This window comes from Onychostruthus taczanowskii, unplaced genomic scaffold (genome assembly GCF_017590055.1).
Source record: "Onychostruthus taczanowskii isolate IOZ18803 unplaced genomic scaffold, ASM1759005v1 scaffold45, whole genome shotgun sequence".
Lineage (NCBI taxonomy): Eukaryota > Metazoa > Chordata > Aves > Passeriformes > Passeridae > Onychostruthus > Onychostruthus taczanowskii.
Window position 1 is genome coordinate 4,171,815 of NW_024502014.1, and position 72,089 is coordinate 4,243,903.

Genomic DNA, 72,089 nt, shown 5'->3' on the forward strand with positions numbered 1-72,089 from the left:
AGTGACCAAGACATTCCAATGTTAGGGGGCAGGTGGGCAGTTCTGGGTGGCTGCTGCCCTTGGAGGTGCCCACACACCCGAAGGGTTTGCACAGGACCAGTGGGAAGCATCCCCAGTCCATGCAGGACCTCCCTCCTTCTGCTGGTTTGCACCTTCAATTGAATCTATAAAATATTTGCAGGAGCCAGGATCAGGCATTTTAAAGAATATTCTTGCTCATGACTTACTAATTAAATGTCACCTTATTTAAGCAATAATAGTAATGATGTTCCAGGTAAGTAGCAGTTATTAACTTCCATTAGGCTGAAAACAATTTCTTCAGCAATGTCCCTAAAAATGACTGTTCTAATTTGGCATGTATTGTTTGAGCAGTAATTACTGTGGTAACATTTTAAATGCATAGGGTGCCTTTCATTTTAAATAGCAAACCTGCAGTAAGTAGAGGTAGAAGTTGAGAGAAATTAATGGATTTTGACTAGACTATTCAGAACAGGCTAGAAAAGGAAAAATTTGAATAGTGTTAAAAAAAGAAATATAATTTGGGTTGCTTTTTCATGCAGACAGAACTCAAAACAATTGATAGGATTTTGTCTAAGATTTGCTAAGTTTGCTTTTTGTCTGACATCAGTCAAGAAAATGTTGAATCCTGAAAGTATGAAGAAAATTGAAAAATATGAAAATGGGTTTTAAATTATTTTAGTGTTTTCCTTTGCATGTCCAAAGACATGAACTTGCAGGCATACTTACTCACCAGTAAGCATATATGAAAGTAAATATTTTTAGTGTTTTATACACACCGCCCTGACATCCACCCGGTAAATCCTCTCCAAATGCAGAGAAAACCTTCTGGCAACTGAGGAGGACTAAAACATGAAGCACATTAATTCCATGCATACGTATGCTTATGCCCTATTTTTATATTTAAAATTTAAGGGAGGCTGGCTGAAAACCTCCATCTGATGACCTGCACTTCAATCAGCTGCAGGTGCATCTAGAAATCAAGGGAAAACAGGCTTTGGATAAAACCTGCCCCTGAGTACTTTCCCATATACCTTCATCCCTGATGTAAGGCCTTCTCGTGGGGGTAGTGGTTAAAAATGTTCAGCAGAAATCTGCAATATGGAAGTGATGACAGAGGAAGACTGGAAACAGCTACTTACAGTTCAGGTGATTTGAAGATGAGTCCAGTTTGGACCATCTTCTTGCTGTGGAAGATGTCCCAATTCCCTTTTCTGGGAGATTTATTCCAATATGCAAAGGCATTTTGTGTGAAAGGTGTAATGAAAACCAGTGCATAAATAGTGAAATTACTACCCAGTGCTGCTTACATCACACAAGCATATGGATATTCTCTGGGTCTTGTCCCAGAAACTGTTGAGATATTATGGTTTAGGAGAGGTGTGGGATTCTAAGCGAGTCATTGAATCATTCTCTGTCCAACAGCCTTTTTTTTTTAAATTGTTGAAATTCTTACTGCAGTAACTGAATAGGATATTTGGCAGGTGCCTAAATGTTCCTGCTTAAATAATGCAGAATCAACATCACTATTTAAGAAACCCTGAGTGTTTCTTAAATAGAATAGCCAGGCTATGGATTCAAACATAGAAAGTGTGAACAGTTATCAAAGAACCCTTACAGGACCAAGTGAAATTAAAAGCATAAGTATGTGTGCTGCACCATGCCAAGGTCCATCTAAGTGCTCCTTGGTGACAAAGACATGTACAGGAGTGAGATCCATAAACAGTGGCACTTCCCTAAGCATTCTCCCAGCTTCTGTATCTCCTGCAGTCCTGGAGCTGGCTGTCGTGTCTTTCTATTGCATGGACAGACTTTCCCAAGTACCTGTCCACTGTTTTTTCAAGTCACAGCATTCTGTAGCAATGATTTCACAGTTTCAATCACATTAAAGTAGTAACTTTGTTTTGAACCTTCTAGTTTTAGTCCATGTTCTTTATCTTTTGTATTGGAATAATCAATCCTTTTCACCTTCTCCATGCCAGGAATGATATTTCTAGGTATCTGTCACATCTCTTCTCAGACACTCTTTATCCAGTCTGAAAAATCTCAGTCTGCTAGCTCAGTTTGTGCTATCTTTAATCATGTACTGTTATCTTTTTCCAATTCTTTATTATTGTTTTCAAGTCCAGAAAGTAGAATTTTTCCACAGTAGGTAGGGGCAAGATGCACAATATGCATGTTAAATGCATGTTAATAAAAGTCCTCTGTTTTGTTTTCTCTCCTTTACATGATAATTTCTAATCTTCTGTTTGCTTTTTGACTGCAAAAGTGTTGAGCTGATGTATTTAAAGAGCTAACTCTTACAATTCCAAGGCCATCTTCAAAAGTAGCTGTAACTAATGGAACATGTCACTAAATACGTAAAGTCAGAATGGCTTTTTCCTGCATGTGTTTAAGCTCACTATTTTATTGCCCAGCATCACATAGTGCAAGGAGGCTTTTCTGCAATTCTTTGAACTTTCAGTAATTCTTTGAAAGAGCAGAGACCAAGGAAGTATGTTCCATTTACAATCAGCAGATCATGATTAAGCTTGATCATATCACACAAGGGAAAGCTTAAGGAATTCTGAATCACGGCTGGAGCCTGTGAAACGAGTTCATGTCTTCTCAGGTTGATAAAAATCAATAAATTTTGCCCACTATCACTGGACATAAGTCAGGTCTTTAGATAAGCTCAACTGCTAAACTCCTTGAAGAAAAACAGAGTAAATCTCCTTTTTCTCTAGAAACCATTGCTTAGTCTTTTGCTCTGTTATCCCATTTTTCATCTCCCCGTTCCTGACAAACACAACTGAGGAATCATTCATGTTCAAACACCCGCAGCACATCCTTCTTAGAAGTACCCAGCCCTGAGCCCAGCTAACCCACCTCACTGGCCTGGGCTGGAGCAGGGGCTCAGCACAGCCCTGCTCCCTTCACTCCCCTCCAACACAGCAAGGTTCTTGATTCTTGCCTCAGAAGGATCTCCCCCGTGGGATCCTGCAGGGATGAACAGGTTTTCTCCTTTTCCTCTGTAGCTGTTAAATGGCACTGTGGGCAGCAGCAGGCACATTACCTGCTGCTTTATCTAGCATTCAGGATTAAACACTGACACCTCAAAGATGAAATAAAGCTGACTGAGCAAGACTGAGACTGCTGCTGTCACCAAGTAACCATGGAAAAACCCTTCTATTTGGCTTTCATTTCCATACCTCTGTGGACTTTGCCACAGTGGTAAAAAACCCAAACCAATCCCCTGTGGACCTGTGAAACTCCCTTGCTCAGTCAAAAACTGCTCGAGACCATTGCTTTAAGCTATGCACAGACAAAACTTATTATAAATTAGATAAAAGATTCTGTAACTTGCGCTTTGAAATTCATGCTCCAGGCAATTTTGTCTGTGGTGAAGGAGACAGAATTAAAGCACAAAAAAAAAAAAAAAAAAAAAAAAAACAAAACTGTGAAGCATCACTACAGTTTTTGAACTTATTATAGCATGGAAATATAATAGATGCAGAGCTGAAGGTTGATCAGTGTGGCCTGGGAATTATCCAAAAGTCTTACTGAGCTTGCTGTTAGTTTAGTGATACTTCAGTTGGGATATCCATATTCCCAATGGAAAGCCTAGGAAAGGAATGATGTTTTATCTTTTCTGGCTTCTTTAAAAAAGACACATGAAGCTATATAGGGAGGTATTAATGTACAAAAAAATATGATCTGTATAAATTAATTTTGATCACTAGAACATAAATATTTCATATCAGTAATGTGCTCTAAATGCTGTTATGAGTAACAGTGTTTTACACATGAACTGGAGAATACATGATAGAAAAATTCCTAATAAATGAAGTATAGAAAAGATGCCTTGAACTTTTCTAGTCCTCGTTATTGTTATACAGTGGGATACACTGTAACAATTTAATATAATGTACTTGAAGATTCTAATTAGTCATTCCATGTGTGTTCTTGGTTTGCTTCAAAGAGATGACGGTAGAAGTCAGTGATACAAAATATATAATCATGGTATTACTGCCATTCCTTTAACAGAGAAATTAAACATCTTGTTTGCTTAAGTAATGGTTTAACTAGTTTAGAGATAGCCACACTATTTTTGAAGGAGGAGTTAGGCAAATTTCATCCTTACTTTTGATTGGAGAAAAGTAAATACTAGAAATAAGCTTAAAAAAAATAAAATATGCAATCAACTCAACCCTGGGATGAGGCCCAAAGCATTCCTGTGTTGGTGTGATGGACACAGAGCTGGGCTTTTCTCTGTAGTGCCCAGCGTCAGGGTGAAAGGGAATGGCCACACACTGAAATATAGGAAATTCTATTTATACATAGGAGAAGCTTTACATCAAAAAAGCACCAGGTTTCCCTGCTCACTTTATTTGGGTACAATAGGAATTCAGCTGGGGAGGTCACTGCCCCTTAGCACCTGGCTCCCCTTCCCTGGCTGAGCAGCTTCCTGCTCCTGGACAACTTGATTCCAGCTCAGCAGGAAATGAAAGAAAATCATGTTCAGAAAGTTTTGATTTCCTGGCCTGGGTTTTTGGGTTTTTTTGGAGGGGTTGGTTTTTTTCATGATATTCTGTCTAGAAATAGTTTTAACTGAGGAGTTGGGTGTGGAAAGTGAGATCAAGCATTTTAGGAGCAACTGTGAGTTGGGGTTAGAGGGAGCAACCTGTAGGTCAGTTGTGTCTGCAAGGTCAGTGGAGGAAGGTGGTGAACAAGGGTCATTCTGATTTTCTTGGAGACTTACAGTGATGTAACTTCACCTTTGGGGAATTTTTTATTTTGGTTTGCAATCTTGTGAGAAAGATTTTTTTTAGTGGACCCTAAAATTCTAGAAGACTGTAATAAGAAGTCTAACACCACTTTAACGGAACAGTCAGATACACAGGAAAGCGAACAAAGTGCTTTGAGATTTGTCTGAGGAGAGAAAGGTTGGAGAAAAAGAGCCATTGTAATATGAATTCTTAACACCGTTTTAACGGAACAGTCAGACACATAGGAAAGTGAACAAAGTGCTTTGAGATTTGTCTGAGGAGAGAAAGGTTGGAGAAAAAGAGCCATCATAAAAGCAGTTGGTGGCAGAGGCAAAAAAACCCAAAAAACACCAAGAGCCTATGACAATCACCTGAAAAGATAAATGAGCAGTGGTTTTATTCCTTACTGCATTAAGGGTGCATGTTGAGTCTTAACTTCTACTTTTACTCATTTTTGCAGGGAGCTGAGAATCTGTATGTGAACAGGTAAAGGTGGCTTCAAGAGAAACCAGTCTTTACTGTAATTTAGAGTAGCACAATCTCTTCAGTTACTTTTGGATCCTTGCAGTTGCTTTCCTGGGATGCCATTTCACCAAGAGAGCATTACCAAAGCACAAGTTTTGATTATCTCCCAGTCCTTATTGATCTGCTCTGCTAGATTCAGGAGAGACACTGTGAGAACTAATTGTCTCAAACACTTTATGCCTCATGAGATTACCTTGTGCTAAATTAATCTTTCAACCACTTATTAAGGCAGATAAAAGTTAGGATTTTTGATCCTTATCTGTTCTATTATACTCCCTTCCCTTCTCTATATCAAATAATCATGTTGTCTCCAAGGGAATGGATATGGATATGTATGTATATAGGGGGATGGTCAAAGGGTACTGCAGAAATGAAATTTAGGACTTGGATATGGGTGTTAGAAAAGCAAACTAAATTTTGTTTAATTAAGCTGAATTTCTTGTACAGAGAGACAGTGGTGTAGTGTGATAGTTATAGGTATTTATACAGGGAATTAAATGTCTTGGTTTGAACCCCTTTGCAATTAGTTACAAAGTCTGACTTCTCAGTCACTCATGATCAAGGCAGGGGGAGTGTTTACCTAGAACCAGTAAGGGTATGGTCTTCTTTTTGGTGTGCTGGTGTGCACACTTATGTACCTCACAGAGAAGCACAGTACTTCAGAGTTTGGGAACTCAAAGAGCAAGAAAACAATTCCAAGATGTGGTCTGGCATGATGCAAACTAACTTTAAAAAACAGTTTTCAGAATATGCTGGAAGTATGTTATTGCCTGTTATTTCTGCTGGGCAAGGACATGAATCTATATATAAAGTTTGAAAACACTTCTGGGACATTTACTGAATCCCCTTGATAACCAGAAAATAACTACCAGATTTTATTTTATCTGCAAAACCAGCTATTATTGAAGAGAATGTTCCCAGGACGAATGGAGCACATTTAAATATACTGTCTGCCCACAAACTGTGGCTAGGACATGGTATGAACTGAATGAGTTAAGGGAAGTTGATTGGACATTAGGAAAAGGTTCTTCACTGAGAAGTCACTTGAACTGGAACATGCTGCCCAGGGCAGTGGTCAGAACACCAAGTCTGTCAGAGTTCAAGGAGAGTTTGGACAATGCCCTTTGTCATATGGTTTAGTTTTGGGTAGTCCTGTGAGGAGCAAGGCCTTGGCCTTGATCATCTGTATAAGTATCTTCCAACTCAAGAAATTCTATGATTATAGGACAGTCTCCTGCTTTTACTCTCAAATCCATCTTCCCTGGCACAACACAAGTCAGGTAGTTGTTTTTCTCCATCAAGAGCTCATTCATTCCACTTACATGTGCACATCAGTAGAACACCAGCCAAGAGAAAGAATGGGGCAGAGCAAATAAAAGTTATTATTTAATATTAATAACCTTACCTACTATGTGCAAATTGTTTAATTAAAAGTGTAGCACATATATTCTATGCACAAACATGCATTCCCATGCTTGGGAAGGGACAGGGAGAGGAGGTTGAGGAGCTATCCTCCTGCTACAGGACCTTTTAGCAGTGGATGTATGGGGATGGTGCCCTCTTCTCACAAAACATACCTTGTCATTAATGACAGCCACGATAGCTGATCTTAATATGCCTTGGGGCTGCAATTCTATCCCACAGCTCCATGGTGTGGGCTGGGGGAGCAATTTCCTGTCCTACTTGTTGGAGGATAGAAATACACTTGGTTTGTACTAATCTTTATCTCTGGGTACGTATAACAGATTTATTTTCAATACAAATATCTGGGTTTGTCATGATGAGCTGTGGTGTGGAGGAAGGAATGAGGTGATGGTATAGGTTATTGTCTTTTTTTCTCACTCCTTACCAGATAGACTCTGCTCTTGCATTACAAATTGTCACCTTGTGTTTGGTAAACACCCTTAATTCTGTGCTTTATGGTATTTTCTACAGGGTGATATGCAAGGGCGGTTTGTGCTGCTGCCTGTTGTCCTTTCGGGGTTTTCCATGTGTTTCAGCTGTTTCAGGGGGATTTTTTACCTTTTGACCAAGCAACTGGTCCTCTCAAATAATTGTACTGCCACGATCGCTGCAGCAGCGAACGATGTAGTGCAGATGCATTAGAAAAGCCTCCAACTTATTTATCCCGTGTTTGGACCTACACAAATCCAAACGAGAGTATACTTTTCTATTTAATTTTACCTGAAGAGTAGATGAGAGCACTGCTGTGGCGCTTTCACCTCTGCCCAGCTGCAGTCAGTCTGCACGGGTAGGGCAGTGCCAGCCAAGGGCGATTAGAGCCCCGCTACCCTCCCAGGCTGTCCAGGGTCACCCATCCTAAGAGGCAGCAGGGAACCCCAAAAGCACCCCCAGAGCCCAGCCCGGCCCCGAAGGCGCAGCCCGCAGCACGCCCGGGCGCTGTCCCGCAGAGGGCAGCATTGAGCAGCGGATGCGGCCGCAGCGCTCCCGCACTTGTTCCCGGGGCCCGGGGCAGAGTTGCGGGCGCGGCACGTCCAGCCCCGGCACGGCCGCGGCCCCTGCCGCTGCACGCTCGGTTTAATTTAGCACGGAGCGGCGCGGGGAGACAAGCGACCCGCTGCACAGCCGATGGCGGGAGCGCTGCTGGGGCCCGGCCTCGCCCGCCATGGAGGCAGTGCCGTGCCGAGTCCTCCCTCCCGCCAGGCCCCCGCTGGGGACCGGCCGCGCTGGCAGCGCCGGGGCCCCGTCTGAGCCCGAGGAGCGGAACGAGCCCCGGGCAGGGCGGGCGCGGCCCCACGGCCGCAGCCACAGCGCCCCACGCTCCGCTCCGCTCCCCTCCCCACGAGGCCGGCGGCAAAGGCTGCGGGTAGGCGGGAGCATCTCCCCGCCCGGCCGGGCCCAGGAGCCGCCACACTGCAGAGGCCGCCGGCGGCGGGTATAAAAAACACGGCGCTGAATGGCGTCTACGCCTCTTTACTACGCGCCGCGCCCCAGCCCGGCCGGGCGCCGCCGCAGCCGTGACGGACGGGCGGCGGCACCAATGGGGGCGCGGCGGCGGCGGCCCCGCGGCCGCGCTGAATGAGGGCAGGGCGGAGGGCGGAGCGGCGGCGCTGGCCGGGAGCCCGGCGGCGGCTCCGGGGATGGTCCACGCACTGGCGCCGTCACGTGTTGTTCTCCTTGGAGTGAGCCTGAGCCGCGGCGGCGGGCGGAGGGGGCTGGACTGGCGAGCGCGGCCCCGGCCGCCTGTTTTGGTGCGGGGCGCCGGGAAACTCCGAGGAGAAGCCGGCGGAGAAGGAGTCGCCGCGGCGGTGCCCGCTCCCCCGGCGGGCTGGGGCACGGGAGGGGGCCGCGCCGCCGGCCGCTGAGGCGCTGCCGCCTGGAATGAAGAGGAGGAGGAAGAGAGGATGTTCCTTCGGCACTCGGGCTTGCCTCCCCTCCCGCCGCTGCCGGGCTGCGCCGCGTGTGGAAATGGCACTTTCTCTGCCTAACGAGATGGGACTGAATGGGGTCGCCAGCCTCCTCCGCACGCACGAGCGGGAGCAGCAGCCTCGGCGCTGATATTTGGGGAAGGGGGGTTGTATTGTGGGCGGCATTTTTTTTCTTAATTTTCTCTTTTTTTGGGAGGAGAGCGAGAGAGGGGAGAGCAGCGTGTATTTTTGGGTGCAAACCCCGGACTTTGCAAAACAATCTCCGCCCCCGAGAGGATATTTAATCTGCAACAGAGATCGCTGCTCGCGGAGGCAAACTTGAGCCGGGGAAAGGGTGCAGGGAGCGGAGGAAAGCGACCCGCGCCCCGCAGCCGGCCCCGCCGGAGCCCGACCCCTGCAAGGGAAGATGCGTTTTTCATTCCCGGCTGCTCATTTTGGGACGAGACTTTGGTCTGGACTGATCGGGACTGGACTTTTTAAGGACGAGCTTACGCGTCTAAGCGCGATTTGGGCATAAACAGCAACACAAACTCTGATTTGGTGCTGGAAGCTGCCTCTGCCACTGAACAGCTGCTCTCACCCTGCTTCTGTCCCTCCCCCGTCCCGTTCTCAAAAGAGGATCCTGAGCTATTTTGCCTTTTTTATTTCTTTCTTTTTTTTATTTCTTTCTTTTTTTTTTTTTTTTTTTTTTTTTTTTTTTTTTTTTTTTTTTTTTTTTTTTTTTTGTTAATTGTTGTTGCATGAATTTTATTTTAGGTGGTTGCCTTTCCTGGCTGGCTTGGCTGTTTTTGGGTCTTGCAGACTGCGAGCTGCAGTAACAACTCCACCACCTCTCATCATGGCCAGCCCCACGGATAATAACGAGGGCTTCTTCTCAGATGTCAGAAAGGTGGGTTACTTGCGCAAACCCAAGAGCATGCATAAACGATTTTTCGTGCTGAGGGCAGCCAGTGAGTCTGGACCCGCCCGGCTGGAGTATTACGAGAATGAGAAGAAATGGAGACACAAGTCAGGGGCCCCCAAGCGCTCCATCCCACTAGAAAGCTGCTTCAACATCAACAAACGGGCTGACTCCAAGAACAAGCACCTGGTGGCCCTCTACACCAAGGACGAGCACTTTGCCATTGCAGCTGACAGTGAACCTGAGCAGGAGAGCTGGTACCAAGCGCTGCTGCAGTTGCACAACAGGGCCAAGGGCCACCATCACCTCCATCACCATCACCACCACCACCACAGTGATGTCACTTTTGGAGGCAGCAGCACGGGACTGGGGGAAGCAGGTGAGGACAGCTATGGTGAGGTAGCCCCTGGTCCAGCTTTTAAGGAAGTTTGGCAAGTAATTCTGAAGCCTAAGGGCCTAGGCCAGACAAAGAACCTGATTGGCATCTACCGCCTGTGCCTGACTAACAAGACCATCAGCTTTGTAAAGCTGAATTCAGATGCTGCTGCTGTGGTGCTGCAGCTGCTCAATATCCGCCGCTGTGGTCACTCTGAGAACTTCTTCTTCATTGAGGTGGGACGCTCAGCTGTCACTGGACCTGGTGAGTTCTGGATGCAAGTGGATGACTCAGTGGTGGCACAGAACATGCATGAAACCATCCTGGAGGCCATGCGAGCCATGAGCGAGGAATTCCGGCCCCGTAGCAAGAGCCAATCCTCCTCAAACTGTTCCAACCCTATCTCTGTGCCCCTTCGCAGGCACCATGTCAACAACCCTCCACCGAGCCAAGTGGGGCTCAGTCGGCGGTCCAGGACTGAGAGTGTGACGGCCACTTCTCCTGCTGGTGGTGGAGGTACAGGTGGCAAACCCAGCTCTTTCCGGGTTCGAGCATCGAGTGATGGGGAAGGCACAATGTCAAGACCTGCCTCTGTGGATGGTAGCCCAGTTAGTCCCAGTGCTAACCGGACTCACTCACACAGACACCGTGGCAACTCCAGGCTCCATCCTCCACTCAACCACAGCCGGTCCATCCCAATGCCTTCCTCGCGCTGCTCTCCTTCAGCCACCAGTCCAGTCAGCCTGTCATCCAGCAGCACTAGTGGCCACGGCTCCACCTCAGACTGCCTGTTCCCACGAAGATCTAGTGCTTCAGTTTCTGGCTCTCCTAGTGATGGTGGATTTATTTCTTCTGATGAGTATGGTTCAAGCCCGTGTGACTTTCGCAGCTCTTTTCGCAGCGTAACCCCTGATTCATTGGGACACACCCCCCCTGCCCGGGGTGATGAAGACCTCAACTACATCTGCATGGGCGGGAAGGCCACCTCTTCTTGCTGCAGCCTGGCAGCGCCCAATGGCCATTTCATCCCACGCACCTGCCACCCTCAGCAGCAGCCCCGCTATCCTAGTACAGCCTGCTGTCCTCGAGGTGGTAGTGAGGAGGTTGCCGACTTGGAGAAGGCATTCAGAAAGCGGACTCACTCTGCAGGTACTTCACCCACCATCTCCCATCAGAAAACACCCTCACAGTCTTCAGTGGCCTCCATTGAGGAGTACACGGAGATGCTGCCTTCTTACCCCTGTGGCAGCAGCAGGCTGCCCTCCTACCGCCACTCAGCCTTTGTACCCACTCACTCCTATCCAGAGGAGTGCCTGGAGATGCACCACATGGACAGTGGCCATCATCGGACCAACTCTGCCCCGCACACGGATGATGGCTACATGCCCATGTCGCCTGGTGTAGCCCCTGTGCCCAGTGGCGGGGGTCCCCCCAAGGGTGGTGACTATATGCCCATGAGCCCTAAGAGTGTGTCGGCCCCGCAGCAGATCATCAACCCTGGCAGGGGTGGCCGCCACCCTCCAGCCACAGTGGACTCTAATGGCTACATGATGATGTCCCCCAGTGGCAGCTACTCCCCCGACAGCAGCTCTGCGGGCTACGGCAAGATCTGGACAAATGGTGCCGGCCACCACCCAAAACTCTCGGTGGAGAGCAACGAAGGGAAGCTCCCCTGCAGCGGCAGCGACTATATCAACATGTCCCCAGCCAGCGGCTCCACCACCAGCACTCCGCCCGACTGCTACTTCGGGGCTGCGGGGCAGCCGGGGGTCGAGGAGGCGGCCACCGTAGCGCACCACAAACCCATCTACTCCTACTTCTCGCTACCACGCTCCTTCAAGCACGTGCACCGGCGGGGCGGCAGCAGGCCGGTGGGGACAGCCGAGGAGGGCAGCCCTCAGCCCCGCATCGCGCTCGGCTCCAGCCGCCTCCTTTACGCGGCCGAGGACTCGTCGTCCTCCACCAGCAGCGACAGCCTGGGCGGCGGCGGCGGCCCCGAGGGCGGCCCCCCGCCTCAAGCGCAGCCCCCGCGCAAGGTGGACACGGCCGTGCAGACCAAGGGCCGCCTGGCGCGCCCCACGCGGCTGTCGCTGGGTGGCCCTAAGGCCAGCACCCTGCCGCGGGCCCGGGAGCAGCCCCCGGTGCTGCTGCCCCCGGAGCCCAAGAGCCCCGGCGAGTACGTGAACATCGAGTTCATCGCCGGCGAGAAGCCGCCCTTCCCCTCGGCTGCCCTGAGCATGGCCCTGCCGCCGCCGGGCAGCGAGGCCGCCGAGGAGTACATGAACATGGAGCCGGGCCCGCCGCGGGCCCCCTGCCCGCCCGGCTTCGCCACCGCTCGGGCGGCCCGGCTCGGCCGGGACTACGTGGCGATGCAGCGGGGGGGCGCCGCGGCCGGCGGGGGCTCCTGCTCGGACTACGCGGACAGCCCGTCCCCCGGCTCGCCCGCCCGACTGATCAGCTACGCCGAGGTGCGGGGGGGCCGCGCCGGCCCCGAAAAGCCCCCGCCGGCGGCCGCCACCGCTGCGTCCCCGGAGCTGCCGCGGCCGCCGGCCGAGCTGTCGGCAGCGCCGCCGCGCTCCTCCTCCCTGCTGGGGGGTCTGGGCTCGGGCAGCGCCTTTACCCGCGTCAGCCTCAGCCCCGGCCGCAACCAGAGCGCCAAGGTGATCCGCGCCGACCCGCAGGGCGGCCGGCGGCGGCACAGCTCCGAGACCTTCTCCTCCACGCCGAGCGCGGCCCGCGGAGCGGCGGGCGGGCTCGGGGCACCCTTCCCCTGCGGCGGCGCGGGGGGCGCCGAGGAGGTGAAGCGGCACAGCTCGGCCTCCTTCGAGAACGTGTGGCTGCGGCCCGGCGCGGGGGAGGCGGCCGCCCGCCGGGACCCGGGGGTCGCTCCCGCCGTGGAGAACGGCCTCAACTACATCGACCTGGACTTGGTGAGGGACTGCGGCCACCGCCGCCACCATCACCCACACGCCCCCGCCGAGGCGAAGCAGCCGCTGCCGCCGAAGCCCCCGGGCCAGCAGCGCGGGAGTGGCCACTGTGGCGAGGATCTGAGCGCGTACGCCAGCATCAGCTTCCAGAAGCGGGAGGAGATGTAGGAGCCGGGGAAGGTGAGCCGGGACGGGGCGGGACGGGGCGCGGCTCCGCTCGGGGAGTGGAACGACCGCGGAGAGGGGGCTGGGGGCTGCTCGTGGCGGTGCCTTCCCGCGGGTTGGGGCCGGACGGCATCCTCCCCCGGGGCAGCCACGGGTTGGCTTGGTTTCGTTGAGCCTTTTGGCCTCACTGCAGCATGAGGCAGAAGAGTACAGGAGCGCAGCATCCCTGCGGGTGTCCCGCCGCTGGCCCGCACCTGCACGGGCTGGGTGAGGAGTGCTTCCAAAGCGGCTTTGGACGCTCCTCGTCAGCCGGGGATACATTACTGGGTTTACCGTGTTGCTACGTTGTTCTACTTTTCGGAATTAGCGGTGCTTCAAAAGTGTGTGGGAGAGGGGTGTGAAAACGAGTCACTTCTCGTAGTGGGCTGGAAACGGGAAACTCCCAGTGTAATCCTGGTTTGGTCAGTGATTGTGGCCAAGAGTGGAGCAGTGAACCCTGCTAACACTTGCATGGCTAAGGGCATCTACCTCACAGGTCTGTGACCAGTGTTAATTATTTAGTTTTGTTGGAAGGAGCTGTGAGTTTCAAAACAGACTTTTAGAGCTTTGTATCTATCACTTGTGTTTTGGTTGATGTCTGTGTGGCCTCACCTGCCACAGTGTTACAAACAGCCCAAGAAAGGAGCCCTATGAACTGTGGTTTTGGCATTGACTAGCGTGTTCTGCTTCTTCCTGAAGCTTTTAATTTTTAATTCGGGAAAAACTTCTGCCAGGCTGTTGCACGTTGATTACAGACATGTAAGATGAGCAGGAGCCTTGTTGGAAGCGGTGTGATGTTTCTGTTGAGTGGGAACTTCATGCAGCAGATACAGAACAATATATCTTGTTAAGAGCTCATAAAGTACAGCACACCTGTGTCCTTTCATGAAAGGTGAAGAGTGCTTTGTTTTGGTGCAGGAAAGTACTGGCAGATAGTTATCTGTAAATTTTGTCACTCAATTTTAACAGTTTCCTACATACCCGAGCAGCAGCAATCAGTAGTTAAAGCAGTTATATGAATTATGCAATAACATTAGGGGGTGAATCTCACCCCACTGTTTACATCATCTCAGTATTTGTGTCGCCTGTTGGTTGTGCTGAAGGGAACATTGAGGGCTGGTGTTGGTGTGATGCCTGGGATCATATGTTTTTAATTTTAAAGTGTTTTGCATCCTTATAACCTGAACAAAAGGAAAACAGTCTCTTCACATTTGCTGCTTGGCATTGCTGCTGTTGCCCATTACAGCAAAGCAATATTAAATCTTTGTCTTGTATGACCTATGAATACTAGGTTAATATGAAAGTTCGAGGTAGGACTTAGGAACAGTGCAAATATTGCCAGTCTGGTTCAAGTGGTAACTGGTAGGAAATGGTAATTTTTGTGGCTGACAGGACTGTGCTGAGTATCACCATACGTTATTTGTGACTAAATGTACACAAATTTACACAACCACACCTTTTCTCAGTTCTGGCATGTGTTTGCAAGAGCCCTGTTTTTGCAGATGGCTCTTGTTACCCTGGGAATCCATATCTGATTAGGACAGCATTGGTGTTGTGAATTCTTCAGGAAGGAACTTTTGCCAGAGGATGCAACATGTTCTGCAGTTAAGTCACTTTGCTTGGAGCATCACTGTTCCCTCCCACCTGTGCAGTGCTGAGACTGGAAAGTGTGAGAGAAGATCCTTGGTCAGTGTGTGGGTAAATAAAGAATATATGAAGGGTATGAGAAGGCAGGTCTGGCAGGGAGCAGTGTCATAACTGCTTACACAGTATTTTTCCCGAATGCACTGCTTTCCTTTTGCTGTGGACAACTTGCTTAATTGAACTATGTGTCATCTTTAACATAAAAGCTGTGGCAATGCTCTCCATGGTGGTGTTAGGTAGATACCTGCTGTGATTATGCTGTTCAGTGAAAGATAGGATGTGGAAGACCTGATATAAGAACTGGCTGAAAAATACTATGGAGATGCTTTTAAGGGCAGCATTGTATAAAATAGAGTTTAATAGAGTAATTGTTATTTGAAGTTGGTTCTTACTTCCCAAAATTTGGATTGGATTGAGGAGGAATAGGTTCTTCTGGGAGGCAAGGGAGGAATCAGGTTGTAATTACATGGGGAGTTTGAGCCATGGCTCTTCCTTCTCCCTTCCCACTGTAAAGCTTTGTTGGTTGCTTGTAGCCTTCTCAGACATTAACTGTTGGGACTCTTGTTTCCCAGGCTAGCTTTCTTGCTATCAACTGAAACTTCTCTTGCAAAATTAGCCTGACTCATTAGCTCATCTCTTGAGTGTGCTAAGGAAAGAAACACAACAATGTTTTGGTCATACTAAAACATTTTTATAGTTATTTTTTTTACTCGTGCTTGTACCTTTTTTGCTTTGGAGGCAAAACTTAGGTTTGGCAGGAGACTTGTTCTGTGTAGGTTGTACCTTATGCCATTCCTAAGAAAACCTGCCTGGAGCTGGATGATTTATGGGACTGCTTGCACATGCCTGAAAAAGTTGTTGAGCACCTTCAGCCGAACCATTCACCTGAAAACTCCACAGCTCCCCAAAGCTTTGCCTGCCTTTCCCAGCGAGCAGCAGAGCAGGCTGTGCCTCCTTGGCCAGCTTCTCCTGTGCTCCTTGTGGCAGCTGAGGCTGTTCAGGCTGTAGCTGAGAGCAGGGAGGTTGTGGTTGTGGTTTCTCCTGTTGGTGTCTGAGCAAGTGAAAGGTGAAGGAAAAGCTTCTTGGTGTGTTTGCAGGTACAGCAGAGAGGAGAAAACTCTCTGGAGTTGGGAAGGGAAAGGTGAAGCTGCAGGTTTCAGAACAAGGGCTGGGGAAGGCTGCATTAACTACTCTTACTTAGTAACTCTTACTGTTCTTTCCCTCTCTTTCGTGGGTTATATACACTTTTAATCTCAGAAGTGGCAAAGGGACTGTACATGGTTTTGGGTTTTTTTTTTTTCCTCCATAAAATAATCTTCCACCCCATCCCAAAGGCCAAACTGTCTGGATAGTCTTGTTTTATCTATTCTGGAATTTTCTGTTGTTGCCATCTACAAGACAGTGACCCCAAATGTTGGCTATTCATCTCCTAACAGTAAAATGACTGTTGCTGCTTCAATGCAAACTACCCAACTCCTGTCCTTTTCCTTGCTCCCCTGTCCTTCTCTGCCAGCTGCCTCCAAGTTGTTCAGGCATTAGATTCTGAAGTATTTTTAATCTCTTTGAAGTGTAATATTTCTCCTAACATTAAGGATCCTGGCTGAAATAATCATGTTGTTTCCCAAATTTCATTGAAAAACATTTCTCTCTCACCCACAGAATTCCTCTGCACTCTCCAATCCCATTGCCTTCCCTGTTGTATATTCTTGGCTGTTTCCAAACAGCTGGCCCTGCCCTAAGCTCTCTGTTTCCCTGTTAGAAGTGCTGTAGTTTCAGTGCAGTTCTGTATGCTCTCCTGCCCAAACCTTTACCTCTGCTTTAGAGAACTGGGTACTGTTGTGTGTGTCTAGCCTAGCTGGTGACTCTTAGATCCTCTGATGAGTGGCCTTTTATGCTGTAGCTGGAAGGCTTCGTTGCTAAAATTGCCAAGTTGTGCTGGGAAACACCAGCCCATGACATGGAAAAATTGAGGGGAGAGAGTAGTGTAGCCCTAAGGCGTTTTCCTCCTGTTTAGAGTTTTGCATGCACAGATGTGGTGGGCTGGTCCTGGCTAGACACCAAGTGTCCACCAGAGCCACTCTATCACTCTCCTCCTCAGCTAGACAGGGGAGAAAAAGATACAACAAAAGGCTCATGAGTTGAGATAAGGGCAGGGAGAGATCACTCATCTGTTACTGTCGTGGGCAAAACAGAGATCAGGGATACAGGAGAAGGATCAGCTTAACAGGGAGACAACCAGGCAGGAGGACACTGGGGAAAGAGTCCAGCCCCTTGAGGGAGGGTCCAGGGTATATATTTGGGCTAGGGTAGGAGGGATTACAAATCAGTTTCATTTATTACCAATCAAATCAGAGTAGGATAATAGGAAATAAAAACTAAATCTTAAAACACTTGTCCTCCACCCCTCCCTTCTTCCTGGGCTTAGCTTTATTCCCCACAGCAGCACAGGGGTGTGAGAATGAGGATTTTAGCCAGTTCACTGCATGTTGTCTCTGTTGCTCTGCAGAGTAGTTTCCTCTATCCACAGTGGTCTGATATCCTCACCCCTCTCTCTGGCTGCAGTTGTGCAGGTTTTTTTCTTGTTCCTAAATACATAATCCCAGAGGTACTGCCACTGTCAGTGGCACTGCTTGGCCTTGGCCACCAGCAGGTGCATGTTGGAGCTTTCTGGCAATGGCTCTGTCACACATGGGGGCAGCTTCCAGCAGCTTCTTGGAGGAACCACCCCTGTAGCCCCCCACTATCAAAACCCTGCACACAAACCCAACAGGTGAGCAGATGTTGTGGATATACTGTGGATCCTGCTTTTGGGGTTGCTGTGAGAAGGCTCCTCAAATGAGCAGGGGTGTTGAAGATGAACTACTGATAACTTGGGTTCTGAGTATGTAGTCAAAAATATTCCAAAAAGGAAACCATTAGATGTTGGCTCTGGAGAAACAGGAAATGCAGTAGCAGGACAGCAGAATGAATCCAGGTATCTTGCTTTGATCTGCAAAGCTTCAAAGCTTCATTTCCATTTTGTTGATGACTCTGAGAACTCTTGAATGTAAGTGCCAATAACACGGAATAGAATATGTGCAGTGTAAGCAAGTGGTAACTTGGCTCACTCTAGCTTTGATGCTGACTGTTTCACCCACTGCATGGGTGGTTTGGGGTTTTTTGGTGATGTAAGATAATGGAAAACAGTACAATGGGAATTCAGCACAAGGGCATCTATAGGGTTGTTAGACCTTTTTCCAGTATCCAGTTAAAGCAAAACACTTCTAAGGGTGGAACTAAACTTTTGTGTGGTTCTCATGAAAATACACCTGATGGTAAACAGAAAATTACTCATGTCATTCCTGCACTATATACCTGGGTTTTATTTTCTGGGGGACACTGCTTGCTTTTTAAATTTGTTTCCTTCATAGTTTTCAATAGCTGTGTTCTTTTTATCAAGTTAAAAACTTAATGTGGAACAACAGCAATTCATAAAATCATAGGATATCCTGAGTTGGAAGAGACCCACGAGAGTGCCAAAACAAGACTTGTACAGTTAAATTAAGTTTCTGTGAGTGTGTTGTTTCCCGAACTGAAGAAGAGAAGTTTCTGTAGTTTTGGGTCAGCACCAAGGTAAATACCAGCATGTTATGAAAGTTTTTCGTGCTTTGTGGGTATTACTGTAGACAAAACAGTGCATTTCTTACTGTGTGCACACACCAGTTTTTCTCCACACCTAATTATTTGCCAAAATTGAGCCTGTGTCTCCACATACTTGCATATTTGCAGTTCTCCTGTTTAACAAGACCACAAGCTTATAATTAATGGGTTTAGGTGTTTCTCTTTTGTTTTCCTGGCTTAAAAACTGAAACAGAATGATTTATAAACAAATTCATATGATTATGAGTACTACCTGGACATCTTTAGCACATGCTTTTCACATTTAGTTAATGTTTAAACTGGTTTTTGAATGTGGTTTAAATTTGAAAATGAAACAGGACATTGCAGGGTGAGAATGATGCTGATTTTTAATAGCAACTATAGGGAGATCATAAATCTCCTTAGATAACACTTGTAAATAGAGAATTACAGCTCATTAATAAAATGCAGCAAGCAGCTGTGGAACGGGAATGTAATTTGACCAATATCTTCTGTATGGTGCATTGTTTCAGGACTACTTTATGATAACTAAAATTTTATATTCATTAGGACTGTACAATTTTCATGACTTCTTAAATACATGAATGCAAGTGCTGAAAGTAAATGTACTTGAATATTCTTTTGAACAAGTAAGTGTATAATAGCTTGTATGTAAGGAAAGTGGGTTTTTTTTCCAGTTTCTTGAAGCTCTGAAAATTAATCTGTTCAGTACTGATTATTACATGAGTAAAGTCACATAAGCTTTAAAAATAATTTTGGTGTCCAGTGATATGGAAGAAAAATAGATATTATTTTCCAAAACTAATTTGACTCTAGGTTTGACTTCAAGTCTCAATGAAAACTAATTACTGTGTTTGATTGACAGAGTTATGAAATACTCTTAAGAGACAAGAGGAAAAAGGAGGGGAAAGGTGTTCATGGGACCTGTGCTGTGTCCAGGAGAGGCTGGGGGTTGCTGGCATGAGATAATGGGGAGCTTGAGGTGAAGGCTGGGGAGCACTTGTAGAAACTGGTATGGGAAGGAGGTGGAAATGAGAGAGAAATTACTTGGGAGACACACAAACTATGGCAGGATGATGTAGATAGAGAGAATTGCAAGGTGTTTGTGATCTGAGGGGAACTGGGATGGTGATATTTGAAAGTTTGAGGATGAGTATAGAGAAATGTGGAGAGCCTGGATATACACAAAGAGTTTTTTTCAGAGGTGCTCATTTTGTATGGTACTGCAGTTTTTCTGAAGGTGTTTTTCCTTCTGTATTTTTTTTTAATCTTTATTACAGGGATGAACACTCTGCTTAGGAAGCACATGTTGTCCTTATTTGTTATTGGATTTTATATTTTTTTAATATTTGTATATTCTGCTGACCTTAACAGGATGATTTGCTTAGTAAGGCAAGCAGAATTTACCTCCAGCTCTCCTTTCCCGAATTCTTTGTCTTGTAGTGTCCCTGTCACAATCACAGCAGTAAACCACAGATACAAATCTGAATTAAGTACAAGATAAATAAGAATAAGTGAATTTTAACATTAAAACTCCAAAATACATACAGTAGAAGGAGGACTATATTCACACAGGTTTTTTTAACTGCAGCATTTTCTTCTTTACACTCTACTACTTGGACAGTTAAAAATTTGATTGGGGTTTATTAGTTTAATAATTTGTCTTATGGATTAGTAAGTATATATTCTCTTTTTAAAATTTAAGTGATATATTGTAAGAGAAAACTTCAAATGACAAAGCTATTGTGGCTTGTTACAGCAGATGTGGTTTTCATTGTGTGGTAAGAGCTGCAACACAAATATATTAATACTGACAAATGTGTCTGAATTCCCAACTTGTCAGAATGGTAAAAGCTGGCTTTTGGTCATCTGTACATGATCTGATGTGTTACAGTACCTGTTCATAAAAGTGAGTCGCGTAATTGTAGGGCTTTGATAAGTGGTGATTATTATTTTGACTACATGAAATAGAGATAGCGAAGGAGAGACATTGGTAACTTAAAAAAAAAAAAAAGATTCACAAGTTTAACAGCTTTACTCTTCGCTTACAGAAATGATGTGAAATTTAACAAAAGCCAAGGTGTGAACAGATAAAGGAGATTTAAATAAGCCTGGCACTCTTAACTAACTAAAGGATGTCTTGATATGTGTCTCTCTGATCATGCTTGACATATCTAGGTCATGTTCTCTGAAGACTATTATTAGAGATTTAACCTTGGGTAATTGTGAAGTGTATTTTCTTAAGAGTAATTTTTGATCAGGTAGATGAGACAGGGGAAGTTTGTGTGTGTTCAAGTGCTTGTAATAATTTGGGAGTCTAGTTGGAAGACCTGGTTTCAGCCACCTGAGCTGGAAGGTGAAATGTACTGTTCCGTGGTTTATCACAGAAGATTTACCTGTGTACATTTTGTCAACTGTTGTAAAATTCTGTTTTTTTGGAAGCTGGGAATGTGGAAGAAATGACCTGTTAAATTTTAAAATAAGATATGCTTCAGGAGGACATTGTGCCACTTTCCAACTAGTAGAGCTGTTGAAGTGTACTTGCACATTTGAACTCTCTGATGATATGTGTTATATAAGGGAGGAATGTGGAGTCTGGGAACATCTACAGCTTTGATTGACTGTTTCTTCTTCTTCTGCCTCAGCCCATCCCCTCCAGCCTGTGTAGGATTTGGACATTTTTAATCACTAGGGCACCTAAGGATTGCACATGCTTTCTTTGTAATACAGAATCCGTGTGAACAGAAGAAATGGGAATTAACTGGCAGCCGTGGTTCCTGTCTAGTTTCAGCCATCTGGCTTTCAGTGGGGTGCACAAATATTTGTTAAGACATACCTATAGGGTAGGAACTCCATAAGCTGGATTTGCCAGTCAATAAAATACTTAACTAGTTTGTGCACAGGAGCCTTCTTTCAGTGGCACAGATCCCTGAAGAAATAAAGAGCTTGAAGCTGGAGTGGAGGAGACTAAGCCAGTCTGATTGTATGGGATCCTTCTGCCCTTATTTCACTGAACTGTGGGATTAAAACCAAACCAAAACAAGCCCTCCCATCATCCTCCTCACCAGATCCTGCATGTCTGTACATCACCAGTAACACTCATGTAAATGCTGTTCTGAGAGTTGTGTGTCTTCCCTGAGAGAGTAAAGGAACCTCAAGAACTGTGGAGGTAGAAGATGGAGTTTGTTTCTCCTCTTAGAGCACATCTCATCTGGGCTCTTGTGTTCATCAGTTTGTAAGTGACTGCAAAGGAGTGGAAGGGAGATGGGGAGCTTGAAACACCATGGCTGGAGCTGTGACTTGTTTCAGGTCTGACCTGAGCTTCCCATGCCCTGTGCGGTGTGAGAGATGCAAAGACACTTCAAGTGACAGCTGATGTGTGCCAGTGAGGGAATCTTTTAGATTAAAACACTGGATGGTAATTAATCTTCAGCCGCCTGGTCTTCATTTTGAAGAGAAGATTGCTGTGTTAGAAAAGATAATTTTAACCCCTAGAGAGCAGGAAATGAGTGGCAGGGGAGAAGTTTTGGCTTTAGAGACAGACTCGGAAGCCTCCTGTATGTGCTGCACGGGAGTGCTGGTGTCCAAGTAAGTGATGCTTGGGCACTTGCTGAAGTACCTTGGAAACTGCTAGAGCAAGGAGACAATGGTCTTCTAGTAATTCTCAGTTTGGTTTGAGGGTTCCTGTGCAAGTGATTGACAAGGTGTTTGGGAGTCACTGTAAGCTGTGATGCTAGAGCCTTCACATAGATATTAACATAGGAGAAATATAGAAGCTCTTCTCTTCCCTGGAGAAGGCACAGATGTAACAGAATGTCCTTTGCTGTACATGGTGTGTCATAGGGCTGGTAAATCTGCAGCCTTCCCTGCATGGTAGAATGTGCTTTTTCATGGTACTTGCTCTCTGTGGTGATACCCAGAGAAATAAAGGTTGGGTACTTTGCTGAACTGATGGTGGCTGTTCCATTTCTGACTCACACAGGTGCTGTAGGTAAGTGATGGTGATGTTGGCTGAGTGGTCTCTGAAAAATGGGATTAATTTTCATTTCCTCAGAAGAGTTTTTGCTGTTGTAATTAGTAATTCCTCTCCTGCAATTCCTGATCACAATTTCTGAATTACTTGTTACTTCAAAATAGCAAATGGGGTATTTATGGAACAGAATGTTATATAATAATGAGGACATAAACTAACAAGCTGTTTACTTAGTTGAGGCTAAGACAATGTTATCTTACTTTTTTCCCTATTTTGGAATTTATCCACAAAGATTTTCCTTTCACTTGTATTTCCAGGAAATGACCATAACAGCAGGTAGCTCAGCTTGAAAGTGCAGTCCTTGAAAGAGGTAGGTCAGCTCAGTTTGCCACAGGATTCAAAATGACTCTTAGATGTCAGTAAGGTTTCCTTGTTTTGATGGGAATGAAGATCTGTACAATGGCTACATGAAGGGAAAAATGAGCAATACTTGGCTTTTTGTAGTGATGGTATATTCAAACTGAACCATTTTCATTTGGGGAAAGTGAAAGTGACTAATTGAAATCTTTAGGAGGACGAAAATATATTTTAGGTGGAAACAGCATTGTTAAAATTGAAAAAATTGCCTCTCTTTAACCTATTACGTTTACCCTGTTTCTCTTTTTGACTTCTTTGCTTGCAAAGCATGGGCACACTGTACCATCCCTTCATGCTTTGCTATGTTATGATATTTTTAGCATTGGTCCACTTTTCTGTGTTGCAGATCACAGTTGATTTTTTTTCCTCAGTGTCAACTAAACCACAACATTCAAAAATATTGTTTATCTTTAAAAGAAAGGGAAATTCAGGAGTACTAAATAATTAATTCTTGATTGCAGATAAAAAATGAAATGCAGGTAAGGAAACCTTAGTTTAGGTGTACTTGAAAGCTATTGCAAACAAGGGAAACTTTTTATCTCCTGTGTGTGGCTCAGGAATCCCAAAAAGCAGGCTGGCTGGCACATCTGGGGTGGGGTCCTGCAGGAGCTTTGGGCAGATGTACCCAGCTTGCCTTCCTGCAAAGGAGGGGGTCTCACCTGGGCTGCCTTCACCCCCCTCTGCCTGCTCCACTGTTGCAGTGGGCTGGTTCCATTCCATGAAATGGTAACTATAGTTAGGCTAGCTTGTTCTGTAGTAATTGTTTATATTTCCTCATTTTACACATAATGGCATTCAGATTTCTGAGAAACAGCAAAAGAAAATGTATAAAGAGGAATTCAGTTTGTTTAGGAAGCTGTATGTTGAAAACTGTAAACATTTTTTCTTGCTGAAAGTTAATATTTGTTCTAGTGTCAGTATTTTGGAAATAATCTTGTATTTTGTTGCCTTTTTATCATCATCTTGTGAACATGATGCATAATGTTCTTGAATGCCTTGGATGTCTTAATATGGGTGGTTAGCCATGTGTAATTTACATCTATCTTACCAGTTTGAGTTCAAAACAGAGGCAGATGAAACTAAATAGAAGAGCAGTGAGGGAAGCCAAACAGCTCCAGATCATCCCTTGGCCTTTTCCAGCTGCTGTGCACGCTCCCTCCTCTCACAGCTGCTTCTTGGGAGCAAAGTTAAAGAACGGTGCCCCGTGCATGAACACTGTACTTTAAACATGTAAATGGTGCTCTTTACTCTTCAATGGATTAACACAGCTGATCAATTCATACGCAAGGCAGTCTTGAGTCCTTTAACAATTAAGAAACAAAATTCTCAAATGTATTTAATTCTTCTCCGTATGAAACTTCTTTCTCTAGCAAGCTCTGCTAGAAGGGAAAAGCCCTGCTGAAGGTGTGCAGGCATGTAGCTAGGGCATGTTTTTTCAGGCCTTTGAACTAGGTTAGGAATGTGTCTCAAGATGGAAGAATGAATAGTTACTTGGTGCTTTTAGCCTCCGGGCTTGAAACTCGCAAGAGGAATGTTATTGTGTCTTCAAAGCCTGTTTCACACAAGCCTTTGTTGAGCAGGAACTTGGAGAGTCTTTGTATTATCATGGGCACAACAAAAAGAGCCAGCCACCCAATTTGATCTAATTGGGCTGCAGCGGTGAGATGTTTCTTCAGTAGGAAGGCTCTTGGAAAATGGGGTGCATATTTTTAATTAGGAAATACCCTTTAGAGTGAAGGGATTGCCTACACAGACGTTTACCAGCTTGCTAAAACTCTCTAATTATACTGATGCAATTCCCCATATGCACATCCCCTCTTTTTCACCTCTTCCCTATGTAGTGCTTTCCCTGGAAGAAAGCAAATATTTACATTTCTTTTAAATTCTGTTTTGACCCTGAGGTGGTGGTAGCACATCCCTGGAGAAGGCAGGCTGAGGTTGAGAAAGTGGGGTGGTTCAGGTTGAAGTAATTTTTGTCATGCTTTCTCAAAAATAAATCTGTATTCAGGACTAAATATGCTGTAATATATTAATACTACCTAAATTAAGACAGAACTTTCACTCAGTGTAACTACCAAATGTTCAGAGGAAATAAACCCATTGTTCTAGTGAACATGAGTGTGGGGTTTGAAGTGCTAAAACCTAATTTCTGAGAACAGGAGCTGCTTCAGTAGACACCCGGAGAAAATTATTTTCATTTTAGTGTGAGTAGCCTAGTGTTTATTCAAAACTGAATGAGATCAACAGAAAAGATGGGAAAACAGCTTTATTTTCTTAAGTTTTTTAGTAAAAGAACCCAAAGAACTCTACAAAATCGGAAATTTTGAATTCCACAGCAGCCAGGTTCACTCAATTTCACCTACTAAAGATATGAGGCATAAAAATAAGAAAATAATTGTTTTTAAATGCAACATTTATTTTGTTGAGTAACTTCATTAGGTGTTGAGGGATTTTGTTAGTTTTCATCCTGTTTTTCATTCAAACAGAGGTTGAAAAGTCATCATAGGAAATTTAACCAGCTACTAAATAGTGACCTGTGTTGGTCATTAATTTCATGTCAAGAATCTGCATAAATATACACTAATAGTATTGTCTAACTAGGGACTATATTAAATGCTAAATTAAAAGGTTATATTGCAGATCATCATGATTTAGTGGTTATTGGTGTTTGAGAATGACCATTAAGGACATAAAAAAATAAGTTTCCTCATTTGCTAATCTAAATTTGATTATTTTAATCACTTTAATTTGAATTAATCCACCGTGAAGCTAAGTGTCAGTATGTACATGATAATTAAATGTATTTGAACTGATATAATCATGCAGAAATGAAGAGTAGGCACAGAAAGGACCTGGATACAGGATGTTGCCTGATGCAGAGGAGCAGGAGCATGAAATCCATGAAATGATGGGAAGCCGGGTGGGGGAGAGGCAAGGGCAAAACCACAAGTACAGAAAACTGATGGTTAAATGTATTGAAGGTAAGAGTGGCAGGCATGTTGTGTAAATTGGCCAGCTCCTGGGTCTTCTGGAAGAGAAATTTCACAAGGTTAGAGGAGGGAAGGTTGCGTAGGAAGGGGTACAGGGGCTGAGTGAGCAGAAAGAGAAATTGGAATCATGCCGGGAAGCTCAGATTTCAGTTGATGTAATTGGACTTTAATGGCTTGAATGATTCATAATCTCTTAGTTTGATAGGCTGTTATAAAATTTTAAACATAGGTATGAATGAAGCCTTGTGCTGATAACATTGTGGGATTGCAGCAGTGGAAAGCGTTGATGTGCCAAGAATTGTTAGAGGAAAAAAATTCCTCTAACATACAACGTGTTGGTAAGTTTTGTGTAGACATATTTTGGAGGAAGGTTTGAATGATCCTGCTGCATGAATGGGCTATGAATTATTTTTCACCTAGGTGTGGAAGGAGAGGAATCTCCAACTGATGTAAATTGCTGTACCTACTTGAGGTTGGTAGGACTAGGGCAGCATGCCTCAATTTAGAATGTGTCCCTTTAACAGTTTTTCTTCCTTTTTCTGGAAGGTGTTACTGCACTGTTCTGTTAGAATTAATAGTGAGTCCCTATTAATTTTAATTAGCTATAGTAATGAGTTAGCTCTAAAGGGCTACAAAATGATTTGTAATTCGATGTCTAGTTTATCTTCTACCTTGGTTATTTCATCTTTTGCAAAACTACTTCTCCTGAAGATGGGTGAGATGTTTGATCTGTCTTGGTTCAAGCTTGTTTACTTCTGTGTTTCTTAGAGTAGCTCATCAGCTTTTATTCCTTTATAAAATAACTTCTGTGATGTTAATCATAGATTTGGGTCACATTTCAGCATTTGCATTTGAGTTGAAAGAACAGGTAAAAGCAAAAGATTGTTAGCAGGATTGCTTTATACATAGAAAAAAAGAGGACTACAGAACATGTAATGGTAGCCTTTACAGGATTCCTGTTATTTGTAGGCCTTTCCAATCTGTTTGTGCTTTTAACTGATGAACTCTTGTAGTAGCATTTTACTATTCTTTACTGTAACTTTTTGAAAGGTTTTGCTTTGGTTTAATGAAGTCAAGAGTGATATAAGTCACTGTCTGGAATCTTTTTTCCCTGGCTTTATCTTCATATCCATGGCTGATACTTGCAGGTTTTGCCATTGTTGTGACTTTCTCTGTTCTGATTCCTTAGGCTCACTTCATGCAGGTGCATCTGACAGAATTAAGGCCAGGGAGAGCTGCACTAAGTGCAGGCAATCACTGCAGTTCAGAAGCAGAATGCAGGACACAGGTTTACCATCAGCTTAAAGAAATGGAAGGCCATGCTGTTGTTTCTGTCTCCTTGAACATGTATTCCTCTGGAGAGTTTTTTGGCATCACCTGGGGAGCACTTGGGAATGTATCTAGGAAGAAATCCAGAACCATTTCTCTAGATATCAGCTAGCTCCTAGTTTGGTTAAAACCAACTGTGAAACCCCATCTGCTATATTCTTTCAGACAGCAGATCTTCAAGTAGAATACCTGATGTGATTAGTGCCTTACACTGCCCTTGAAACCACACTCGTCTTGGCATACACTGTTGCTGCTTCTGCCTCTGCAGAAGCTGTCTGAGATAGTCTGCAGGGTTGCTGTGAAACTGTGCCATCAGTGAGTAGTGATCCTGACCAGCTGCAGCAGCAGTCCCTGAGCCCAGGGAGTCTTTGCAGGTGTGCTGGGTGAGAATCTGAGAGGGTTTATCAAAGGGGGTTTGCTTCTTCACTCACCCTGGAGGTGCTGCTTTGAGGTAGGAATGCAGTATAAGTGTATTTATGCTGTTAGAAAACACCCCACTTCTCAATTATGGCTTGTTTTGGTTTAGGTGGTCTGTGTCTGAAAGAAGACATCTTTTACTACCAAACTTGCTGCTTTAATATGCATGTGAGTTTAGCTGTCTGTGTTAGTCATCTTCTCAACCAAATATTTTCTGCCAAAACCCAAATCCACACTGACAAATTAGCTTTCTAGTTTAGATGAGGTCATATATATGTGGAAAATATTTTGAGGTGAAAATGAAAAAATATATGTAATGGCTTCAGACAGCTGTCTTACAGACCTTCTGGTATAGTTACTACGAGAAACAGGCAGGGTTCCCACCTTTCTGCCCCCAATTCTCCATCAAATTTAGTGATTATAGAAGGATTCAATAAGAAACTGACTCCAGTATTCAGTAAGTAACTGGCTGTGATAGAAGGAAACATCAGTTTCCCTAAAACATTTCCTACTGGTCTCACAGCAATTCAGATGAGTCTGTGGAAGATAACTTTTGTTCTTTTATTTAAAAATCTCTTGCATGTTTGTTCCCAGTGGTGTATTACAAAACTGGATGTCTGTTGTCTGGCACATGTGGGATTGTACAAACAAAACTTTCCTTTAACTATTTGTTGAACTTCTGACATTATGATCTACATTAAGAAGAACCTCTTAAAGACAACTCTGCCTTTCTGCTGCTCTGTGAAATGTTTCCAGATGTATTTGGGTACAGTTAGAACATTAAAGTACTCCAAGAGCTATTAGAGTTGTCTGTAGCCTGGCTTTGGTTTTTCCCTTTGCTTCAGTTTTCTAACACATTCTGGTTTAAGCCTTATTTATTAATAAGTGTTACTGCATTCTGCTTATTTTTTTAAACTACTGTGTCATTTATTTGGCAGGAGAGGAGGAAGGTTAAAGTTCTTCTTACCTCCTCCCCTTCTCTCCAGTGAAATTTTTGATTGTTCTGTTTAATGAGTCATTTTCTCTACAGCTGAAGTTAATTTAGTGGCTAATCCAAGCAGTGAGTATTTTCTGAGTGAGGAAGTGAGAGAATGTTAATTCTTTCCCTCTTTTCAAATACAAAGGTGTATCTTGGGTGTCAAAAAAAAAAAAAAAAAAAAAAAAACCATGGTAGAGAACAGTGCTTGTTGGAGGTATTTTATCATTTAACAATAGGTAACAAAACATCCATTGACTTCACTGAAGTCACTACTACAGGGGCTGTAGGCAGGGTTTGCAGTGCTGTAGAGCTGCTGTATGTGCAGAAATGCTCTTTTTCAAGGGTTCTTTATCAGTATGTAAAAGCTGATAGTGAATGCTATTGAACTCTTAGGTGCTCCAGTTCTTTCTTTCCTGCCAAAGTGTATGTGTGCATTAGAGGGAGTTGTGTGCTCTGAGCTGTTGAAGCCAATCTGGTCAAGAGCATTGTTTTCCCAGAGAAAAAGGATAATCAAAAATTTGAAATTAAAGTGACTTGTGAAATATTTCTGACATGTATGTCGTAGATTTGTAAAATCTGTTTCATATACTTGTGTTTGCTGAATGTAGGGTGTTCTGGTTTGGCTGAATAGTACCAAGTTACTGTGTGGCAATGTCCTCACACACAAGGCTTTGATTAAACATGAAAAAAAAATACTAAAGGCTGGCCTACATACGAGCTTACACAGAGAAACAAAAAGTGTGAATTAAGGAAGGTAGCATTTTTATACAAGTGTTACAATGCAATGCATAGTAGTGCCTCATCTGGGCAAATGAAAGCAACAGCATAGAGTGAAAGATTCATTTAGACCTTTGGGGAAGACACAGAGACATTTCATACCAGATCAGGGTTATTTGAGGTTTTTTTTTTTTTACAGCTGGGTATAATTTTAACCAGGGTAAGTTCAGTGACTCTGTTTGCTCATGTGGACCACAGGTATGCATGGCTATTCAAGGTTCAGTCATCAGCTCGACTTCCAATTGACTAAAGCAGATTTGCCCCTTGCCCTGAGCCCCTCGTGCCTTTGGTTGCAGTGTATGACAGTGTATTCCTGTGTTCAGTCAGGTTGCTGAGCTGAAGTTCCTGTCTGATTTGGGCCTCCTCTTCCCAGGAAGAAAAAGGGGGGGTTACTGAGGCAGGTGTGGTTACAGCCGTGTCTCTGAACAGCCTCTGGACAAGGGAGAGTTTGTGCTCTGTCAGTTCAGAGCATGAATGGGACTTGTACATGAGGAGCTGCACGAGGGAAGCTTTGGGCATGCTTTCACTGCTACTTTTTGCTGTCATTTTGAAGAAGGATTCTTACCCCGGCTCCCATGCTGACATCTCCTTTGCCTCAATATACGCGTTCCTGTAGCTGAGCCAGGCAGCTGCCTCAGGGACCTAATCCAGGCTAAAAGTAACCTGGTTTAGGGAGGGCAGAAATCAGAATTCAGATTAATTTCATTGCATTGCTACAGACCCTGGTGCCAGGGCAAAGGAGGGGGTGCTGTGTGTGGTGGGAACATTTACAGCAACAACAAGACAGGCTTGTACAGGCTTAAAGTAGACATGAAACAGTGATCATCATCTCCTTGAAACATTTTCATTCATTTTCCAAAGCACTTATTTCATTGGACCAGGGCAATAATGATGGTGTGAAGCAGAAGGGGCTTGTTTTTTTCCTGCTTTAGGATCATAAAAACTTTCCAACTCTAATGGCTGGAAGTGAGCTTTATGCACAAAGGTTCTTTTGTTTTGTTTTTGTATAAACCCATTTGACGTTAAGCAGCCAAATCTCATCCTTTATGGTTGGTCTAATGCCATCCTTTATGGTTTTTTAGAAGCTACTGCACTTCTTGTTTAGCTTTCAGCCCCAGCTCCAGAAGGCTGCATCTCCTTACATGGTCTTGTCTCTTACCTGCTAAGTCGGGGATACCAAACCAGCACTGAACACCTCTGGGTAGAAGCCTGAATTGCTTCTTAGGAGAGCTAATTACTACAACAATTTTTCTGTTCTTCAGCTATGGAGAGTTTTCTGTGTTTTTTAAAAGAAAATTTCCAGTTCTTAATAGAAATGTAAGAGATTGTGCTGAATTATGTAGTAAGGTGAGGGGGTTGTTGTTGTTGTTTGGTTTGTTTACTCTTGAATAGCTTTCCTGAAAGGCTTTCTGTCTGCTCTCTCTTTTGGTTATAGAACCACACAAGCTCTTGCTCCTTGGGAAATGTGTCACTGTGAGCTCTCTGTAGCAGTTAGGCAAGAGAAAAAACCCAGTGGCTGAGGCTTATACTGTAAGCCTGTCAGAGTACCAGGTGAATGGATAGTTTACCTTCCCCACTATCAGATTTGGATGTGCAGGGCAGAGATCAGTAGTTTACTGAGCTGTTAGGTGCTAGAAGGGGATGCACTTTGTGCCACAAGGTAAGTTCTAGGTTTTGTTCCTCAGATCTGCAGCAGGTATTTTGATTTGAAATTTTTGCCATCTTACTGTGTATTTGAAAATTAGGAACAGATGCAGGCTTAATTTTTTTTGCAACAATGATTAAGACATTCTTCCAAAGAAGGAGAAATAAAGATTTTTTTTTCCTCATATTTTAGGACTAGAAAGATAAGGGAGAGGGAAAATTATGAACTTCAAAGAAAAACTTTCTGGATCTTTTAATGAAATGCCAAATTAAAACCAGAACCCAAAGATCAAAATTATTTAATGAAATTTTTACTTAAAAAGAAGAAACCTAAAAACTCATGCATGGAATACCTGATGAGTGTTCTTTGCTGTGGGCTCAGTGGGCTGAGTTTGGAAGCAATAAACTTGTAATCTGAGGCCTCTGACCATGAAGGAATTGACAGAAGCCACAGCACTGTAACCTGCTGCTCATCTTCTCACCATCCAAATGGTAATCCAGTGTGTCATAATAGTGAGGCTATGTTTCTAAAGCTTGAGATGAGCAGCCAGAATGAAAACATCCCAGCATAGCTCCAAACACTCTCTTTTAATGCTGGGTGTCCTGCACTAGTCTGCTAGAGGTAAGAAGTCTCGCCCTTTGGATGGAAGTTCTCAGATGTGGGTGTTGGAAGGATGTAGAATAGTTGTGCAGTTGTGGCCATATGTTCATTAATTAATGAGTAGTGGTCTGTCTGTAGCCTTTGGTGAGTTATACATGAGTCTCACAACATGTTGAGAAACTCTCTGATGTCAGTTCCTTCTGCCTTAATGTATCTACTGGTTTCTTTTTTCTTTCCCTGTAGGTGTGCTGGGACAGGGATTGTCATTTTGCTGTGTTTGTGCAGCAGCCAGGCCTTGAGCTGTGACTGTAGCTCCTGCATGCTGCAGTCAAACATGGATGTCACAGTGCAAACAATCACTGGTTAGCATTCCTTATCACTCCCTATCCCTGCACTTCTCTACAGCACTGCCTGGGCCCTGGCTGAATGTGTAATGTGCCAACATTCAAAGTATCCATAAACCCCAACTCAATAATCCTCACCTTATTCAGAAAACTTGAATTGTTAAGCTTTCTCCCCTTCCTCTGTCCTGGTAGCTGTTTCTGCCAAAACTTGTCCAGAAGTGCAGCAGGATGTTTTTCAAGCCTGCCTTACAAAGGCTGTAACCAGGAATTTGATGTGTACACCAGCTCCCTTTCCTCTGTTTTTAACATTGAATCTTGTGTATGATTGCTTTCATTGCTCTGTAATCTGTCTTGCTGTTTCTACTTGCTGATTGGTTTTTAAGAATAATGGCAATCTTAAAAGGCACATCTTATATTATTTAATAAGAATTGGATCCTCTTTTAGCATCCAGTGATAGTTTGTTACAAAACAAATGATAGGTGATCTGTCTTCTTCCCTGCCCACAGTTGTTGGGCAGCTTGTGAGGAAGGCTCTGTGTACCTGGAGTGAGCTGCACGTGCAGCAGAGGTGAGACCAACAGGGTCACTCCCTGTTCAACAGCTTGGAACTGGGGCACTTTGGAGAGGAGAGAAACAGCTTCTAATTCTTTAATTTTATGACCACAGTCATCTAAATTTAAAGCTTCTGTGATTTCAGGGATGATGAAACCAGATAGCTTGGGAGGTTCCTCCTTTGGGGCACATGAGAGAGAGCACCAGCCAGACAACCGGTACAGACAAGCAAGAGGCATTGAAACACACAGCGTGATCACTCGAGCTGTGCAGGAGGGAGAGCTATATTTACCAGATACAAGTGCTAATAATGAGACTTCAAAGAGAGCACACCCTTTTATTCCACAGCTGTGCTCTGCCATGCAGAAGAGACAGGGTAGTTTCCCAGTGAAAGTTTGTTGTGTGTCTTTGCCTTGGGGAAGAAGTTCAGAGAGTAGAATTAGCACAGAATTTTAGAAAGGAATTGATCTACCAGTTAAAAACATTATCAATTACCTAAGAGATACTCCTAAAGGATTGACAGAATGGTGGAGTTTGGTCTTGCTAAAAATTCTTGAATGAAGCTCTTTTTAAGTTTGCTCCTCTGTCCATTTCCTTGTAGTCAAGCATGACCAATTCAAAGAGCATGCAAGATGCAAGATAACAGATAATCAATGCACTAACCTGTCGTCATCATGTGCTTCATCTTCCTCAACTGGATATCTTATTAGATGAAGGCCCAATCCAGGGAACCTCCATAATAACTGGTCAAAGGGTCAATAGAGCACATATGAAAGTGAAAACACTTAAACACTGCTAGTCAGCTGAAGGTAAATAAACCTTCCATTCTAATGTTTGGTCTGTGATTTGAAACCAGTCTGGTACTCGGCATACATTAAGGGGGAAGACAGTGCAAGTAGATCTCAAATACATTGAATTAATTTGCTCTCTGGAATCTGGGAGTTAGTGGGGTTCTTTTTTGGGGAGCACTGAGTTGCGACATTTTTTCAATAAGTATGGTATGCTAATTGTCACTTGCAATGTATAAGCGTCTTTGCAGATGAAAAGTACAAAATGAATGTGACATTTATATTTGTTAAGAAGCAGTCTGTGTACACAAACATGCAACAGAGTCCCAGATCTAGTAGGATGGCAAAAAAAATTGGCTTTCTGTTGTAAAGTTACTGTCTAGACAACAGAATCTGATAAAACTAATACTTAAAATTGGGGATTTTTTTTTGTCTGAAATTATTTGATGCGCAAGAGAACAGAATTCGCTGATTCCTTTGACTGACAAAAAGGGGAATGAAGATTTGATAGTTAATTTAAATTAACTGTTGAGTTTAAATAAAGGTATTGTGCGTTTCTTTTTTTCCTTTTCTTTCACAGCTCAAACTGCAGTCATATCCAAAAATGGAAATTATCAGTTTTTTTTTAACTTTAGATCTGATTCTTTTACCACATGAAGTTTCTGTAGTAGTTTAGGGAACAGCCCTCAGCAATTCTGCACATGATAAATGATGACTTCTGTGGTGGTTTAACAGTGAACAGGATGCAGCAGAGAGCCAAAATGATTATTTTCTTCCATTAATCAGAAAAGTTCTTAAGGCATTTGTTTACAGTTGCTGGTTAATTTTCTTGTGTGATAAGCTGCTCTAGCCTTCTAATTTGTGTAAGGTTTTGTAAAATTTCTGTTGGTGCTGTGGTGATTCAGCTTGCCCAAAACCAGAATGCATTAGCAGAAGAATCTTGCTTCAGTCTTCAGTATGTTTTTTAATTAGATTTTTTTTTCCTCCAATGTTACTTGGATTTTACATTAACTCTTCAAAAAGTAGTTTTGAAGGTTCTTCTTGACAGTCATTTTTCATTGTAAGGTAGAAGTGAGGACTGATAGCTGACAGATACAAAATGATGTTAGGAAGCCTGATGTCTGTCTGTCATGCTAGAGAATCACCAGAGTTGGTGTTACAAGATCTAACTTCCTCCACAGTAGTGTTCAAGTAACTCCATCCATGGATAGTCTACAATTCCATGGACAATCCATTGCAGGTTTTGTTTACTATCATCAGCCGTGGAGAAGGTGTGATGCATGGGTTTGGTTTTTTTTTCAGTTTTGTTGCTTTGAACCCAATTTCTGTCCTGTTTAATAAATCTCCAGTATCTGGTAATTTTCCCACAATGATAAAACTAGCTCTGGTGGTCTTGATTGATCCCACTTGCCTTCCCTGTGGCTCCTAGACATCACTCAAACCAACAGCTCAATTTGTTACCTTGCACCAGCCACAGAATAATTCCAGTTTTGATGAAAAATAGTAGTACTGTTACTTTTGGGTAGCTAGATGCTGTCTAAGTGCAGAGGAATTCCAGAAGACCATCACATAACTTCAGTGGGCAAGAATGTGGTAGACTAATGTCAGCATGGGTAAACATAGGTTTTTTAACAGAATTTTTTTCCAGTTAGGAAAAAATTATTCTAAACCATGCAATGCTGAACTCAGAACTGACGGTTGCAACTTGAAAAAGAGGTTTTGTGGTTGTCATTGACAATTTTCCAGGACTATTGTCAGCAATGTGGAGTAGCAGCAGCCAAAAAAATTGAGAAAAACCTGGGCTGTGTGTGCCTCTTGCATCATCAGGAAAAAGTACTGAGGACAAGAAAATACCTTTTGTTGGTATTTAAAACACTGGTGTGCTCACCACATTTTGAGCATGGGCTCTGGTTTTTGTGCTCACATCTAAAGGAGGTAAAGTGAGTGCCTTTAGCTTAGAGAAGGTACAGAGGAGGGCAGCCCTCAGTCCAAGGGGCTGGTATTGCTGCCTCGTGTGGAGTTGCATCATTTGAAAGGTTTAATTTGGAAGTTGGGCCACTGAGAGGGGCAGTGGGTTCAAGGTTTACAAAATCATGAGCTGGTGGAAGGGTGAACTCCAGGCTCTTGTTGACAGAAACCCTACAGCAGCAGGACACTTGGTGAAACTGGTTGGGAATCAGTTTAAGACAGATGAAATAAGAAGGTGTTTGTTTACATAGCAGGTACTGAATTTATGCAACTTGCAGCCAGAGGATGTTTTGAAAACAGGCTGAGTAGGCAGGTTCAAAACAGGGTCAGGAGAGTTCATGGTCAGCAGGGATAGTGTGAGGGGAGTGGACCACAGGACATGGGCTATTGGTTCTCTCTAAATAGCACCTTTGCTGCCTTGTTGGAGATGAATTCTGGACTAGATGAACCATCAGTCTGACCCAGCTGTGTGTTTCTTACACTCCTGGGCTCTCAGGCTTAGTGGGACCTTTTTGTTATTCACTTAGAATTATGTTCTTGTTCATAGCAGGGTTAGATGGAAAGCAGGAAGCCTCTCTTTTCTTTTTTTTTTTTGTATATTCAGTAAGCTGCACCTCCAAGGGAGTCTCTTGGATCTAATTGTTATATTCATCAGTGCTGCAAGCTGATATGGCTATTACTTCTTAATAAACTGAAAAAAGTTTCCTTCTTTCTAGCCAGGAAAAAGTACTGGGAAGTCCATCTGGGAATGTGATTCATCAGGATCACAGTCATAATTTTCCTCTCACACTCCAAGGAGAGGTTTGGGATAGTGCTCAGATACTAGTGATAAGATTTTATTTAGGTGTAGCTTTCAGTTGTAGTGGTGAGCAGCTACACTGGTGTTTATGCAACAAGACTCCAAACACACGTTTTATTACTTCATCAGTGGGACACACTCCCTGGTATTTGGTTATGTACCAGTGAGCTCTGAGAATTGGGAGTTATTCAGCCCCTGCCTCGTCTCACAGTTACCGATGCTCAGGAGCAAGAGTAAAACCCACAGCTAGAAGTTACTGAATCTGAAGGATGTGAGTAATTCTTTTGCTAGAGAGTAGGATAGAGTATTACAATATTTTCAAGTAATTTTTTTTTAATCCTCCTTAACAAAGTTAACTTCAGTATAGCAGTGCCTTGTAGGGTGGTAACCATTGGTAACTGGAAGACAGTGAGCCTTGGCTTACTATCCATATTTTTAGATTTAATTGGGGTAGACTTAACATAAAATAGGTTAATAAAGAGAATTTGGAGGTTTCTGCATAATGTTAAGACTGGAGAGACTGCAAAGCTGAAAAAGAATGAGGGCATTCCTTTCAAAGGTGGTGACATTTTGTTTTACTTTTACCATCGGTGTCTTAAAACAGAGAAATAAACGTCCCATTTTTAGTGTAATGTTCTACAATTATTTTTATCCTGGAGGAAAACTTAATTAATGGAAAGAGCTAGGTTATGTCTAAATCTGGACACTGTTGGGCTTTATCATAGCCTAATGTCAAGCTGCTGTAGAATCCATCACTATGAAGGTTGTGCTAGCAGGAGTTATTATTCATGTAGATATATACATCTGACTTTTCCTTGCTGGGGCACAGTTGTCTTGGAAGAAGACTGAGTATGAGCCCTTTGAAAGCTTGTCCTGCTTTCTTCCTCCTTTCTTCCTCATCCTGGCTTTCTCTTTCCACAATTGCAGTAAAATTTGATAGCTCAAAGTGTAAATTAATCCTAAACTATAGAAGTCCTCCCTTGAAAGAGACTGTAAATCTCATCAATACACTTCATAGAAAATAGAGAAGGACCCTCTGTTTGTGGAAAGAAGGGGACTTATTTATAAATACTGAACAGAAGTGTCTAAAGTAAAGCTTCCTCAGAATCAGCCAACCAAAAACTTCCCCCCTTTTCTTCTTTGACTAAGAGAATGCTTTCTTACTGTTAGGAAATATATCAAAAGTGTCAATATTTACCATTGCGTGAACAGTCTTAAATATTTACTATTTGAAACAGCTCTGTACCTTTTTTTGTTCAGTTTTGAGAGTGCCTAGTGTTTCTACTCACTACACTGAAAATATTAAATGTTAACATTGTAGGTAGTTATCAAAATAATCATCTAATTTGCATTACATGAGTTTGGTGAGGTGATATAAAAGGCATTCTTGGTGGGTGGGAAAAAAGCACTAGAAGAATACAGAAAGAGTTACTGTTTACATGATGAGCACTGACACTGCAGACCTGAACCTAGAAACATTAGGATTTTGGTTGGTTTGGTTCCAGTCACATTGTGCAACAGGGAAAACAAATGGAGAAAACCTCCTTTGCTGTTTGTCCCTTCGAGGTTGTACCTGCCTGAGTGACTGTATATCCTGGTTTAGGGCAAATGTGGGAGGAGACCTCCAAAAGGGTCTCTAGAAAGCAAATTCAAGTGGCCTCTCCTCCCTGGTTCAGGAGACATAACTCTCCTTTGAGAAAAGTGGAAAAGACTGTTTATTTAACAAGCAAAGTACTCACAAACATGGAAAAATGAATAACATTAAACAATGGAACCTCTTGCTGTTCTGAAGAGATGGCAAGTTCAGAAAGTCCTTTTCATTGGGGCGTAGCTCGGCTCGCTCAGGCTCTTATCAGTCTCTCCTGTGCTGGAAATGCTGCAGCCCAGGCCCCAGTGGGCCACAGGTGTGAGCTCCTGGTATTTTTCTGGGGTTTCACTCCAGAGCAGGGCCAATCAGCTCCAAGAAAAATAAAAGCCACAGTCTGGGTAACTTCTCTGTCTCAGCAAGCTGAAAAAACTAACTAAAAGCAAAGGAGAGCTCTCTCCTGCTGTCCGTCCATGCTGCAGAAAGCACAGTCTGTGAGAAGGATACAGGGAAGCAAGTGCAGGTTCTGATAACAAGCTGTGCACTTCTTCTCCCCCACTTTGCTCTTGGAACAGTCTTAAAGGTGCAAAACTTAATAACCAGCATGACCAGAACAGACAGTTGGGGATACAACCATCATGAAGTCACCCTAGGACGCTGTACAAATTGATCTTCATACTTTCTAACCATCTTAGTGCTCTAATGGTAGGGGAGGAGGAGGATGGTGACTTCTTTTTGTTTCTTACAAATCATCAGCTGTAAAGAGCGAAGGAGGTGGTAATGAAGTCTGCCTCAAACCTGTTTGGTTGTTTTATGCAAAAGCCACACTGTAAAGCTCCTTGGAATGCTTTGCTGATCCACTGGTAGTCCTCCACTACTTGAAATATTAAATTGCTGCGAGTTGGTCTATGCAGGGACGGGGTACTGGTGCCATCTGGCTAAACTCTGAGGGACACATGGAGCCACCTCTAGCACAGGCAAATTTGCAGGGGCCACCTGGTGCACTGCTTTGTGTACAGGTACTCAGGGAATGAACATCAACATCCCTTTTAATAAGTGTGTCTGAGTCTGCTGAGAGAGCATTTACCAAATGGAGCATAAGAGGAGCTGCGACATGCTGAGGTTCCCTCTGTGGCTTAGTAAAACTGTGAGCTGCATACCAGCAGTGGCAAATTTGATGCTCTCAGTGTCCATTCAAGTGGCCTTGCTCCTTAAAGCATACATACTGCTGTTCTGCAGATGGATTAGTAGGGATAATGTCACAGCCTGATGGCTACTGAAGGAAGAGAGCTGCAGCACAGCCTAGAAAACTGTCACAACTTTGTTCAGTTTCTCTGTTTCTATGGAAGTTGTTTTTTTCCACAACTACACTTGTAGAGCAGAAGCTGAAATTCAATCCAACTTCCTAATATATATGTATTTCTATTGGCAGCTGTATTTGAAGCTTTCCTTGGCTATTTAGCTTTGAGAGGTTGACAAAGGCTGTCTGAAATACTCTTCTCTGATGATGAGGTAACTGACCATATCACAGCATGTGGGGAAAGCTTCATGGGCAGCTAGAGATGGAGGAGAGGCTGTGGGAAGCATTCAGGTCCAAATCAGCTGGAAGGAGGGGACAGCTGCACTGTGTTACTATGAACAGAAACGATGCAGTTTGGTTGTATCAAATGATAGGGGAGGTTGTATCAAATGAAAAAGGGAGAGGACATATGATAAGCTGTAAAATAAGCCAGGTCCTGAGTTCTGGCTAGTGCAGGGATGGCAGCCTACCTGTGCATTTGAAGTGAGAATGGAGGAATTATTTTGATAAAAATATGAAGTTCTAAAGGCTACAGGTCCGTGTGGAGGCTGGATCCCTGTTCTCTCCCTGTTGCAGATCGTGGTGTTCCCACGACAGCCTCACTAATCCGGCTGCTGCAGTTAGGAGTGACTGTAGCCTGATCACGTGTGGAGATTACTGTAGCTACAAACTGAAGTATGGCCATTGATATTTTGCACAGTCAAGTTCTCATCTCTGAAGCTCTGTGAGCAGAGAAATTCCATCTGTTACTCTTGGAGAAATATGCAAAGTATCCACATAATCTCTTCAGCCTCTCTGTTCCCACAAATCACGGGGTGCTCTGACGGACGTGGTTGCCATGTTTGTTATGAGAAGGCTGAAGTCTTGCTGCACAGTTTCAACGTTAACTCTAACACCTTCTTGGATGTTATCTCAAACTGTGAAATTTGTGGGTTTTTATATTTAGTTCAAATTGTCTGCTATAATTGGCTTTGAGGCTGCTTATAGAAGGGTAGCTGACTGCTCAGGAAACACGCCTGCATTTCACGTTACTTAAAAACATGTGTCTGTCTTTTTGTAATCTCAAAATCTGCTTTGCAAAATAAGATTTGTTGGCATAACTCTTCAATTTACTTCCTTTATTTCCTTATTTCTGTGAGAATACTTCCTGCCACCCTTTATTTCCTTATTTCTGGGTATGAAGCTGCTTCTTCTGCATCTTCTCACTTGGCCACAGACTTGTCTTGACACCCCAGCCCACCCTCGATGGTGCTCAGCTTGGCTCTAACTTTAGTTCACACAGCCAGGCAGCAGTGAAACCTGGAGGTGGTGGCTCTCCTGGGAGCTCTGCTGAGAGAGACCCACACAGCTGTGCTGAAGAGCACACCCATCCTTGTGCTGTGGCCACAGCCTGCCTTAGGGTCCTCTTTTCCCCATATATTGTACCTTCTCATAGAAGAAAGCAGTGTAATGACACAGTTGCTTGCCTTGGACTTTTTGAGCAAAATGAAAATATATCTGTATGGCTGTGATGTTTTATACTGACAGCTATTCTCAGTGCCTTGCTAGAACCTTTGGGTTATAAAGAAAGAAAAGTGAAGTTGAATTCCTTCAAAACATTCTGTGAATGGTGTGGAATCAAAATATAATGCAAGTCAGAAGTTTCTGTCTTTTTTTCACCCCCAAACAAATGTTTTTTATTTATTTGCAGTTCAGTTCTATTCTCTTAAGGTTAGTTGTAGTCATTCCAAAATTACAAAAATAAATCCATCTAGAATGATGGTTCCCAACTGATGTGCAGGGGCATGCAGAAGAGCCAGCAGGCTGTTAGATATGCTTTGAAATCTGAAGTAATTATAGCATTCTCTCTGAAGTGTTGCATTCAGGTTATAAGCACACTTATGCAAGGATTTTGGCACATGCAGGTATATAATGGAACAGTTAATGAATGTAGAAGGATTCTGGGAAGAAGGACTCCTCAGGAGTGTTAAGAGTCTTGGGCATCAGGTACCTACCTGGTGTAGATCTTACTTGATGCTTTGTTTCATTGTGATGTGGAAGTTTTTTCTTCTTAGTGGAACTCAGAGCTCTTATTGCACTTCATGCAAATGTTTGCATATTTGTGGTAACCAGAAAAATTGCAGCATAATGATCATATTAGAGACATGTTATGATACTCTTGCTTGTTCTTATTACATGTGGGTACTATGAATATCTCACTGTACGTGAGACAGAATGAACACCATCTTTTCACTTTTAAAAGAACCCTCACACATTTCATCATGACACACTGTATTAGAAACCCCAGTGCTGTGGGTTTCTAGTATTGATGTAATTCTTCCTTTGGAAGAGCTGTCTGGCTTAGCTGCACTCCCTTCCATGATGCTTGTTCAGTTGGAGTGTAGAAATACTTGTTAGTGCATAGCAAACCATGCAGGAGGTGCAGCAAGGCTTGGGGATTGGTTGTGCTGCAGCTGCTGTGCAGGGGTTGGAGTGTCTGGCTGTTTCCCAGCTGCTGGAATCTGTGCAGGCACACCCTCCACCTTCAATTTGGTATTGTAGCCTGGGGCTTGAACCTGAGGATCTGCTTTTGCCAAAAGAAAGGTATGCATGAAATGATAGAAAAGAAACTATGAGAAATGGTTAGAGATGCTCTGCACTGTGAATAGAAAGTGCTTAGTAATGGCTTTTTAAAATGATAGTATTTTCCATAAACTATAATATAATTCAAAATTAAACAATCTATTCCTATACTTTTGTCTTCCTGCCACCCAGCTGATAGGTTTAAAAATGAAGTATCAGCTGCAGAAGGAGCTGCATGTTGTGGGGCAAGAAGCACAGTTAGTTTCCTGAGCTGAAAAGGAGTCAAATCTACAGGTTAAGAGGGTCTGGGGAAGGCCTCTCTGCTGTAACTTAATCTGAAGAGCAGATTAATTATTTTCTAAGTCAAAGCAAGTAAAGAGTTCCCTCTTGGTGAACCAGTGGTATACTGATTTATAAATGACTGCTGTTTTCATGTTGTTTTTACAGCCTGTAAGATGGAAGGGCTTAAAGCTTTGGGAATATTGAGGTGTATAGACACAAGATTAATTTGTGTTTTATTTCATGTGGGCATATATGGGTGCTAATACTTTATTTGATCTTCACAGAAACAACCACCACCAAGTGCAGAGAGTGGTTTAAAATGGATAGGAAGGCTAAATATTGCTTGTTAATGTAGTTTGATTTCTGTATTGTGTATATCAGAGGCTCTTGTAAGCTTTCTTCTGATAAATGTTCAAATCACTGAAAATAAAAGTCAAGGTATATTGTCACAAGACACCTGAGCCTCTCTGTAAGCTGTTTTTCCCCTCTTAGCTCCTTGCCTAGCCTAGCTTCCTTTGGCTGTGGCTGTAATGCAGGTTACAGAGGTACTTGAACTGCTGTGTTGCAGGTGAAGGCAAAAGGTAGTGCTTTAAAATACTTCCAGCTCAAAGCACTGAAAAACTGTTGCTCACCCAAAGGCTGTTCCTTAAGTGTTGAGTGACTCCAGTGTTCTGTTTTACCTCTCAAAAGCTGATCCTGCAGGCAGCTTCAGGAAGAAGAGTGATGTGACCTTTGCAAGCTTCTGGGTCGTTTTGAGCTCATAGTTTTCTAACAGTTGATAAATCTGCACATAATTTTTACCTTGAGCTGGACCGTAGCAGATACTGTAGACATTTGAAGGAAATGCTGAAATAAATTTTGCTTTATGCTTGCCTATATCAACAAACTAAGGGTGCCTGAACGTGCTGTGTGCATATATGTATATATTTGTGTGTAGCAGTCTGTGTGTACCTGTGTGTGTAGAGGGAGGGGGAGATAAAACCAGTTTATGGCAAAGGGAGGCAAAAAGTGGGATAGATCGCATGAAAACACATCTAAATGACTGCAGTCTCAAGGATGGTGGAAGGGGTGATCTGCAGTAAAGTAAAATGTCCCTTTTTTGTCCCAGCTACCTGGCAGCAGAAGCTCTGTAGTTGCTGCACCCTTTGGACTTGGGCTGCACCCTGTGCACTTGGGCTTCAGTTGAGTTTGCAAAATACTACAGGGAATGCAGTGTTTTAAAGCTACTGTTGTTTTGTCCTTCATTAAGGCACAACATGTTTTGATTTGTATGGAGAATATCTTAAAGACTGGATGCTTTGGCAATGTAAACAACTGGAAAAGGAAAATGCATCTGTTTTCTATTACAATCTAATATTATACTCATCTGTGGCTTCTAAGTAATGGGCACTTGTTTACATATTACAGAATATAGTTTATAATTTTATAAACATAGTTTATAGTTGCATATTGGTTTCCTAAATAAAAGAAAGAAAAGCAATCGTGGCTTATGGTAATGCTTGCACTGAGGCAGTCCTGAAAGTCCAAAGAAGCAGCTGGTATCCAAGGTTGGGAATGAAAAGCCTCTGCTTTCTGCAATGCCTTTCCTATAGCTCAAATACTGCCTCTCTTTATGCTCAAATCTGTTTGGTACTACTACTGACTTCTGTCAACTAAATTTAGGATTTGCTGTAAATTAAGATTATAGCAATGTTTTCCTGTAACTGAATCTGATTTGTAAACCATAAGTGGAAGAGAATTTCTTATTCTTGAAGTGTTTTAAAGCAAAATGTCAGTAGATGTCTGTGTACTTCCCTGATTTAATCACTACATCTAAATTGCAGCTGTGGGATATTTCCAAACCCTTGTTTTCCTTTCTTATATTTCCATTAATTTTCAATGAAGCATGGCTTTGTTGAATGAATTGGCTTATTATTTTCTGAATCTCAAATATGTCACATAACTGCAGTGGACAGTTCAACATTTAGAATCCACAGCTTTGAAATCTTACACATCTGAATGTATTATTGCTGTTTGTTGATGTAAGATTGCTCTGACTGAAAGAACAATGTAGAAAAATATGGTTATTTAGTCCTCTCTTGAATCCCTAAGCTGACAGTACACTTCAAGCAGCAGTAAAGGAGTCATCTGAGCACAGAAGAGAAAATAAAGAGTATGGAAGCATGTGTAGATACATTCCTAAGAAGAAGAAACCTGACAAATAAAAAAAGTAGAAAAAGATGTGAGGTTCATGGGTCTTTTTATTAAAAATCTGTGATTACAGTTATGCAAGAATCTGATGGTCTAAGATGAGTTACATTTAAAATATTTTTTTCATTTGCCCTATAAGGAAGTTCAGGGTATTTTGGCGTTTCTTATTCTTTTGAAAATGTATATTACAAGAAGATTTTTCACTTAAAAAGTCATATGAATGTCTGTATTGTCTATATTTTGCATGGTAAAGTAGCAGAACATCTAATTTGCTCCTATTTTTGACAACTTCCAGTGCTTAAGGCGGAAATTTCTCATGCTTGTTACTAGTCTCCCTCCAGTTGAAATTCACTGGAAAGCTTTAGCTGAAAGAATTTAACCATCTTCAGTGAGATGAGAACACCATTCCTTTTTCATCCCTTCCAGCCACAGCTTCAGACAGTGCTGGTGTTTTGCAGATTTTGAAGTGACCTTGAAGTGTGGAAGGAAGCAGTTCCTCCATTTCAGGGGGTGTATTTGCCTGAAAGCCACACTTTGTTATGTCAATACTCTGAGTAACTGAGAAATGCCAAGTTGCACTTACGGTAGAACCTGCTACACCTTCAGATATTATTTGAAAAAACTGGGGCTCCCACTGTGTGAGCTTCCACAGACCCTGATGGCACTTCTCTCTTAGCAACCAGGACTGCAAGCTGGGAGAGAATCACACACAAAAATGAAAGTTTGAGAGGCAGTTTTTTCTTGCTGAAATACCAGGACTTTGACTGAAAGAAAAAGTTCTTGTGTTTGTATTTAATCATATTGTCTCTGTAGAACAAAATGCCTACAGATGCTACAGAAATTCCTGCGTTGTAGTTGTCATGATTCTTAATTCAAATTACACATTGCATTAAACCTTGTGCGTAGTTGGTAAGTGGAGAGAGATGAATACATAATTATTGAGACTGGAGAACATACAATAGAAAAGCAGAAATTACCAATATAGGATGTATTTATCTGTACAAAATAACTGTAGCTGGTTTGCCCCTTCTCCTTCTATGATAACTCTTATTTCTAACAGTCCTCAGAATCTGAACTGGGAATTTTGTCTGCAATATGGAGGTTTGAGGGGGAGGGTGATTGTTTTTGAGGCAGGAAACTGTCCTAGTTTTGGAGAACTTTTTTGTCCAGTAATGGAATTGAACTACTTTTTTCATGCTACTATAGCCTATTTTAGCTCCTCTTTGTAGATACACACACTTATAGGCAGTGGTGTTACACTCTTACCTTTTGTACATGTGATAAGTAGAAAATGCATATTACAGAACAATGTGATAGGCAATATGCCTTCTGATAAATTCTAAACTGCAAAATATAGATTTTTGTATGATAACATATTTGCAGAGTTTTCTTTTGTTCCTTAAGTGATTTGAAATGATGAAACATATCTTCAAAAAAACTTTAATAGTATGAAAAATCTGCTGTTGCTAGAAAACAGATGTACAAAATAACATTGACTTTACTTGCTGTGCTGTGTACTTTTTTATCCTAAAAGACCATGAAAATTGAAGTTTTATAACAAAAATACTAGGTTTATCTTAATTAAAACCTTCATTTAAGAGAACTGGACCTTAAAGTAGAATATTTTTGGCTCTGGCGTGAAGATACAGATTGAAAGTAGAAATTGGGATACTCTGCCATTCTTCATATCTCCTGATATCTTTACTATAGTTTGGCCATTCAGAGTCCCTACCACTGGAGTTACAGGGTGTTTCCAAATGAATATTAAAAAACTTAAAAAACCAATGCAATATTCTGTTGGATAAGGGGGGAGCTCAGGAGAATTTATAGGTAGCTTCTGAAAGCAGAAATTGTTTTAAAAGGGACTGAGCTGTAAAACTTCTTGAAAACTGCACTAGTGCTTGTCACAACTGCTGATTATTTTTTAAATTTTACTTAAAATTTTATTTTATCATTTCCTTCTATGTTTCAGGCTGCCTTCTTCCATCTCAAGCATATCTTTGATGTGCACTTGCTCCTTGAAGTACAGTGCAAGCTTCTGTTTTTTAAGTTACATCTATAAGGCTGAATGGAACACTACCCTCCTTGTTTGACCTCCCACATGCGATACACAATCCATTAAATCTCATGTAATATTTAAGAATTTAATACATTCTTTGCATAACATAACAGGAATAATAAAATACTGACAAAACACTGCTCTAAGCAAAACTGCTTATACAAACAGCTGATCTGTGAGCAATGGAACTAATGAAGCTGTGTTTCCTATAGATTTTTCTCATATATTAACCTGCCCCTTCCCCTGTGCAGCTTCTCTGGAGTATCTGACCAGCTGTGAAGGGCTTGAGCATGACCACCTGCTCTCCTCTTCATTTTAGGAACAGTTTCAAATGTATCATCATGTACTTTTGTAATCACTGAAACTACCAGCCGGCCAATTTAGGTACAGATTCTTCTCTTGGTTGAGAGGACTGGGTGGCCAATGGTACAAGTTTGTGTGGTAGGTTATGAGAACAGAGGGCTTTCCATTTTATGACATTATAAAGTGCAATGATGCAGCATGACAAGGCTGGATTTTCATATATTTTGTCACGGTTAATGTCTAGAGGATGTTTTCAGTCACTGATTAACCAAGACATCTTAATAATATGTGATACTGTGTGCAGATCCTTTAGTGTGTATGCTAAGCCTTTAATCTGTGCTGCTATATGCTTTTAATTTTCAATTGACTTATACTGATAGCTTTTAAAGGGTTATCCTTAATGCTGGATTTGACAACTCATGGAAGATTTATGTGTGACAATAATACAGTGTCTATTATCATCTAGTGAGATTCTTAGTGATACTCTTGTGAACAACTTTCATTATACGGAAAGAATTTCATGTGGCATGTTTTTTTAAAAAGTTTAAAATATCTGACTGAAAATTCTGAGATGAGAAAAACTTTCACCTAGTTTGACTTTTGCTTGTGTAATTATACAGTTTCACAATGCTAGATTGGTGTTGCAATTAAATAGCTAATGTGACTGTTGATTAGTTTCCCATTTGAAATCATGGCAACTGAACACGTGAAGGTTAGTCCATTTAGGCTGTTAGTAACTTTAGAATATAATATTGGCAGTCATTCAAGCTTTTGAAATTTTGCTGAATGAAACTCAAAAGAAACAGCAGTAAAATACTTGATTTGTCTAATTGGTCTTTATAATTTGGATTTGATTCACAGCTGTATCCAAATAGGGCTCCCCCCTCCCCAAGTGCCTGCCAGGTGCTGTCTCCTCTGCTCATGCACTTCAAATTTGAGATAGCTTCATTGTTTTGAATGAGATTGTATTTCCTTTGTACCCTATATTTACTATTTTCTTGTTACTATGGTTTCCGGAAATAAATTAGATGACAGTTATTTTGAAAACCTAATCTATATACAAACAATTTGTCAGTGTTTAAATGGTGCAATGAAGAGTTTAGCATGGACTATCTCAGAGTTTATTAAAGTGCTCATTGTTGTTGTGGAGGTTAATCCCATGGCAGTCTGGGGTACTTTGGTGCTAATTCAGTGGGAGGAGAAGGGTAGAGCTCTTCCTTTACCAGTGAAGGCTTATTTTCTGATGTTGGAATTTTGTTGTCTTTTTTTTTTTTCTTTCCCCTCCAGCTAGAAGTTCTATTGCATGTAGAGTTTATTTAATTTTATAAATCTGTTTTAATGTGGAATAATGCTTGGCTGTATGTAATCGCACTCAAATATTATTTATTTTTGTAAGCATTGATAATTTTGCCTCCCACCCTTGTGCATATGGGTTGTTGTAGTTTCAGACCATGAAGCACAAAACCTACATTTCCCACATAGCACGTATTCTTCAGTTTGTAGGAGTGATCCAGGAATGAGGCATTTTTTCAGTTCTTTTTATTCTCAGCAGTGTGTGGCTGCCCAATGTTTTATTTATAGCACCTTGTCCAGATGCTGCCCTGCGTCTGGCTTCATGTGGGCACTGTCAAGACATTACCACTCTGCTGTGTGCCCCTGGCACAGTCTGAACTCTGCTGGCAGGTAGCAGTTCTCAGCTCACGGACAAGGCACTGAGACACAGGAGGATTAGGGCAGAAAAATTATGCTCTAGATATTACAGTGACTGTGCATGTTTGAGACTTCACAGCTTCCTCCTCCTCACTATAAAATTTCATGTAGAAAATAGATGGGGTTTTATCTTTTCCTTGAGACTAAGACACAATAACGAGTAAAACTACAGAGCAAATCAAACCAAGGGCAGAATTAGATTTCAGGTCTTTCTGCATGTGGCTGTGTGCTTGTCCAGCTGGCTGTAGGTTGTGTACCCCAACCACAGCACTTTACTGTTGGCAGCTTTTGAGTATGGCTGATGCTTTGAATTTCAGTTATCAGCTTAAGTGTCAAAGGAGTCTGAACACCAGGTTTGAAGTGCTGGGAAGAGGAAGATGCCATGTGACTCTTAAAGAAGGCTTGCTATTTACAGCAGAGAGGGAAGGTAAAAAGGTCAGGTCAAATGAGTGCAAATTACTAGACATAAATTGTGAGTGTATGTGGATGTACATGAAAATGCATTCATACAGAAACAAATGATGTTGTATGTCAGTAGTTTTCTAGGATTTCTTATCTTGGTCTACAAAGCAGAAACTAATGTGTCAAAGCAGTTAATGTACTTAATTTAATGTCAGATTGATGGTGGTATCTTGGTGAAAAACTAAATCTGTGGTTAAACTATTGTTTTCCAGTCCAGCTTCAAGATGTAACAAGCTTGGCTGTTGCTTTTTGCTTTATACCAAAGGCCTTCTCCTTTCCCTTTATTAAAGCATAACCTCTAATTTGTTTCCAGCTGTTTCTGCTGTATGGTAGTTTTTATATTATGGAGTAGCGGACAGTTTCAAAATAATGGATTCTTTCCTTCTACCTTGGCTTTCCAATCTTCTTGGTACAATTTTGTCAACTTTATGATATTTCATTTGTTCCTATCCCTTCCCTGCTTTGTTTTCTTGGCATGCTTTTCACAATGTGTTTTCCAGTACATCCTTATTAACCTTTTTTGATATTTAATGCACTGTTGTTTTGAATTGCGGAAGTGTTTCATCCAAAATCACTGCAGAACTTCCTTCCCACGCTGCTGCCCAGACGTGCTGCAGACTAGCTGCTTAATTTGCACTGGCAAAATTTCAAAGTGAAGGTCAGCTGGCCAGGTTATCCCCCCACGGGGCTTCTCTATCCCTTCCTAAATGCCATTTTTCTTCTGTCTGTTCTGCGTTTTCCCCTTATTTGTCCATTGGGAGGAAAATGGCTCCAGAAAAGTTGAATTGTGTGACTCCTTCCTTGTTTTAAGCTGTAACTCTCACAATTTAGCATATATCACAAAAACAGTTTCAAGGCAGTTAAGACTATTTATTTAGGGTTTTTAACATGTTGTCAGAGAAAAGTAAATCTGTCATAAAATGAACATTATAAAGTTGGGTCAGAAAAGCACAAGAGAAAGTGGTAAGGTTTGGCTTCTGGAATGGGGAACCAGCCCAGAGTGCTAAAAAGGCATGTGAAATACATATTCACAGAAAGATAGGGATATTCAGCAGCTGAAATATATTCTGATTATGTGGTAGCTACACTGAGTGTTACGTGTTGCTAAGCTCCACTGCTGATGTAATTTACTTGATATAATATGAGCACAGCTTCAGTGCACTCAATTTTGATCAAAATTAATTGTGTATATTTAAATTGCTGACAAGCTGAAGGGGTGTGGGTGCATCTAAAGGCACCCAGGTCATCTGCTTCCCTATAGTCAGAGCAGTTGTAATGATTCCCAGCATTGGTGAGTTTGTTGAATTTGAAACTGCCATTAAAATAATTTAATTTGAAAAATAAGAAAGATCCTTTGAAGAACAAATTGCATAATGATGTTGTTTCTGGGTTCCCCTTGTTAATAGTATTTGGTTATATGTTTGATATAGATAGAAAGTGAGCAGTGTTTTCTTTTGAAGGATACAGCCATACAAAGTGTACTTCACCAGTGCTTCTTGAACTGGGTGTGGATTATTGGGCCGTCGTGAGAGGTGTGAATGCCACAAATTCTTCAGGGTTAGACTCTGCAGACTCGTGAGCTGAACAGTACAAATTCCAAAATAATGAATGATCCCAGTTGTTGAATTTGCAAGTCTATTTGAATCTTAAAGACACAAGCAATGTTGCCCTGTGAGGACTAAAGCTATTAACCAGGTGGTGCACATTTAGGGTTTGATATTGCTCTCATTATTGCAGTCTGAGGAGGAGAGAAGATCTTGGGCCAGCAGTGGGTAAAGGATATCAAACACAAACAGCGCTGCCAAGTGTATTAGAGGAGCGTTATGAGAAGATTTTTGATGAACTTGGAGTATTGATCTCATGAGATCCCTGGCTTCGTAGTAACATCATTATTTTCAGTCCTGAAAAAAGGGGATTTTCCCTGCATTGTAAGCTGGACTCAACCTTTAGCTGATTACTCAGATGGGCTATTAGTGAAGGAAGGGAAAGATTCAGACCTTCCGTCCTTTCAAAATTGGAAGACACAAACATGAGAATCCCATTTATAGCACCACTCTCTTTTAATGAGAAAAACTCATTTCATTTCATAGAAGCTCAACCAACCACAAACCTACAAGCTACATCTTGGATTTTTGCTGCTTGCAACTGCTGGACACTTGTTTTGTTTTGTGGCTTGCTTAGCTGTGCTGCCACAAGAAAAGTTGTAGAATTTCTTTACAAAACATGCTATTGAATTTAAGCTCTTTCTTTCTAAACTTAATTGTATTTTGTTTCTTTTAATCTTCCAAAAACCCAAAAATTTGGTAACTTCTTTTTCCAAAATTGAAAAGATGAAATATTTAATCAGAAATTCAGTATTTGGGTTATCAGTCTTGTTCAAACCCCTAGCTGCTACTGATTTTGGGTAATAGAGCAGGATATCCCTTCAGTATTTTTTCTACATAGAAACTTTATCATTTCCTTTTTCCATGTTCTATGCCAGTGCAGACAGCTGGCTGGTGTCCTCTTTTTTGGTGGAGCCAGGCAAATCTGACCTCCAGCAGCTTCACTCTCTCCCGTGCCAAGTGCTCGGGGCAGGCAGTCCTTGGCTTTGTGTCAGTGGCAGCAGCCTTTCTTGCTGACCTCAGTGATGGGCTGAGTTTTCTCTTGAATGAGTTTAAATCAGGTTGACATGCTGTAAAGCTGAAATCAAACATACGAATTCTTTGATGGGCAGAAGCTCATCCAAAGAATGTGTGTGGTTTAGTTTGTGCTTTCCCACTGTACTTGCATCCCAGGAAATGGGTTCTGAAATGTAAAAACCTGGTTCTGCTCATCACCTTATTTTTAAAATCTCATAGTTGTTATTTTTTCCCACCTTATCCTTCTGGGGAAAAGAGGAAAATTTTCTGCTGTAATGAGAATGGCTTTGGTTTTTTTCAAGTACTGTACATGAACTTTGTCTGAACCAATAGCAGAAAGACAGTATCATCTGTAAGTGGTCTTTAGGTTCCTTGCTCCAGCTGTGAATGACCTCTACAAAAGACAAAAACGGGTGGAAACTGTACCAAATTCACTTATTCTGCCCTCCAGGAAAGGACTTGGTGAAACCGAATCTTCACTAATTCCCCATTTAAGACGTACACGGGAAAGCCGAAATAGGCATTTTGGGGTACAAGGAAGAAAAGCTTATCTATTAAATGTAGATTACAGCCTGTCAAGTTAAATAGCGATGTTGTAATTACTTTGTTTGGTTCTGTTTGGAATTGCTTTTGTTAGACCCGGGCTGCAATTAACGCACTGGAGCAGCCATTGTTCCTGCCTGCATTCCTTGGCTCTTTCGGCGTCGCTGGGAGTGGGGAAGCGCTGCAGTTTATTTGCATCTCTTTGAAAAGGAGTTACTTGAGCTAGCTTAAATTTTGGTCGATGTTTTTAATTTATCCGAAGGAGATGCTTCCCGTGCCTGTGTGCACGTTAGTGATGCCGGGAAAAATGTAAACAGGCACTGCTTGTGCTCCTCCGTGTGGGGAGCGCGGCAGCGGGGCTGCTTTCGGTTTGCGGGTAGGTGCGCACCGTTTGGTCTTAATTAGTGGTGACTCATGCAGGTGTCACCAAGACGAGCTGTAAAAGAGTTTGCCAAGGCTTCTTAAGGTGTTTGCTTTGTCTCGGATCTCTAAAGACACCCCGTTATACCTGTCCAGGCAAAGGGTGCTGCACGGAGAGCTCGGCTGGTGGAATCACCCTACGTGGGTCATCCCGAGGATGTTCACAATGGCTCTCCTTTTGTTTCGAGGTTTTGTCCACGAGCTTTTTATTTTTTATGAGCTAGATTTGTTCATTATGTGGGAAGCCGCCACACACAGAATAAGGTGATCTATATGATGCTAAGGTAAACAACAAATGCACTTCTAAAACCGTTTGTTTATAACTATATTGTTTGTAGTAACTATGACAGGGAGTCTTCAACTAGTCCTTGCCCGTGGATGCAAATGAAGTGTTGATGAGATAGGTACAGTTCTGGAGAATGTATTTGGATTAACAAGATTAATGGCAGAGGTGCAAAATATCCTCACTTGGTAAATTGGAAAAAAAAATCTACATTTTCTTCAGTCAAGAACTATCTTTTCACTGACCTGGCTCTGTCACCTGTGGAGTTGTTTCCTAAACAGATGCCAGCTGACGCTGGGAAGGTGTCACAGTGTGCTGAGCAGGTCTGATGTTTGGGAGCTCTGTTTTGTCCCGCTGTGTTAATCAGTGACAAAGTTGTTGCATTTGTTTGCTGACATGGTGGTGGAACTTCAACAGCAACTTCATGTTATTGGACTCTTTCGAAATTAAATGACTCTTTGGAAGGGCATTTCTATTGGTGTTTTAGGGACAAGACACATTATTGGCTCTTAATAGCAAATGGAAGTTTAAATTGGTTACTGGAAAGCCTTTTGGTAGAACATTGCTTGAGTTTTCCTTTTGTTTGCTTTCTTTTATTTTTTCCCTCCTTGGTTACTTTCAAAGAGAATGGAGTGTAAGGAAGGAGTAAGGATTGCACTTACAGTGTAGTTTCGCAACACATCTATGTTATGTATGAAAATTCTGTTTAACTTCAGAAAAGATATATTAAGCTGTCTAGACACTCTGCTCTTAGTTCAAAATTTAAGTACTCTTCTTCTCTACCTCCCCAATAATGGAAATAAAATGAAATATCACCTTATTTTTAGTTACTGGATTTAAGAATGGGATTTCAGCTGTAATAGAAACTGCAGCTAGCTGTGCTGTATCCATCCTGGACTAAGAGATTTGAGAAGGAAGCTTTGCCAGCTGGAACGTGTGTCAGTGTTATCTCCATGTGTGTTGTAACAGATGTTGAGCAGAGACTACTTGTCAGAGGTACCTTGTAGGAACTTTTAAAGATGCTTGTTTGTTTCAGTACATTTCTCTTGCATCACTAACTTTTTCCATAAAGTCAACCACAAACTGCATTATTGGGGACTCCAGCTGAAACTTGTGGTGAATAGGAAATAGATTAAACACAGGTTTTCCCTTTTCTCTGGTTGCCAACAGTGATGTCAGTAGTTTTAATGATCCTTACCTCAGCTCGCTGCTGTCCTCACACTCTCTATTAAAACACTTGTCTTCTGCACTGTTTTGTGTGTTGTTAAGGAAATGCTGATGGCTGGAGGTATCCAGCCCATTACTTCATTTCCAAATAAGGTTCTTTCACCTTAAAGCACACTGCAATAGCTCACTGAGGAGAGAGGAGATTCAGATTGTTTTGTCAAAAATTCAGGAAATACTCTTTTGAAGTCCAGCAAAGAACATTTGTATGCTAAAACTGTGCTTTTGGCTGTGCATAAGGCACAAGTAATGGATCCAAGGCTTATAGGATGAGTGTGTTTCCAGTGACCTCAGAGGAGCAGCTTTGCTCTCAGATTGTCTGTTTCCTACACATCTTTGTGCATTCAGACAGAACAGGCACCACTGGACTGCAGCAGTAGTGTGGGTTGTCATTCTCGGTTACTCAATTCGTGGTTTGTTGTAAGAGATTGGTCAGAGGAATTGGGTATGAAAGCCAATAATTGCAGTCAGTACTTTCAGATGGTCCTTAGCAAAGATCCTAGTTGATTTTTTTTTTTCCTTCCCGAAATTAAAAGAAGACAAAAGCTACCAAGACATCTTTAGGAAGGGGTGACAAGCAGATTTCCATGTTGTGCTGCTGAAGATCTGGAGGTGTAAGCACAAGCTTGAAACTGCTGCATGCCCCTGTGTCCTGTCATGCCTGCAGCTGATATTTGTATGAAATTCAGCCTATACCAGGTCATGTCCTACATGATTCTGGTCCTTCATCCTCTCCAACTCTTGGATATTTCAGGCTTCTGTGATTTTTCACTCTTTTTACACATGTGCAGGACTATAATGTACAAGTTTTGGGTTTCTGTAACTATGTGTTTCTTCAGTTTTCTTAGTGAATTCCTCTATGAAGTGTTTTGGTTTTCCCATAGACTTGTTACCTCTTTCTTCTTCTGCTCTTCTGACTTTGGAATCCAGGAATAAAAGCCCTCCAGTAGTGGTTGAGATGACTTCTTGGCTGTATTGATGGAATTGGTGAGGAATTGGATGGGACAGACTGTTTTGTTCAATACATGATGTATTTGAGTTTAGATGACCTGAATACTGGTGAAGAGGCATAGAACTTGGTCCTGATACTGCAAATCATGTATTATTTATGTTCTTAAAATCTCTTAGCAGAATCAAGTCCAGCCATGTAGAAAAGCTGTTTCTTGCTGTCCTTCCACTTGCCCTGTCAGTGCAGGGCAGGTTGGACCTTTGGTCTTCGCTGCGGGCACCCAGCAGTTCCTCTGGCCCTGCTGGATGGGAGCTGGGTGTGGAGCACCCCACCTTGGATATGCAGCATACACATCATGCACACTTTGTTCCTCCATTTAAACAAGCCATTTCTCTTTTGTTGCTTGTCTTTATTAATAAAGTATGGCATTACTGGCTAATTTTAGGTCAAATGTAGTTGAAAGCTGAAGCTATGTGAAGCTGTGTATAGATATTCGGGTAGGAACATTCCAGTAGATCGCAATGTGAGTGCAGAGGAAAGCTGAAAGTAAATAAGAGATCTGTGAGATAATTCTCCAGAGAGTTTTCACAGCATACCACACATCATTTGCAGGGATAGGCTTTCCTTTCACTTGAAGGACCACACAAAGTAAATTTTGTTTCTTGTGCAATTAAAGAATATAGGACAGGAGGTCTTTTCAGTTTTTTCACTTCAACGTGTCTATGGGAAGCCTTTATTTGTACTGAGGAAAATTAACTGTTTACCTGTCTTTGCAGGAGCACAGTTAATACTGAACAAAGAAATAGACACACTTTTATGTACAATATGTGTCTTGCTTCAGCAGATTTTAGCAAAACTATTGAAATGTAAATGCTGGTAGTCCTCTAACCCCAGCAGAAGACAAATTGTATTCATTTCAGTGCTGCATGGTTCAGTTCCCAGTGGGTCTGGCTGCATGTCAGTGGTGTGCAGAGGGGAACTGGGACTGTGGTGTGGGAGGCCCAGGGGTGCTGGGCAGTGGGGGACACCAGGGCTGTGTGTTTGGCCAGCCAGTGCCGCAGGGCCTCAGCAGCAGTGGGAGGCAGCCCTGGTGCCCAGCGTGTGACCTCAGCTCTGTGTCCCCCAGCAGGGACCGTGCTCCCCACAGGGGCTGCAGCAGCTGCCAGCAGGACACAAGGCCATCGAGCTCCGAGTGCATCCTGCTGGGCACTGCCTTGCTCCCCATCAGGGCTGGGACTGACAGCCTGCCTGGGGAGAGCCAGCAGAAAGGCAGAGTCCAGAGGACTTGCTGACCCAGACTGGTGCACTGGGTCAGGGGGGCTGCAGCAGATCAGGAGAACTGGGGGGACAGGGTCAGAGGCAGCTTCTGGCATTCATTCCACTCTAAACCTGTGCTGTGCATTATCGGGGTTGCAGGACCTTGTTATTCACCCAGCCCTCTTAGAGGGAAGCAGAATGTAGATAAATTTATGGGCTTTACCAAGATTTTCTATGTGCTTTTTTTTTTTTTTAGAGCTTGTATATCAATTAGGAAGTGGTAATGGTGCACCCTGAATGCTCCATTCCTTGGTCATCCTTCCCAGGCCAGCCTGGTGTTTGCAGGTGACCAGGAAGGCCTCTTGTAGGGACTGACGTGCAGTGAATCTTTCCTGTAGCTGGTAAAAATGCCAACAGCAGGCTGGTGTTTGGAGCTTTCCTTTCTCTTATTACAGGAGCTTGTCAGAGTTAATCAGCATGGACACTTAAATTGTTTCTGCTTAGGTGAATCTCTTGCAAGTTTTAGATGTGTTTCTGACTGCTTTGAATTTTATTGCCAACATCTGTTTTAAATGCTTTTGGGATTCACATGCTTGAGTACAGTTCAACTGTGTATGCCATAATTTTTCAAGGTGCTAACACTTTCTGTTTGAATGATAACTCTTTTAAAGAGAAGAAAAAAGAAAAAAAAAAGAAGGGGCAGGGAAATAATTGCAGAAAAATTTTTAAGTGCTCATGATGCTAATTTTCTTTCTCTTTCAATTTCAGAATGATGACCTACACAACCTCAACAAAACCTTCTTTTAAACTCATGGGTATCAAGACTATAAATGTTTCATGCTATCACAACTAGGACCTCACCTCCTCCTCCTCTTCCTCTGTAAATGGGTACGATGCATCCAGTTCAGTTTGTTTACTTTACACAAACCTCAGGAGTTGTTGACTGAGCTGCACATCCTGTGTTGTGCCAAGCAGAAGCACTGTGACACCTGGACAACAAGTCTCTCTTACTTCATCCTCTACCATAAGGACTTAGCTGGCCACATGAACTGATGTGCCCACCACTACATCATGGTGAGAATGGGTATTTTACTAGCACATTTACACGACTTCATTTGCTGCTGAAAACCTGTATGACAAATCATCATTGTAAATTATTACATACAAGACTTAATGTTGGTTGAAGAGTATTAAATATTTAACATAGGTTTTGATTTATACATGTACTTTTTTAATTAAAATGTAACTTTTCCTACAGCACATCTTTTTTGATGTGGAACTGAGGTATACTATATTCTGTTGTAAACAGAGTGGGGAACCTGCTTAAAACAAGGCTTCTAAGAATAGAGTAGGGTACTATTCTTGTTTTAAGATTGTAATTCAGAAAATAATATAATACGAGTCATTGGTCCCTGGGCCTTGATTGTACAGTCATATTTACTGATACTATCAGTTGTAAGATAACCCTGATGTTGAGCTGAATTCTTTCCAAAAGAAAAATAATTTTGTACTCCTTGTAAAATAATAGTCTGTATTAACTGCAATGAAGACAAATATTACTGTACATGGGTATTTGCAAGTGTCAACTTGAATTCATCAATTGCACAGTAACTGACAAAAAAATCAGAAAAAAGAAATCAAAGTCTTCCATTGTATATATTGTAAAGAAGAAAAACAAACAAACAAAAAAAAAACAACCAACAGGAAACCACAAAGCAAAATGGAAACGAAAAAGTGTGAACTTTTTAAATTGACTCTTTCCCTGGAATGAAAATGTGGGTGTTTGTAAATTCTGGAAATCTCTTTCTATATGTAATAAACTAGATACTGTTTTATCTGCTGTAGTGGGTTTTGGGTCTTTTTTATTTTCTTGGTAAGCTGTCTCAAATATCTGAAATTGTCCTGCGAGGTTTCTGTGATGTTTCCATGGTTTGTCATTGAGAATGGCTGTGGACCACTGTAGCTTAAGAATGAAGTGTAATTAGGTGAAGTAGGGAGTATGCTTCCTTGCATTATTTCACTAAAGCCTTTGTTTCAGTTTTCTGGAGACTTTCTAGGATACAGCTCTCCTTCCACTGAATTTGGGGGAAAGGCTCACATCTTGTAAAATCACTTGGAAGCCATATCAAGACTTCAGCATAAAATTTAAAAAGCACAACTCAGATGATTGTCTGGAAATCAGTGCAAGAGGCATGACAAGGAAAAATTCTTCTGTGACTGTCCTCTGCTTTACACTGATTCTATGCAGATGTAAATTCTTCTGTGCATAACATTTTCAGAGTCTTAATTCTTTTGGGGACTGGAAAAATACTGAGATTGTGGATTTTCAAGTAAAATGTTGTTGAAGTGATAATTGAATTTGAAGCCATGTCAGGTCCCTGTTGGTCCCTTGTGCTTCCACAAAGCAACTCCATGGGCTAGTGCACATTCAAAAGAATTCTTGTTATCAGGAAAAAGCAGGCAGGCACAGCAGCAGCTCTACCTGCAGGAAGGCTTCAGCCCTCAAAGAAGGGGTTTCTTCCCCTTGAGATGTTTATGATGTCTGGGATTAGGCTGTGGTTACTGCAGTGTCCACTTCTGACTGCAGTATAGATGAAGGGGCCATTGCACAGCTGCTCTTCACCTCTCTTTTTGCTGGAGGCTTACCACTCCCTTAGCTCTGCTGGTATTACTGCACATATAAAACCACTTGGACCCTGTCAAGTCAGAATATTCACTTAAGAAAGGACTTGCAGTTTAAGAATGCTTAAATAATTCCAGATTCACTGGGAGCAACTGCAGCAGTGCTGCTGTGTGGGGAGGCTGCAGCTGAGAGGGACCTATGCCTGCCCAAGTGCTGCCCTGGGAAATCTTGGCCTTTGCTGACAGAGCAGTCTCCTCCCAAAGGTTCTGACAGCAAGCAGTAGCAGACAAGAGGCTTTGCTGCTTTCTGATGTAGAAAGGGGCAAGTGGCTCTGGAGTAGAACAACTTTTAACTTTTAGCCTTGATAAGCACTTTTTTGGATTTTTCCAAAGAACCATTAATACCTAAGAAGGCAGCACTTGCTTTAAAAAGAAAGTTGCGTGCATCCAACCAGTATTTAAATTTCCAAGTTGCCCATTTTAATTTTATCTTAAGCCTTGGCTTTTGTTTCTTTTTTTTTTTTTTCTTCTTTTTGTAAAATGGGGTTTATTTGCAATATATGTAAGCTTGCATATATTCTGAAGGAAAAACATAAGAACAACTCACCCTCAACTCTTTTGCCCAGTCTTCTCCATTCTAATTAATTAAATTAAATGCTCACTGTGTTGATTTGGTTACTAAATATTAGCCTGTATTGATGTTTAAGTGCCTTGCATAGAAAAGTATTTAATGTCCATTGTGCTTTGTATTGTTCCAGAATTTGCAGAATCTGGCAATTAAAGTCACAAGTTTGGAGGTGCTGGAAGCTACTGTAAACTTCTAAGGTTTAAAAGGCACCAGTGAGTTCATTGAATATTGGTAGGAGTACTTCACAGTTATACCTCTGTGAACAAATTTTGTTCATAAAACAGAATGAATTCTGCAAAAGTGTAGGAAATGACAGTGGTCATTAGGGATGGCAGAGGGGATGGTGCTGATCTGGTGGGTTTCCATTCATCTTAATGATGGCACATGGGCAGAGAAGGAGCCTGTTAAAGATGTTAATGTGCATGGTGCTTATGTTAATCATTATTTTTTCCTAAGTAAAATTCAAGATGCCTGTTCAGCAAATGTTCTGAAAAAACTTTTGCAACAATGCATTCATAACCAAACGTAAAACTCTTGATTATTGCATAGATTTTTATTCTTATGAATTACAAACTTTAATAAATAGATGATTATGAACTAAACCCTTTTAAATTAAAGTATAAATACCTCAAAATTAATGTGCTATACTATATTTTATGAATTCTTTTGCACTGTCTGCCACAGAACAGATTGTCATTTCTCTAAGTTTGAAAATGAGCACATGGGATCAGTCTTCGATCAGCTGGTAAAACTCAGACACTCGGGAGTTTATTTTGCTTTTAATTTTTTTCAAGTGGAAGTTTCTGCTTATTATTTGAGTTTCTTTCTGGCTCAGTTACTGGCACAGCTTCAGTGTTCAAAAACTCTGTATTGAATGCATTTTATTAATGCTATTGGTTGAAAATGGGAGAGGTTGGAAAAACCACTTGAAGCAGTCTCCAGGATCACAAGGAGCATTTACACACTTGGGTTTTGGCAAAGATTGCTGTGTTCAAGCTGAGTTTGATTGAGTTGATGTGTTTGTTGTGGAACTCTAAATAAATTTTTGTCCTTCTAGGATCTGATACTAACCTTTTACTTAGTATTTAAAATATCATGTCTTCCATAGTGTTGTTTCATGTTTTTTCAGTAAAAGTACAAATTCAGAAAGCAAAAAGATAACTCAGGCCATGATTGCATGCATATTCTGGTGCTGTAGCCTTACTTTGTGCATCTTTAAGAACCAAGCACTGTGTCCACCCTGCTCCCAGCTGACTTTCAGCTGGAGCTGTTTCGTGGCCTGTTCCCTGCAGGCTGGGTGGTGAGCAGGCTGTGCCTGAGTGGGTGTCCCAGCCGTGCTGCTTGGAGCTGTGTGCCCGGCACAGCCGAGCAGCCTCAGGGGCTCCTGCGAGGCTGAGCTGACCCCAGTGCTTGGGAGCAGCTGGAGTTCAGCATTCAGTGCCCACTGAATCCATCTGGGGACATGCTGCAGCTCTTGTTCTGCAGCTTCATTCAGATGAGTTCAGTTTAAAGAAACAATACCGAAAATAAAGACAATATGGCAAATTTTTGCCCATCTCCTGTGTGGCCTCCAAGCCTTCTTTGGGTGCAAATGATTTTGGGGGTTTTTTGGGGTTGGTTCTTTGTTGGTCTGATTTTTTTCAGCCTGCAAACTTAGAGGCTAGTTCAGTGGTGACTGTAAAGTGACAGTATTCACCCTTGTCCATTTCACCTTGTATTTATCTGGCTATTGGTATTTTCACTGAGATGTGACTTTGAAGATACTGTAAATAAGTTGTTTGTAAATGTAACTGATCCCCATTAAAATAAAAAAAAAAAAAGAGTGAAAGTGGAAAGAAGTTCAGGACTTCCAGTTTAGAGAAAAACTTTTATTTTGTCTTTGCATCTTTAAGGTGGTACTGTTCTCAAAAAAGATGAAATGAGAAATCTGTGATTTCCAGTTGTTTACTGAAAGAACATTAACATGTCAGAGGAGAAGGTGGAGGCCAGTCAAGGACTACTTGAGGAAGCAGGTGTTATGGTGACTTCTGCATTTTAATGTTTCAGGTTGGAAGCTTTTGTTCTACATTTGGAATAGCATTAACAGGATAATTTAATATTAATGTGTGCCTGCAGTGGCCAGGCTTGGATGATACAGAAAACAGCCCAAGAACTCTGCACGTCTGCTGTAAGACACAGGAGGGCTGGGTGCGAGGCCTTGAGAGGGAAGGATGGAGGGAGACCTCACTCAGTGCCTTGTAAGCTTGCTGGAGACAGGTTTATTGGAAAAGGTTCTGTGCCATTCTGCATTCCTGATCTGAATTGGTGGATGGTTTGAAAACTGGAACTTTACCTTAATGAAGGGGCATGGAAAAGAAACTGCTGGGGAGTCCCCCTAACACTCCACAACCTATGGAAAGGCTCTGCTTGGTGGGATCCCCAAAGCTCCTGTTTCTGCTGTATTAGGATACCTGGCAATTGTATTTGGAGATGGACACCAATAAAATAAAATAAAACCAGTCTGCCTTCTGTAGATGTTGAATACCTCTCAGAGAAATCATTGTAGGCACATGAACTGTATTGAATCAGAACAGCAGGAAGTGGAGCTGTGCTGTGTCATGGCTTGGTAAAATGGTTCTGCTTTTTCAGCCAGTCTTGGACCCTACATGTGTCTACAGAAATTGAAGTGCTGGTTAATTTGAGGAACATGACCTGACTGGAGAACTCACCTACAGTGCTCGTAGAGGACAGAGCATTGCAAGGAAAAACCATTAGAGCAGCAATGCTGCTACAGAATTGATAAAAATTTAAAACAACCAGGTAATGTCTTTGATATTTTTACCAGTAATTTTTGAAGAGGAAAAGTTGTGACTTACAGCTCTGCTCCTGTCTGTCCATCCAAAGGCTTGTGGGTGGCATTGTATATGGCTGTCACAATCTGTGCCTTTCTTTTTACTTTTATTTTTTTAACTTCAAAATCAGTCTGGTACCATTTGGCTGTTGGATGTCGTGGCTGAACCCTCCTGGAACTTCAGCAGGGGGAAAGTCCCTCCTGCAGCACATGGTTCTGCTCATGGGGCTTTTCCCAGGGTCCATCTCTCAGACTGGGAAGTGAGATGTCTTTCTCCTCTTGTTTCCTTGTATTTGGGTTTTTTTTAATTGTAATAATCAATTATTAGATTGAATAAAATGTCTGTTGTGAATTATTTGCTGTCAATAAAGTACAATAAAGCTGAAATGTCAGGGGCTTTCTCCTCAGGTTATTGTGGACGTGGCTACTGTCCTGCTCAGTTTCCTCATTGCAGTGGTAGTGCTTTGTTTTTCCACCTTTTTGAAGATGGACTGAACAAAGAAATTATAATTTTAACTGTCAATTTACTGTTCTGCCTTCAGCTTGTGAATTTAAAACAGCAGTTCATTTGTCTTCAGTCAGTTTAGCAATTTGATTAAGGCAGATTTGGGAAAAAGAATTTCAGCTTTTTGGTTTTTTTCAGGCAAGAGTTTGAGAGCAAAACAAACTCCATATTTCTGGCACATCCTGATTCTGCAGTCAGCTGAGCTGCGTGCAAGAAAAACTTGTCACTGTTTCTTCCTCAGAAGAAACAGTATCTTTTGAAGTCAAGGCCAGGTTGGCTTTTATTTATAAAGGTTGATGGAAATAAGGTGAGTTCCAGTTCCTGTGGTGGTGGTCTCAGTCCAAAACATGCATTTGAGCCCATGCAGGGCCAGAAAGTCATTATTTGTCCTTTAAGTGATTGACTTCAGAGAAAAACTGTTGTCCTGTAACACGACAGTGGTGTCTTCAGACAGCCGTGGTTTCGGTAGGGTTTGGTTGTGGCTCCTCGGCCCCAAGGCCTCCGCACCGCCTCTGGGCGCTTGGCCTCCTCCTCCTCAGCACTCGCCCCCTGCCCAGCCGCCCTTTTCCCACAAGGTCTGGCTTTCCTCAGCCACCTGGCAGTGATGTGGCTGCTCCTGACAGCCTGCCCTTATCAGGAGCATGTTTTGCATTAATTTCAGCCTCTTCACAGCGTGCCTGCCGCTGTGGGAACGTGGCCCGTGGGTGGAGAGCGTCCGTCTCCTTCAGCCACACTTGGTGCCCCCTCAGCGGGAGCAGGGAAAGGTAAGCTGAAATTTCTTTTCCTAAATCTGCCAGGAGGTAATTTGCCTGGATTTCTTCCCTGTTAGGCTGTGTGAAGTGGCCTGGTATTCTGTTGGCTCATCACCAGTTTCCCAGTCATGTGGGTAATCCTGAGGGTTGTCATCTGAGGTGAAAGATAAGGAGAAGGGCCTGAACGTGACACATGGATGTGAAAGATCAAGAGACTTCTGCCTGCTGTGTTATTTTTAAAATTAGAGCTAACAATGAGACACGAGTGAGCTGTTTAGTTTTGTCTCTTCCAAAGCATTACGTGAATGTGAATAAATAATTTGGTATTGCATTAGTTTTTTGTGTGCAAAGCAAAACTGATTTTTACCTTCTTCATTGAGGTGTTAGGAGGATTAGGCAATGAGTAAGAAGTACATAACTGCTGCAGTGTTGGGTAACAAAGAAATGCTGGTAAGGAAGCTATGTAAACTGTGTCCTTGCAGAACAGTAGTACTGTCCAGCCTTTTTTCTCCCTCTGGATTTCAGGGTCCCCTTCAGATCTGTTTAATGCCATCTCGCTCAAAAAACTCGGTTGCTGGAAAGTTTCCTTCTGTGTTTGGACCTTTCCACTCCTGAGTTTTGTTCTAACTGTTGCACAGCCAAGGTGCTCTCACCAGAAGATGAGCAGTTCAAGCCCGGTCTGCAGTTCTCAGCCCCCTTCTTTGTAATCTGTTAGTGGTAGTCACACTTTTCCCTGACTCAGGAGGCTGCTGCTATTCAGGAAGACCAGTTCAATGCCTCCTAAAGGTTCATCAAAGTGATTTCTACTAAACAAAGCCTGTAAACCAAACACAGAAGCTTAAAGCAAGTGTATCCTTAAATTAAGAATGGCTCTACCGACACAGAAGTGCTTTGGGGAGCCTGTGTTTGTTATTCCAGCAGTCTCATTGTGAGAGCTGGAGCTCTATGAAATGCAGATCTTCAAAGCTTCCTTGAAGATATGATGCCTGTGATTCTCCCTGTCAAAACAGAAGTCTCTTTTAAGGTCACAGTCAGCAAGTTTTCTTCCTCCTAATACCTCTTCCCTTGCATGCTTCAAGGAGGGAACTTCTTATTGTGGAGCTCCTCACCTCTTCACCTTACCAGTGAGCTCCTGGTGCCTTTCTGAACTTTTCCTTTGCTTTCCTCTTTTCTGTGAAGCACTTTTAGCACATGAATGTTCTTTGACTGCCACATGCTGACTCTGGGGACATTGCTGCCTTAGTGAAACTTTGTGGAGACATCCTGGGAGAAGCATTGGCTTGGACTTAAATGACCCAAGGAAAGTGTGAAATCCTTAACTTGAAATTGCCATAGTAGGCAGTGGGTCCTGAAACCACAGTAAATGTGGTGAGTAAACGGGCTTATAGCATAAATATGGGGGGGAGGGGTAAGGGAGGGGGAAATAAGATTATTTTTACACATAACGGAATTATTTTGATTTTAAAATATTTGGTCTTCTCTGGTGTCTTCAGAAATGAAGGCCTGATGGAATACTGGCAGGGTTTTACCTGTTTAAGTAATTTTGTTCCTGACTAGATATGTGGAATAACTTCAGCTGAAATAAAAAGTGAACTCACTGTTTGTTGGGGTGTTTTTTAAACATCATTAAATAAACACAATTTAGAACATGGTTTCACAGGTAATAACATTACCCAAAAGGCAGAACTTTCCAGTACGAGATAGCATCCTATTAAATTTATCCTGGCTTTAGAATAAGAGAAACAAGAAACCAGAAGACCAATGGTTCAGAGAGCATGTGACTTTCTTTTTGATGGGATCCCAAATGAACATGGTGTGCAGATTGGAGTCTCTTTCCCACAGTAGGTGTTACACACCTTGCTGTCTGGCAGTGCAGTGGAAGTGTTTCCTAATGAAACTTCATCACTGTAAAATAATCACATATACTTCCTAAGTAAGTAATGTCATAACTGTGATGTGGGTTTGTCAGTCCATTTGCTTAACAGCCTAGTTATTTAAGCAGGATGTTTGGCATATATAACAGTAATATAAATTGATGCTGAATAGGTGAGATTTTTTGAGAAGAGCTGTGCTCAAACCTATAAGAATTTAATGGCTTTTTGAGGGTTTTTTTTCTTTGTTTCCTGGAGGTTTTTTACTGCTTATTAGGTTTGTGTGTGTGCAGAGTAGAAGTGACTTTCAGTAGCTTGTCAGTGAAGAATCAATGACTGATTGTGTCATAACAGACATTTGGATAGGTGCTCACTGATAAATTTATATTTGATCTTTGTGGAGACATTGCAAGTGTCACTTTCCAGCAAGCAGCAGCTCTTATAGCTCCAGTGATCACCAACTGTTATTTTGGGAAGTTACAGGAAGTACGTGCTTAGTCTGAAAATAGTTGAGGCCAATTCTTAAAAAGAGGAGTTAAGCCATCTCTGACTTACAGTTGACATAGATAACTGTCATTATGTTATAATTATTCCCTAAAAATATTTCAGGAGCTATAATTAGAAGGAAACAAGAAGTGAAACTCAAAGGAAACTAATTACAAGTCCAATGTGCTTAAATTCTCCCTTTGTCATCTTTGCATATTTTGTTGTTTTCAGTATTTCAAAGCAAACCTTACCCAGGAAACAAGTCAGATTTCTCATCTCTAACATTTGCATTCCATGGTTTCTTCTCTGTTGTTCTTGAAGGTTGACAAAGATAAATTTAGATTGACTTTGCATGGTTGAATAGCCTTGGTGTTTTAGCCTAATTCCACCTGTAGTGTAGCTGTTTGGTGTCATTGCAATACTGTGGTCTCTCTAGGTATAATATTGAATGTATTTTCGTTTATTATGAGGGAAAATAATTCAAAAGCAAACTTGTGAGAACTCCTAAGGTAGTGCCTGCAGAAACAGGTTTTACCTCCTGTGCTCCTTCACAGGAAATGAAAGGTCAGCAGAGTTAAACAGGAGTGCGGATTTTGATGCAGGAAAATGCAATGCCTCTGTATGATCATGATTTTAAATTACTTCTCCAGCTTTGTCACTGCCAGAATTAATCAGGGTAATTTATGGCAGAGTGAACTGAAATACACAAACACAATAAGGTACCCTGACTTCCTAAGACTAGGAAAAAAAGCATTAATTTCTAAGAGATGGCTGAATTAACAAGATAATTCGTTACCATATGAAGCAGTCCATAAGATATTAGTGTATTGTTCTGTGCAGTGTTTTATTTTAATGGTGAGACTTAAAATGAGGCTGCTCAAAGGAAGTTCACTATCATAAGGATTCTTTGGGGGTGAGGGGAAAAATTTTGTGATTCCCTGCCAGGTTTTGTGTCTGAAAATGGGGTTGGTGTGAGAGTATGCTGTGCACAGCCTTCCTTAAACCAATGTCCTGAGGCACACAGCAAATAAACACACTGGAGGTTGTAATTATTGTTTAGTTGATGCCCTGTTTTAGATCCTGTTTAGAAGCAGAGAATAGATGTCACCCTTCCTCCCACCAGCAGAATTTGAAGGAGGTGAAAGCTGGGTGCTAGGCTCAAGCTTGGACACGTGTTTATGGAGGGATGCAGTGGGGTAAAAACAGACAGCAAGGATTAGGAAAAGCCTAATAAAGTCCACAACTGTGATCTTTGCCCAGGGAAATTGGATGATCCAAGTGGAGCTTGGATACTGAATTTAACTTTGCTCACGTGGTTCTGGCCTTGCCTGGTGTCTGCTAAGCAGAAGTGACCTCAGAGGAGGGCTCAGCCAGGGGTCAGTGCTGTCCTGCCCCTGCCTATGCCCTGTCCCTGGAGCAGGAGTGTTTGCAAGGGCGATGCCACAGCTCTGGCCAGCCCAGCCCAGGTGTGGCTGCACCCAGCCCAGCCTGGTGGGAAATCCCAGTGCTGATGATCACTCATCCCTGACACACCGAGTTCAGAGCCACTGTTCAGGTGCATGGTGGTTATGGACTTCACAAAACAAGTGGGAATTAGGCTGGTGAGAGAGCAGTCACAGAGAGCAGTCAGAATGTAATTTCCTGCAGTCCACACAGTCAAAGTGTTCCTCCTTTAGTTTTATAATTTATGAATATGTTCCTAGGAATAAACACAGGACTTGTGTGCTCGAGGCAATTGTTTAAAGCCCAATCTTGCTCTTGTTTCACTGCATAACAAAATCCCCATCACAGATGGTAGTCAGGCCAGAGACAAAGTTTAAAATGAACTGATGCTAATTTTGTTTCCCCTAATACATTACATTAGATTTCTGTAAACATTTCTTTGTTATTACCTTCTTGTGTACAGAGTATCCCCACCTGTGTGGAAAGTCTGCCACTGCTATGAGAATGACTTGACCTAGATTTTATAACAAAAACTGAACCCAGGAGGTTTTCAGCTGTAGGCTTACATTTTCACTGGAACTGAACTTTCCCAAAAGTACATTGGCCTTGATCAAGGTCTGGAACGGGTGGGCCGAGAAGGGAATTCTTGCAACTCAACCCTGACTTTCTGATCCAGCCAGCATAATTATAGTTTAGCTACCGGCCAGTAGCAGTGCTCTGGATAGCATCAAAGCATTCTTGTGAACGTTTTGAACTACTCCCAATGACCACTTTTGTGGTTGCTGTGCAGCAGCTTCTGAGCACACCCTGAGCCACCCCGTGCCCAGGGAGCTGCAGCTCCTGCACACAGAGCCCAGCTTGGGGGGGTGTGGATGGCTCATCTACCAAAGGCTCCTTGGGAAGGCAGATAATTTGTCTGCTCGGGCATTGTGGCATCCATTGCATAACTGCACTTCAAACGCTGTCTGGAGTCCGTGGCAGCTTCCCAAGCAGGATCTATCACATCAGATAATGCATCTGGAATGGGCTCTATCAAAAGCTTTAGCAAATCAATGCCTACAGAAATGTAATTTGTCTTTAATCAATTGCATTGTTAAGAGTAAAAGAAAAAATAGTAGATAAAAGCTTTAGGAATACAGAAAGGAAAAATTTAATTTGTAGGAAGCTAATTAATTTGTTTTTAAGATGTGTTTTCCAGTCGTTTGCTGGAGTGCAGCTTGTTGAAGGAAACTGATGTGCTGAAGGAAAAGACAGTGTCCATAAGAGCGTGTTTGTCTGTGCAGAGAGTAGTGCAAATGATTTGTGTCTGTTTCTTCTTTCTTGAAGGGCCTAAAATATGCTATTGTATAGGTGTGTTCTGATTCAAGAGAAAAAGAAGGAAAAAGGGAATTAAGTGAAACTGTAGAAGATAAGGAGAAAGGAAATGGGGAAAGCATCAGAGTGACTGCCTGAGAAAGTCTGTGTGTATGAAGATATATGTGTAAAACCAGTGAAAGCTCCAACAGCACCCACTGCAGTTTAACCAAAAGTCACTAGTTGTCCTTGAAAACTCAGTTCCATTTTTATCCCACAACAGCATTAACATCTGTATTTTGTAGGTATTTATTCATTAGTGCATTACATGACGTGATGGGTTTTGTGTGGGCTTCAAGTTATGATGTGATTTCTGTTGAGATGTACATGTTCTATGGGATGTGTTTAAGCTGGATATTTATCCATTGGAGGAAATGTTGAACTGATTGTGTTTCAGAGGATGTTGAATATTCCCAGATCTCAATTCCCACCCCTATGAGGTGGGCTAAGTTCAGTAGTTTCTGTTGGAACAAGGTAACTTTGGAGTTGCTTTCCTGCACGTGAAAGCTCAACTGAACCTCTGTCCATGTGAGACAGGTCTGTGCATGGTTCTTGCTTCTGTAGCAGGCTGCTCAGGAAATTAGATAATCCTTTTCTATTGCTGTTTAATTTGAGGGATGTCTTCTGGGAAAGACAAATACATATAAATCTGCCTACCTGTTTAGATGGTATCCGAAGAATGTCTGTGAAATTTAGAAGCCATGTATTTACATTTAACTGTAGTCATTGTGTAATACTTCCTGTTCCATGTTCAGTGAAAGAAATTAAATAATGGCATTTCCTATAGATGTATCTAAGATTAGCTGTCAGTCAGCCTGTACTGATAATGCTGTGAATCCAAGCATTAATTTTCAAATGCTCTGCTTTTCCCAGTTTTCTGTCAGCTTGCTGCTGCTATTCTTAACTCCTGAGCAGTCAGCATTTGGGCTGGGGGAAGATGGAAAGTTGGGATTTCATGTCTGTATTTCTTATTGAGGACAGCTTAAAGCTGGAGAGGTGAATCTGAACATTTGTGGGGAAGAGCTGTGTGAATAGAAATCGGAGCTAAGCACTATGAATTTTTTTATTTATTATTTTAAAAGCAAGTGAGATTTTTATAAAGTTATTGGAAATTACTTTAATGGGACAGAGACAGGAAGTATCTTTATTTACAGCTTTTGGACTTGCCCTGATTTCCACAAGTTCAAGGCACTGACAGATGCTGTCTTTTACATTGGGCTCTGAGGTTACGACATGTTTCTGTGAACCAAGCCATTTGCTCCTACTTCTGAAACTAGCTTCTTAAGGTATTTAGATCTATAAAAAGTGATTTATATAATTTGCAAATATTGTAAATTATTTGAAAAAAAGAGTTGTATTTGAAGGAAAAGCATTGGAATTGTTAGAGCACCGTTAAGGAGCAGCAAGCCTATCAAGAACATCACAAGGAAAGCATGTTTGCATGAACTACCATGCATCATTTCAGGACTTAAATATCTTCTTTTTGTTTTATTGCCATTTGCAGCGTTTTTTCTGTTTTGTTCTGTTGAAGTGAGATAGTGCTGATAAAGAAACAACTTTCTCCTCCTCCTCCTGCTTGATGTGAACTCTCACCTTTATGTTAATAATCCACAGATTTAAAAGTGTGTGTCCTAGCACATACATGTGCATGCACATAAATAACAATTTACACCGAGAGAGTGGGGGAATGCTGTGACAATTGCCTCAGTAACTTCATGAACTTAAGTGCTGACTGCTCTTCGGAGTTATGATCCTTCAGTTCTGGAGTGAGCATTGCTGGAGGGTCATATTACTATTCTGTGTGCTGTATATATTTCCTTGACTTCTTGCAATAAAAAGAACCCCTGCTTTTTCTGTAAGCATTTCCAATTTGTAACAGATCAGCAACCCAGTGTTGTTTCTTTGGCAGGGTGAGGCCATCAAGACCTGTCCTTTTTATGGGTCTTTCCAGGTGATTTACTAGCTATGACTTTCCCTTCATATCACACTTGAAGTTTCATCAAAACAATTTGGAATGTACTGGGACCAAATAAATGGCATAGGCTAAAGCATCTGTTTGCCAAGATAACCACACTACAACTTGCCAAACTAAACATTATTGTTAGAAACATGGCTTGACCATAATGCCTATCTCTGAACTGGAGTGGGAATGGTTTCATGGGAAAAAGTTTACTCAACAATATATGGGTTCATAGAGCCTACACTGGAAAAGAGACAGCATACTTTAGTTTAAATAAGTTGAAACTGCAGCCAGTTCTATGGCTTGTGGCTGATCTTTATTATGTGCTATGTTTTCAAATTCTACTTTTTTTTTTTTTTTTAAATGTTATCTCAAAATAATTCCTTGCTTCCCCCATTGCTGTTTTTGAGGACTCATTAGAGAAAGCAAACTGTATCCTCAAAGATTCTTCTTTCATTTTGCTTTTGAATTTTGTGACTGTTCTGCCTCAAGGAACACACAGCTGATTCTTGACTTTACAGTGTTTGGGTGCTTTGGCTTGAAACGCCATTGCAGCATTCGAAGTTAGAAAAACAGAAAGGTTTCATGATGAGATTATTGGAAAGGAAGTGGAAGGAAGGAGATGTACTGGATGTTGGGCTTACCAGTTTTGCCTTCACTACTGGTGGGAGATTCCCAAATTCAGTAGCATCACTTAAGAATGGCTCATTTCTCTGACACGGCTCTAACAGGGCCGAGGCTCTGAAAGGCAGTTTCAACATTTCATAACCTACCTGAAATCATACAGTTATGTCAGTTGTGGATAGGAACAACAGAGCAGGATAGATTCCTCAGCACCCAAACCTTGCCAGCCCACAGGGAAAAACCAGCACACATTGATGGAGCCAGCTGCAAATTTAGTTGAAAAGTCTTTTCCCTTGATTTTTGTGCATGGCTCACTCAGGTGAGGCAGTGCTGTGAGGACAGTGCAGCAGCAAAGCCATGTGAACTGTTCCTTACCCAGGGGCTGGACTGAACTTGTGCAGGGGCAAAGCACCAGATTGACAGGATGAAAGAGGATTAAGTAATGTGGGTAAATTCTTTTTCCTGGAAAACTTGAAAACTTGGCCATTGTTTCTCCTTGCTTTTTAGCAAGGAGACACATGGCTGAGCATCATTGTTGAGATTGTTTCTTGCCTGTACAGAGTTTGTTCCAGTAGGTTCTGAAGAGGCAGTGCTCTCAGCTGGCCTTTCCCTTTCCCTTTCCCTTTCCCTTAGAAAGCTTTTCTATCGAGGATCATCCAAATATGTCCCATCTTGCCTCGTGAATGTGTGTAGTGTTTCAGTTTGACCTTGGTTCAAATTCTCAAGTGGTTTGAGTTTTGTTTTTTTCCAAGCACCAATGCAGCTCATGTTTTGTTCTTCTCATATTTTCCATCACACTTTGACAAATTTCGACTAATCCTTTCAGCAGCTTTATTGTCACTTGTCTCTGTGTTACTGTTTCTCAGCTTGTCATTTAATAACTGAAACACTAGGACATATAAGAACATGGGAAATACCATATATCACCCAGTTGTCATGTTTGGAATTGCAGCAGCTCTGTTGCACATGATACAGTTATAAATTAAAATTTTCCATTGACCTGGAGCTTAGAAGGATATTTTCCGTGCAGTTTTTACTTAGATTTGCTGATCTTGATATATTTATATCCATTTATCTTTTATGTATCTTTTTGTATTTCTTCTTATGTTCCTATTTCTTATTTCATTTTGCTATTCCTAGTAAAAATCCATTTTGCTGGCATGCCCTTGTCTCTATTGAGGTGATGTTTGCAACCATTCCTGAGATGGAGTGAAAGTTTTTTTTTTGTAAATGGATTGGCAAAAATATACAAAATCCTGTGTATTTTATCTATGCAGGGAACTGGGGAAAGTTGAGTTTTCTTAATATCAAAGGAG

The 72,089-nt window shown here is 42.1% G+C and overlaps 1 protein-coding gene across 1 annotated transcript; it reads left to right on the forward strand.

Moving 5' to 3' along the window:
• Positions 1-9,399: 9,399 nt before the first annotated feature.
• On the forward strand, positions 9,400-57,534 carry IRS1 (insulin receptor substrate 1). Its single transcript, XM_041414430.1, has 2 exons — positions 9,400-13,064; positions 56,468-57,534. The coding sequence occupies exon 1, from the start codon at positions 9,519-9,521 to the stop codon at positions 13,050-13,052; it is 3,534 nt and encodes a 1,177-aa protein (XP_041270364.1). The 5' UTR covers positions 9,400-9,518; the 3' UTR covers positions 13,053-13,064; positions 56,468-57,534.
• The last annotated feature ends 14,555 nt before the right edge of the window (positions 57,535-72,089 follow it).

Coding starts and splice junctions, on each gene's coding strand:
- IRS1 (XM_041414430.1), top strand. CDS start 9,519: ATGGCCAGCCCCACGGATAATAACGAGGGCTTCTTCTCAGATGTCAGA.